This window comes from Indicator indicator, chromosome 1 (genome assembly GCF_027791375.1).
Source record: "Indicator indicator isolate 239-I01 chromosome 1, UM_Iind_1.1, whole genome shotgun sequence".
Taxonomy (NCBI): Eukaryota; Metazoa; Chordata; class Aves; order Piciformes; family Indicatoridae; genus Indicator; species Indicator indicator.
The window spans coordinates 32,249,930-32,321,718 of record NC_072010.1 but is presented as its reverse complement, the minus strand read 5'-3'; the positions used below and the strand labels follow the sequence as shown (position 1 = coordinate 32,321,718).

Sequence of the window (71,789 nt, the reverse complement as noted above, 5' to 3'; positions counted from 1 at the left end):
AGAGCTGAGTCAGAGGCTGCTGCCACCAGCCATAATCCCCCTCACCACAGAGTCCCCATCAGTGTGAAAGCGAATGTGTTTACTTCCCATCAGTGGGTGAAATCAGAGTCCTTGTGCAATTTCTGTCAACAATTACTTGCTCATCCTGGTTTTGTGCAGATCTGGTGATTGCAGTGCAGCGTCTCTCTGTCAGGGGATGGGTGAGAGGCTGGAAGGTATCAACCTATTGCTTAAAACCAGAATAAGACTGCTAAGAGAAGAAGTGCACATTCCACAGAGCTTTTTTATTCACATGCTAAAATTATTTCATATTAAACAAGCCAGATTAATAGATGTGGCAAATTAAATGCTTAGTCAAGCCTGCCTTGGCCCACTGCTGCAGCTGTTAATCTGCTTTTTGAAGCCACCAGCTTGCTGGGCAGTACAAACACAGTTTGCTGGATGTTCTCATGGCTGGTGGTGCAATGTAAGCACAGCGCTTGGAATACAATCCACCAGTGTCCCCATGCCAGATCCCATAACCTACTTCCTAGGCCTGCTGCCAGTGTTGTGCTATGAGTCACGAAGAGAAACAAACACAAGGAATGTCAAATTAAATAGGACACAAGGCTTTCGCAGCATTTAAAAGCAGAGCGATTGTGCCGCAGCATACAAACCTCCCCGAACTCCTCTTGGGCTGCTTCTCATCTTGGTAATAGGAAACATCCCTTTAATTAGTTCCACCTAATGAAATTCATAAGCCAGAGAGTGGGAGTTTTGCTCCTGGCTAGAAACTGAAAACTTCTCTCCACTCAATCTGCCCATTTTCTGCAGCAGTCATTAGCAAATTTTATCAAATCTCTGCATTAAACAGTAACAACTATTGTTCACCCAGAACACAGGTCCATTTATGAGCTGCAACACGACACATCTTGGAAACCCCAGACTGAAAGGCACTTCTAAAAAAAATAAATTAGGATTGGCAAGGAAAAGTAGTTTCAAATGGTCAAGAATATACAATAGAGAAACTTCTACCTGATCTTTCTGGCTAGTGAGACCAGAGGTTCTTCTACCTTTTTGAGTTAGGGCAAAATAATTTATGAAATGTATTCTACTTTTTCTTAAAGAGGCATCAATTACCTCTTCAGCTGAAGCTCTGGGTGCTTCAAGCTCCTCACATCAGGGGCAAAAAAATAATTCTAGGAAGCCTCATAATATGCTCCTATGGAAATATTGACCCATGAGGATCTGTTTAAATCCATTTTGGTTACGTGCCTCTCAAGACAAAGAAATATCCATGGCAACAAACAATTTCACTGCAGAAGAGAGAGCATGTCCAGAAAGAGCATGTAATTGCTCTCTTTATTGATGACTAAAAGCCTGAAAGCACAAAGTTTGAGCTCTCAGGCGCAGCACCAGTGCTCTGCAGAACACCAGGGCCTTTGATTGGGATGCTTTTGCAAACGTCTGTCATAGAGGATAGCGAAGAAAATCAAAGCCTTGCCTGCTGTTTTCATTTCCAAACCCCTTTTGCAAAGAGGCATGGCTCACTGTGTGGTTGCAGTTGCCCTTTGAGAAGGTAACAGAGGAGGGTAAGAAAGAGGGAGACAATTCTCAGCTACATTTGAAGACGGCAAAGGGAAAAATTATCACTAAGGTTAGTTGTTACAATGGTAAGGATTTTGGTACAAATTGTTTTCAGCACCTCCTGGGGCCCCTCAGTGTATTTATTTGCATGTTTTCCTCAAAGTGGCTGCTGACCGATATGTTCATCCTGTTATTCCACATGGAATCCCACAATTACAGAGCCTGATTTACAGGGCTGGTTATAGCTGCTATTACGGGAAGCTGAAACGCTGGACACAGCTGCGGTGCTGATGGGGGAAGGAGGGAGGAAGGTCACACACAGCAGCTCTTGCACAGTCACTTGCCAGACTGGATAATGTTACCAGGAGGATGCCACAATCCTCCTAGGGTCTCCCTGAGACTCCTTCCCATTTATAAAGGCTTCTTACTCTTCAAGGAGTGAATTTCTAGTTCAGCGCTCAGGGGTGAGGTTTGCAGAGCTTTCAGCAATAGCTCGAACCATCTCTGCTCTTAAAGCCTGCTAGAGAAAGGTGTTGGTGCAGAGTAGATCTTGCTGTGGTCCCACTGGAGCTAAAGGGCTTCTATACAGGTTCAGTGCATTTTAGCCCACGAGTGTCTTACCCTCACCCTGACCTGAATTGTCTTCCCCTCCCAAGGCCTGCTAGCATTTGCTGCCTCCTCTAACCTTAGTGTTCCAGTCCCTGTTCAGTTAAGACAAAAAAAGCTCCCACCAGCATTGCTCAGTGCCTCCAGGACAATTTCACAGAATCATAGAATGGTCTGGGCCAGAAGGAACCTCCAAAGGCCATCTAGTCCGACCTCCCCGCAGTCAGCAGGGACATCCCCAACTAGATCAGGTTGCCTAGGGCCTTGTCAAGCCTCACCTTGAGTATTTCCAGGAAAGGGACTCCAACCACCTCCCTGGGCAACCTGTTCCAGTGCTCCACCACCCTCACAGTAAAGAACCTGTTCCTAACATCCAATCTAAATCTGCTCTTCTCTAGTTTCAAGCCATTACCCTTTGTCCTGTCACTGCAGGCCTTTGTAAACAGTCTTTCTCCATCCTTCTTGTAGGACCCCTTCAGATTATGGAAGGCTGCTATTAGGTCTCCCTGGAGCCTCCTCTTCTCCAGACTGAACAGTTCCAGCTCCCTCAGCCTGTCCTCATAGCAGAGGTGTTTCAGTCCCCTGATCATTTTTGCAGCTCTCCTCTGGACCCTCTCCATCAGGTCCATGTCCTTCTCATACTGAGGACTCCAGACCTGGATGCAGTACTCCAGGTGAGGTCTCACCAGAGCTGAGCAAGTGGCAGAATCACCTCTCTGGATCTGCTGGCAATGCTTCTTTCGAGACAGCCCAGGATGTGATTTGCCCTCTGGGCTGCAAGCTCACACTGTCTGCTCATGTCCAGCTTCTCATCCATCAGCACCCCCAAGTCCTTTTCCTCAGGGCTGCTTTCTATCTTTCATCCCCCAGTCTGTATTGATAGTGAGAATTGTTCTGGCCCAGGTGCAGAACTCTGCACTTGCTCTTGTTGAACCTCATGAAGTTCACCTGGGCCCACCTCTCCAGCTTGTCCAGGTCCATCTGGATGCCATCCCAACCCTCTGGTGTATTGACAACACCACACTGTTTGGTTTTATCTGCAAACCTCCTGATGGTGCATTCGTTCCAGTTCCTGAGCTGCTGGATCCTTTGACTCGAAAATTGGAGCCATCACTCACTTTTAGCCTTGAAAATCTGTGGAGGGTTGGTATGGGGATTGCCAGACAGACAGACAGTAGTGCAAAGGGAACACAAGCATGACCCAAGGCTAATCTTTTTCAAGCATTTTTTTGGTGCTACAACCTGTCTAAAGGCTACACAGCCAGTAGCAAATGATGGACTTGATTAAAAATTATGTCAACACCACCCCATCAGACCGTCTTGCCTACAGTCTTGCTGACAGAACACTTGTCAACTTCATTTCTGGGAGCCCATAAATGCAAGGACTATGAGGCCATCACCCTCACAGACAAAAGAAGGGACCCTTGTTTTGAAAGCCAAAGTGCCCCTGCTAGGAATTTGAGGTCAAGGTATTCACATAGGGACACACTGTTCCCTAAAGATGTGTACAGTGTGAGCATTTCTCCCACAGAAAACACAAAGTGTGAGATGTTTGCTTCGTCAAGGAGAAGGACCAAGGTAATGGTTTCTTTCAGGTGTTTGGCTTCTTATACTGGAGCTTTCTGTCTCAAAGAGGAATAAGTCCTACTTTTGGAGCCTAAAGCTTATCCACTGAGGGGAACGAATTGTCTGAAGATAATGCTGAATTTAGCATCTCTAGTTCAGATCAGAAGATGATTTTAGGTATTAGACTCACCTGAGTGAAAAAGAAAGAGGCACTTCCTCCCACATCCATGCACTTGCAAGTGGCCATAACTCCCTGTCCTGTCTCTACTGCACCCCACCACCACCCATCTGAGAAACCCCACCTCCATTTCTGCAGGGGTTTCCATTTCAGCTGCAATAGAGGGTGGCCTCTAGCTCTGCAGCAGTGGTGATATATTACCCACCCAGGTACTGACCAGGCTCTGTGCATCAGCTTATCTGCCAAGGTCTACTCCCATGACCTTTTGTCCCTGTTAGCCTGCTGAATTTGTGCTCCTTCTCTGATGTATTGCTACATGGAGCTGAAGGCAATGATGAAGTTTTTCCTTGATACAGTTAAAACCATTAAGGAAAAAAAAAAAAAAAAAGAAGAAGCCCATAAGAAAAACTATCTCACTTCACCAAGATTAGGTGGGATGCACTTTTTGTTTGGAACACAGCAAATATTAGCTGATCAAAATGGCTTCAGGTATAGCTTTTTTAACACAAAATAGAAAAAGCTGTAAGAAAACATCAGTGCTGTCTCAGGGGAATGCTGGCCTGAATTTCTAGAGACCTTCAAGTGATTGGAGCTCAATGGCACTGGTCAGAGGAGAAAATCTCTACTTCAGTGATTCCCAGTGAAAGGACACAATGTCAGAGTAGGTTTGTATTATGGTTAACCCTTTAGATGCTTAACTGCTGGAGTGACGAATTCAGATGCAAGTTTAAATACTGCCATTGGCTGTTGTTATAAACACCATCTTCTTGAATCCAAAACCCAAAGGCTGGCTGCCTGTTTCTTGGGTCTTTTCTCCCGAGAAATTGTGAATATTTACAAGTCAGCACCTTCTCATTTGCTTGTCTTTTATAGGGCAGTGCATTCCCAACGCCATCTCTCAGAGCTCATCTGGCTACAGAGTCTGAACTGCCTCCTTCTCTTCCCTCCCCTCCTCTCCCACATCATGCCCCATAATGCCTCCCTTAGTGATGGACAAGATCCTGCTGATGCAGACAAAATTTCAGGCTACTCAGCAATCCCAGCTCTCAGAAGAGCATGAGATGCAGGGTGGAGAAGCCTTCTCCATCATTACTCCCAGGAGCCATGAACAGCTAAGAAGTGGTTTTGCTGGATCTCAGCTCCTCTCTGGTTATATCCCCACCACCCATGACCCTAAGCAGAAATCCCAGGCTTATAAAATTAAACAGGCCATTCCCACGAGCCACCCTGGGACTCCATGCATAGATGGGATCAGGGGAAAGAGCAGAGGCACATCTGCTCCTGGATTAGTGCAGAATGAGCAGTGTACAGAGGCAGGCTCCAAGATTCCCTGGCCCCTTTTCTCATAGCTGCAAGTCAAACCGGACACGGATGTAGCACAATAACCTATTGAACTAGATCTCATTAGCTAACTACAGAGAAGTCTAGCAGACCATTAAAAATTAAGCTAAATATAGGCATACATCAAAACAACAGTAATTCTAAAGCTCTGAGCATAACTCTTCAGGGAGCAGAAAATCATAACATGTGGGATGTTCTTTAGAAGATGGGACTGTAGCTCTAGGGAGCCAGAAAGCCAGAGCACCAGATCTCCCCAGAACCACAGTGAGGAATGCTGTGCCTCTGCTTGGCTGACAAAAAACCAGCCTCCTGCATGCCTGGTAATTTTCAACACTCGGACAGGCACGAGCTCACATGGCTCACACCAGGGATGTGCTGCTCTTTCCAGCCTCCTGTGGCTCGCTCCTGCTTTCCAGGCTCTCTCAGCAGACCAGAGGGCAGTGCAGTGCAGGTCGTATTTCCTTTGAGGCCAGGGGTGCTAGTGGCAATTGGTCAATAGCAGGACAAGCAGCCAGGGACAGCTTTTAAAGAGCCAATGACACTGGGACAACTTCTGGTCCAATCCAAAACCTGCTGCTGTTGCTCCAGTTTTGATTCACACCTGGGCATTAAGGACACCCAACTAACAGCGCTAGGTGTCAAGTGCAAATAAAATATCCTATAATTGAGAGATTGGTGCTGTGGTCTAAGCACAAGGCTTGGCAACAAGAGCAACAGACCTCCCCACCGACAGCCTTCAGGTTTCACCAGGCTCTCATGGAGGCAGAATGAAGTAAACAAAGAAGAGACCCTACCAGATATAAACCAGGACCTTCATAGTGGTCCCATGAGGTTAAATCAGTTTGTGAGAAGAGTCTGGGATCACAAGTAATCTACAGGTTCAAATCTCCAACATTATGTGAAACACAGTCCTTTGATAAGGGCTGAATTACTCTAGGAAACTTCAAAGCCATCAAAGAACCTGTGCTCTGTGACGTTTGTGTGTGGCGCTTTGAGTGAGCTCTCTCTGCTTCTAGTCACTGTGCAACAGTCAATTAAAAAGCACTGCTCCCTTTGTGGCCTTCGCTGCAGTACCAGGTTTATTGTCCTATTTATCACCACTGAACTGCCTCAGGCTGAATTACTTATAGCCCTGGAGAAGATGAATTAAGTGGTAAATTCAAAGTGGGTCACAGGGATGTAGCCTTCACCTTGCGACCCAAACATGTCAGTAGGCTGATGTCTTAATAAGACAGTCCTTGGCTTAACAGGATGGAGGATCACTGTCCACGCTTGCACTGAAACCTTGAGTTGCCTGTACCCAGGGAGCAGTCCCATCCCCTTGGGCCAGAGGGGTAAGAGGCAGGTACCAGCACCTTGTGTTATCCTCCACAGGTAACTTTTCTGCATCTCTTTATCTGTACACACTCGGATATCCCAGATAAGGAGATGACTGCAGCACCCTGAAGAGGAAACACCACTACAGAGCCACGTTTCTAGCTCTTGGCATGGCACGCCAGCACGTTATACTGCCAGCAGCACACTGCAGGGCAAGGCAAAATGCCCCACAAAGCGGCCCACCAGCCTGAGAGTTTTAGTTTTTAGGATAGAAACAAAACCAGCTACTTAAGCACAGGGTTTTAAAAAGAAAATCCTGAGTGCATTTCCGTCCCTAAATCCCAGCTGAATCTCATAAACCTCCACCAAGAACAGCCTGTGCTCCACTTCGATGGTGACAATGATTCAGTTGTTTCCTAGAGGCAGGAATCACTCTTCACTTTACTGCTTTTCTTACACCATGTGTGACTGCATAGCAGTGGCTCCAACAAGATGTTTATCCCCTGGACACTTTCTATGCCAGAAAGTATGGAGCCCTTCTACAGGCAGAAGGGGATAACGTACCTGCCTGGCATGCCTTGGAACCACCACTATGAGGATACAAATCTCCTAAATGTTGGGAGATTTATGTCATTTTATCAATATCCATGTTAAAATATAATGCTAAAGCATTTTTGAAAACCACTTAAAATTCATACATGAAGCAAAACACTGATCCCTCTACAATGTCCTTGTTCCCTGGAAAGCATCAGATCTGTTGATTCTGATCATCTCTGGTTTTCTCAGAGGGTGTCACAGGAGCTCAGACATGAGCTTCCACGTGTGAATGGAGGACCTGGATTTACAGACACCAGGCCTTCAGAAAGGGTTTCTCTCTCTCAGAGCCTCTAAAAATGAGACAGAAAACATGAAACCAAAGGGCAACAAAAATAAAGAATCTGTTTCCTGTGTTATTGATATTTTCTCTTCACAGGGTGAGGGCAGACACATTTCATTATCTCTTGTGAGAAAACCTGTATCAACAGTATCACTTAATAGCACAAAAGACAAGACTGGCTTTAGAAAGACAGCCTCCACTTTTGGGAAGCTGCAATAACATTTTGTTGCTATATGATGCAATCACCTTCCCTCCTGTGCTGCCTGGTACAATACTGACAGCTTGCCCTCTAGAGTCAAAATCTCTTGGCTAAGAGACCAAATGAAAATAAAGAAGAGGCTTTAGATTTAAGAACAGCAGGCTGAAGAGTTTTAGCAACAACAAACTTGCTGAGAAATGTGTTTTGAGTAATCCCACTGCTATTTTCATATTCAGGTTGAATTTACTTAACAGCTCCAGCAAACCAGAGAGCATGGGCCAGGTTCCCTAACCCAGGCAGAGGAGAAGGGGCAGACAGCTTTAATTAGCAGGCACACCAGCAAAAGCACTTCTTCTGGAAGGGATCATCCTGAGGATGAGGACCTCCACCTGGTCCTTGCCCAGGAATACTCTAAGCATCTTATTGTCTCTACCCAGCATCCTGGAGACTTTATTTGGCTTTGGGATTTGTTTTTGTTTGTTTCTTTTTTGGTGTGGTTGTTTTGGTTGGGGTTTTTGTGTGTGTGTGTGTTTTTATTGTTGTTGTTTAGTTATTTATTATAGCTATTATTATTTATATTTTGCAGAGGTCCAGCCTCCCAGGTGAGAGATGCAGCCCCTCACAAAGCAGCCTGGCTTTTCCTCTTCCAGGAGGAAAGCACTTTCATAGAATCATGGAATGGCTTGGAAGGGACCATAAAGGTCATCTAGTTCCAACCTCCTTGCCAAAGACAAAGACGCATCCTACTAGACCAGTTTGCACAAGGCCCCATCCAGCCTGGGTTTTAACAGCTTCTCTGGGCAGCCTGTTCCAGAGCTTCACCAGCCTCAGGGGGAAGAATTTCTTCCCAATGTCTAATCTAAACCTAGCCTCTTCCAGTTTGAAGCCATCACCCCTTGTCCTGTTCCTACACACCTTTGCACAAAGTCCCTCTCCAGCTATCCTGTAGGTCCCCTTCAAATATCAGAAGGCTGCTGTAGGGTCTCCTTGGAGTCTTCTCTTGCCCAGGCTAAACAATCCCAGCTTTCTCAGCCTCTCTTCACAGGAGAGGTGCTCCCACCCTCTGATCACCTTCATGGCCCTTCTCTGTACCCACTCTAACAGCTCCATGTCATTCTTGTGTTGGGGACTCTAGAGCTGAACACAGAGCTCCAGGTGGGGTGCCACAAGAGCAGAGTAGAGGGGAAGAATCACCTCCCTGAGCCTACTGGCCATGTTTTGATGCAGACCAGGATACAGCTGGCTTTCTAGGCTGCAAGTGCACATTGCTGGCTCATACTGAGCTTCTCATCAACTAGTACCCCAGAGTTGTTCTCCTCAGGACTGCTCTCTTTAGGCCAAATGAAATGACAAGGAGGCAGGAGATGGGACTGGGCAGTTCTGCATGCCTCAAGAGCACCACTCTGAGCCTGGGGATCCAACTGATCTTCTCTCACAGCCAAGGAGGATCTGTTCTGGCTTCTTTGTTTCTGTTAAACACAAAATGCCTTTGTCCCAAGTGAAATGAAAGGCTTCACTAATGCCCCAAAGGAGTTATACTTCAGTCAGGCAATAGAAAGAAATACCCTCTGAAACTATTATGAACTGGTGTACTTTGGGATGATCCTGTCTCTCTCTGGAACTGAAAAAAGAAATTCTGCTTGCCCAGATCCAGAGGGACATGCAGTTATTTCAGCCCAATCGTTTGCGGAGGAAGTAGAATTTAAAAGGCACCCAGGTCTGAATAGATGCTTACTGGTTGTGAGAGCAGTGGACAAGCACAGACAAATACCAATGGTGGCAATTTTCTTTCAGCTTCCCCAAAGCCAAGGATAGACTTTCACTGTTCAGGCAGATCACTCTGTTTAGAAAAATCAAGTGGTGACACTGGAGCAGGGCAAGAAAATTCAGTACCTGGCTTGCTGTGACAAATAGAAACTGAATTCGGTGTTTTCCTCCAACTACATACTGCACTTCATCATACAACAAAGGAAAAGATGGAAAAATGATGCTATGCCAGGAAAGCTGCCTTACCAAACAAGAGCTGCTGCCTGAAGGGTATATTTAGAAATTAGAGGACAGTTTAGGAAGAGAGGCACACAACATAAGCCAGAACAGTAACGAAAACTAGGGAGAGTGGGAGTTCTTTTGGATATTGAGCACTCCCAGACAGCATCAGTGAAGACCCAGACTGACGCAACGTTTTTTCATCCCACCAGGCAACTGCAAAACCCAACATTTATGCAGTACTTTTCATTCATCCATTTCAAATTGCATTGCAAGGAAAGTTAAGCATTGAATACAGCATCCTTCTCTGGAAAGTTAGAGCTGAAGTCCAAGGCTGCACAAAGGCAGACACTAGGAACAAATGTGCACCATGGAGTCGTGTCCATCATCATGGATCCTATGTTCAGACCCTGGTACCTTATCTTCAGACCTCAAAGTAGCCTGTCTGCCTTGTGCAGGTACGGCCTGTGAGGTTTGCCTGCTCTGCCATTTCAGTAGTGGCAAAGCTTTCAAAGCAGTTGTCTTACATCAAGAATTCATCTTGAGCACTGCATCTACTTCAGCCCATGGACTCACATGGACTAATGAGGGTAGCAGGCACCTCTGGAAATCATCCAGCCCAACCTCATGCACACACTGCAGTCAGCCACAGCTGGCTGCTGTGGGCTGAGTCCTGTCAGCCTCTGAACATCCCCAAGTGTAGAGATACCACAACCCCTCTCAGCAACTCTGTGGCAGTGTTTGATCATCCATACATTAGAAAGGTTCCTTCCTGCATTTTGATTAGTATCTCTTGCCTCAAGTCCCATTCCTGGGCCGTGCTGAGAAAACAGGTACCTACTCACATAGGTAAGAACCTCCTGATCTTTTCTTCATCTCCAGGTTTTCTGAGTCCCTCTCCATAAAACATATGCTCCAATCCCTTCATCCTCTTTGTGGCCCTGAACTACACTTATCCAGCACATCCACATGTCTCCACCTCTGGGAAGTCCAGCACTAGACCCAGCATTCCAGATACATTTCACCAGAGCTGAGCAGAAGGAAAGGACCATCTCCTTCAACCTACTGGTGACTGATCACCAACACTTTCAGCATAAAGCTTCAGCTAGTGTTTCACCTACCTCAGCACCACTTACATAGCCTATACTTAAAAAATGAGGATTTTATGGGAGATTGTGTCAAAGGTCTTGCAAAGCCAGAATAAGCAATGGTCACTGCTCTTCCCTCAGTCACCAAGTAAGTAATCTCAATGTAAAAGACCATCCAGTTGATCAAGTATTTCACCTTCATAGATCCATGATGACTAGGCTTAAACATCTTCTTCTTCTTAGTATCTCTGGAAATAATTTCTAAACTCATCTGCTCCACCACCTTTCCTAGCATCAAGGTGAAGCTGAGTCTGTAGGTCGCCAGATTCTCCCAAAGCAATATTTGCTTTCCCTCCAGTCCTCAGAAACTTTCTCCAATTGTCTTGTGCTTGTACAGATACTCAGGGGTAGCCTCACAATGACATCAACCCATAGTATGCCAGATTGTTGTGTATATCTAGCTTGGGGAACGCAATATTCCAGCCCAGACTTCTGCCTTTGATGGAACCTGCCCAATGATTTGTACTTATTCCTCAATGCTTTTAAGCATCTTAAGTACTGCTAGGACTGTGTGACTGCTCTTCTCAAATAGTGAGTGCACTGCACAACTTGGATTAGCAGTTAGAGGAACAAGAGACAGCAGAGGGACACCCCACTGTAAGGAGAGCACACAGAGGATCCAGGCACTGACAGCAGGGACAGCATCTCCTTTTGGAGCAGGGCTAATCAAACCATCCTATCTCCTGTGCTCTCAGTGCAAGGATTGCAACATCAACATGTACAATCAGTTGCCAAAGCCCTCATTGACCAAGCAGCCATTCCACTTAGAAACACACACCACTTGTCTCCCTACCCTAGTCTCAGAAGCAACTGGGCTGTAGCATAAGTGGCTTTGTTCACAACAACATCTAGGTTGCCTAAGCTGCACCACCAAAAATGAGTGAAGGCTTTTTTTTTTTCCTTCTCTCAAGTGCTCTAGCTCAGTAGGTAAAATGGATCTAAAACAAATAGAAACCCCCACTCAAGCACAAGGATACTGAATTTAAACTAGACACCCACAATTACATTTTCAGTAGCTAAGTTATGAAAGAAGAAAGATAAAAATAAAATTTCAGAAGTGTGAAGGTTGTCACTACAACATTTTTATCTAAAAATGAGTCACAAAGCCTGAGAAGTAGGATTTTTTTTATTCCCTAACAACACTGAAAAAAAAAAAAAACTTCAAAGAACCCATACCATGAAGCCACCACCCCACACCAAAACAGAAGCTACACAAAGCTCAAATGAGACAATGGCTCTTGCAGCATGTCAGAAGCAATAGGTTCTTCTTACACAAACACAGACATCTTACTAGAAAGGACTAAACAAACCCCACTCCTCTTAATCCAAAACAGGAGAGTTGTGAGCACCAGGGAAGCATTTGACAGTTCCAGAAAAGGTCACCGTGGCAGCTTTCCTGTCCAAAGGTTGAAGACAAAGAAAACACATTCTTGAATAGCAGGAAGGGGTATGTGAAGTCTGAACATGACCTGGAAGAACAGAAAAGCAGGGAGAGGAAGGGACAGAGACCTTCCACTCATTGACCAAGACTGCAATTCAGAATCCAACACCACCAGAGGGTACATCTCCATGTGCATGCTGTATGAGTTGTCGTAAACAGTTCAATACAAGAACCACAGCAATCCTGCATGTGTGCAGGAAGTCCTATGTTAAAACTCCTGTACAAGGCCATGCTGGCCTTCTACAGCTCTCCCCCAAAAGCAAACCACCTCTTCCTATGTACATGTAAGTAATTTCTTTTTCCTCTGACAACTCTTTTGGTATTGTGTGAACAGTATAAAGAATTCAGATTAAAGTTTTGCTCGTTTTTGTTTTCTTTTTAAACACAAGGTCAGAGCATACAAAGAAAGCTCTGCCATCAACTCAATAGGGACAGAAGTGTGTAAGGGTTGATTAAAGTGCACCTTAGTAGCAATCCCAAGACATCCATTTCTTTTCTTGCATCCGAAACCCATGATTTCAACAGCACTGGTGATACCACTCTATTCCAAAATCAGGTTCTGCCCAAGTGCCAGTTCTCCATGGCTTAGAGTCTTTTTCTGATATTTTCATTGCAGTAAAACTCTAAGAGCCATAAGCAAGTCCGTGAGGTTGAGATGGCTTCTGGGACTATCATGGGAAGAATGAATCATCTGCCTTTGACATATAAGTGTTTATGATCACTGCTTCTATTTCTTGAGACACGCAATTTTTACGAGGGGGCTGATATTTATGTAATTCCATAAATTTAGACAGTGCATTACAAACACAATATGCAGTTGTAGCTATAAATAGCAAAGCAGTGGAACACAATTTTCAACTATTTCTTGCTTTCTGTGCACCACAAATGAGATGTGTGGCACACAGAAAGGAACTAGAGGAAAGGAAACAGAGTTATTAGGCTGCAAAACCCCACCACGTGAGCCTCTGTATTTTAACTGATGAAATGGGAGGCTAGACTTCTACCAAAGTACCAAAAAATAAAAGAAGTCCCTGAGATTTAACACCAACACTTAACCATGACTAAAAGACAAGGAGCAGATTCTGAAGTGGGGGTTTTCAGAATAGATTATTTTCACGGCGTGTTTTCAGCGTTAATGTGACAAACTAAAACCCATCCTTGACAAGAAGGGTTTTGACAAACAAATGCACCATGTCATCAGAAGACTAAACTTCCTTCTAAATCTTGGCCAGTGCTTATTTTTTGGGCTCATAACACTATGAATGTAACACACAAGTCTATAAAAAAAAGAAAAAAATCTCTGAATGCTATAGGAGCATCGTAACATACACCAAGACATTCTTCTAGAAGGCCACCTAATCGATTCCAAATACATATTAAAAAGGGACAAACCAGTAACTCTTGATAAGCTTCCAGAATTTTAATAATGCTCTTAGTGCCAGGAGTTTGCTTGAAGAGTTACTTGGTCACAGCAGTTCAATGCCTAAGGTTTAATACTGGGTACCTGAGGTCAACCAGCAACTTTGGACTGATGCAAACAGTTACCAGTTATTGTGTCTTCATTTATTGCTTTTAAAATGCTTCTTGTATCAGTTCCCTCATTTCCACATTTGTATGCTCAATTAACTAATTAGTTCTGAGAGGAGATGACTTCTGGTGCAAGCAGGACTTTTAGAGCCAGGTAGGTTACATCTTCCATTCAGTGCACTGAACCACCATTTCAAAAGTACACTGAAATACTTTTGAACATTCAGATACTCCTAGACATGCCAGATGAAAAAGATCCACCCTGCTACAACCCCTCTTGGCTCTGGTGATGGACAGACACATTTCATAATGAGGTAAAACTTTCAGAACTCTGAAGCTCAGAAGTACAGGCCTAAGCCTACTCTTGGGAAGGTCATACTCAGTGTCACTGCTGCATTTCTGCCATGAGGAAACTAAATGACTCAACACAGATGCTCTTTTCACAAGGAGATGGCCACCTTGGGCAGAACAGATTAGAAAACTGCTTTTAACAGCTCTCAGGGTGTATTTCAATGATTATTTTGTTATACTGGTGTCTTTCAAAATGCATCAGTCAGGTAGAAAACGTGAGCCTTTGCTTCACTGTCCAAAACAGACATACTTTACAGTGCTTCTTCACATTGAATTGGCAGGGATTCCCATGTGTCCTCATCTGCCAAGTGAGCTGTCTGTGAAGTCTGATCCACAGGTGCTTTCTCACCCTGGGCTACTGATAATGCATCTTCTTCTCCTGCTAACTGAAGGTCAGAGCTAGAAGAACAGTTAGTTCCATCGAGTTTGTCTGTCAAAGATTCTGCTGTAGCTGTAGAGGAGTGCTGAGTCTCTGCTGCAGCTCGTGGCTCTGTTTTGAAGTGAAGCCCAAACACATTGTTTTGGACGAGGTACCGAACGCACTGCAAAATCACATTCCTTTCGTGCCGGATGTCCTGGGCCAGCAGCTGGAAAGAAAGAAGACAGAATGATGCACCTTTCCTTCTATTGCTCTGTAGCTGACACTGGCTCTATTCAGTCATTTTAAGCATCTCTGAATTCTAATAGTTGCCTCTCACTCAAGTCCTGGATACACAGAGTAGGATGCTGCCTCACCACACGCAGCACAGGGAAGCCACGTTCAGTGCTTTCCCAACTGACTGGGGCTTTGGCTGAGCCAGAGAGCGTGTCTGACAGCACTACAGCACAGCTTGCTGGGCTGGGCAATCTAAGGGCTTGCTGCCCCCTTCCTCGTGACAGCTCACGCTGTTCATGCCACTCACTGCATCAGTTCAACTCACCAGCCAGGAAAAAATAAACCTGACAACTAGGGATTTTTTGTTTGTTTGTTTGAGGCTTTTTTAGGGGCATGTGTGTTAAAAACTGAACAGGGTGAGCAAAAGGCCCAGCACAGCAGGCAAGAGGCAAGATCAGGTAACCAGAGAAGAGGGAGCAGGGAGGGAGCTGCCCTTTAAGGCAGCAGAAGGCTGCTAGAGCAGTGCAGGTTGGTGTCTTAACACCTCTTCTTCTGATAAAAGCTCATTATGGCCACAATTCAATATGGTACTAACACATGACTGTACCACTGAACAGAATGAGAAATATTAATGTGCCCAAAACACACAAGTTTAAGCACTGCTCATTTAGTGCCATTAACTCACCAAGGCAGGTAGAACAAGCAGACAAATGGGATGGTACCTTTATATTAATCTGTCAGTCCGTTGGCTCGGGTGGAGGAGAACATCACTGAGTTTACGCAAATACTAGGGATTTACCCCCAGTTATCTGACTATATACCCAGATATATACTCAGCTCTGGTGAGACCCCACCTGGAGAACTGTGTCCAGTTCTGGAGCCCCTATTACAAGAGGGATATGGACATGCTGGAAGGTGTCCAGAGAAGGGCCACCAGGATGATCAGAGGGCTGGAGCACCTCACCTATGAGGACAGACTGAAAGAGTTGGAGCTGTTCAGTCTGGAGAAAAGAAGGCTCCGAGGTGACCTTCTTGTGGCCTTCCAGTATCTGAAGGGGGCCTACAAGAAAGCTGGGGAGGGACTTTTTAGGATATCAGGTAGTGACAGGACTAGGGGAAATGGAATAAAGCTAGAAGTGGGGAGATTCACATCCTCAGGACGTGAGGAAGAAGTTCTTCCCCATGAGAGTGGTGAGAGCCTGGAATGGGTTGTCCAGGGAGGTGGTTGAGGCCCCATCCCTGGAGGTGTTTAAGGCCAGGCTGGATGAGGCTCTGGCCAGCCTGATGTAGTGTGAGGTGTCCCTGCCCATGGCAGGGGGTTGGAACTAGATGATCCTTGAGGTCCCTTCCAACCCTGACTGATTCTATGATTCTATGATAATGATGTTCTCATATTGTGGACTATAATACTAGGCTACACATTCCAGTTCATCAGGACAGCAAGTCTATTAGCATCTTTCCAGGTCATACTGTATCTAATTTAATATCCCATGCATTTTTTATCAGAAAGCCCCTCTGAGTAAAAGATACTTATACATACAAGGAAAGGGCATGTTTCATCAGGTACAAGACTGTGGATTTAAACAGCAGTAACTGGTCTGGGCTATAATTCACCAACCTAAGTTTAGTAGCTTAATCAAAGTGGAGGCCTCCCTCATCTCCTTTAACCTCACTGAAGTTCATTTTGATATTTAAAAAATACAACCAGCCTTCAGAAGGCTGAAGGACCTTTTGCCATTGCATGCATTATCAAAGGCAGTACCTTCACAATGTATTTTTAAATGCAGAGACAGGTATCAGTGAAGTGATGCTACACAAGCTTCCTATTTTGTCAGCATACAGAATGCCTTAAATGCACATCATTGTTTGCATGGTGACAATAAACATGTTTTAGTAGTGCCCAAGTTCACTGCGAAATGACTGCCAAAAGACATTTGCAGCTACTCTCCTGCCTCCTTTTTTATTTTAAAACCATCAGTTTACTGTTACCACATCATTTCCTTGCCTCCTCCTAGTTTTTGGATAAATTCTCAGCAGTGACTGACTAATTTCAACCTTGCTTCCTAAAGGCTTTCATACACTGACCATTTCTGACAGCAGAAGCCTCCATGCCAATCTCAGGCACTCCTCTGTGATTCACAGCCACAGTACACATCCTTTAACAACAGTTTTGAGCAGCATTAACAGGTAAAAATCCCCATCAAAAAGCAATTTTAAAAACAGACAAGCCAGAATTCAGGTTTCCAATATTCTGACAACTTTTCTCAGTATGTGGAACTTCACCTGACCTTTTTCCAGAGTCCTCACTGCTTTGACCACCACCAACTGTGAAGAGCAAGAGATAGAGACAACTGCATGCTTCGGGAGCCACACAAAGGGCAAACACTTCCTTTCCAGTCACTAAGAGCTTTAATTCTTGGCAGCAATGGTAGTATGTGCTAAAAGGACTATCAAGGAACTTCTCCCACATCTGCAGCTTGAGATGTGTCTTATCAGTTATCTCTTGCTTAAACAGCCTGTGCTGTTTCAGAGCCTTGATGTCAGTGGCACCCTGGCTTTCTCCTGTGTTCTTCCCACAGCAAGTTTTCCCCATGAAGAGGGAGCTTTATGCTGGCTATTTACAGAATCACAAGGGTAGTCTGCTTACCTTATTTAGTACTGCTTTTGAGTACTAAATATAATAAAAGCTTCCAAGTTTTGTTTATACTAAGGAAAGCCACCAAGTTTCCAAACAGGATGCTCTGCACTGTTACCAAGAACAGAATCATACCATGTTGGACTCACCCCTACAAACCTCTTTTTTCAGCCTTCTGAGACATCTACTTGCTTCTCAAGCAGGACTGTCATTTCCTTAGATCGATCTGAACATCCTCACAGAAAAGAAACCCATGCACATGCAGGTTGCACCTCAACACCACTCTACAGTCTTAAGTCATCAACACCCTTATCAATAATGTTTCTTGGCTGCATCTGAAGCCTGTGTGCTGCTTGATCAGAAGGCAGCTACTGAATAGCAAAGCTGGAAGCAAAGGAAGATCAGAATAAGGCTGATGGGATCACACACAGCAAAACCTACGGGATGCCACCACAGGGAGAGAAGAGGCAGGAATAACGGCTTTGCCCTTTGTGCAGCTCATTTTAGGCACACAATTCAGTTGTCATCTCTTGTTCAATAAGGTCAGTCACTATTTGAAGGCACACCAAGGTATTTCTGTCTATGAAAGCATCTACAACTTCTCAGAATGAAACACTCACTTTGCTCTTCTTAAGACAGGACCTTTGCTAACAGATTGCTCTAACTTCCCGCAGGGAAGAGAAGAGCCATTCATGAACAGTGCTGCTCTTGTACAGAAGGCATTACTTTAGCACTAGGACTGTTACCATTTCCAGCAGAGTAGGACGGCGCTTGGGAAGGAGAGGTAATGTTTTCTTGCCCCACTTATCAGGCCCTCTGCGGGGACGTCCGTTTGAATTCGAGCTTCTTAACGTCTTGCCTGCACGTTCTGGATGCTTTTGATTCAGATTTTGACTCTGAGGAACATTTTGAGTAGTTTCAGGCGTATTCCTGAAGGCAGCCTGGTCTTTCTCAGCTTTTGCTGCAGTCTTGACAGGGATTTCTTAAAGAAAAAGAACACACTTTCATCTCAAACTTAAAAGCTTTTTTAACATGCTTATATCCCCGTGCACTGGCAGTTCGTTAGTACTGTTCTTGCTCACATAACCTGATGTGAAGGTGTTCAAGGCTTACTTGGAGGAAGGGAGGGCTTTGTTTGGGTTGTGTATTCTTTTGAAATACAAAGAATAAACTGTAAACATTCACAGAAAGGAAAATAAGATATTTAAATTCTGCAATACAAAATGAAAAATAAAAGTAGCAAGCCCTGAATGAGACTTTCAGGTCTCTGACTTGTTACCACTTGGAAAGTACATTGCTTCCACTTCACAATATTGCTGGCTGCAAATCTGGCTGCTAAGAAAATTATGATAGCTGGGGAAGAGAATGCCCAAGTCCAATTCCCCCTGCCTGCTGGATGCTCTCTGGAACCTTGGCTAGGCCATCTAGGGCAACTAAGGAGCATCAGCAGTTCTCTACTGTACACTGATGCATACAGAGAAGCACAAAATTCAGATACTAGAGAGCTCAAGTCTTACTGCAATGCCCAGCAGTCTTCTCTGGAAACAGCCCTTAAAGACATGGAAATTAGTTCACAGGGTAAGCACAACAGCTTTTTTCCTGGCACTACTCAAACACAGTTTGAACAAGACTGAAGACAGGCCATCTTTTCTCTTGCCCCACCACAACTGAAGGGAAAACAGGCTTGGGAAATTCGATGACACACACTCTAACCAAAGACATTTTATGTCCTTCCCTTCAACCCAGAACATGCTGCTGAAAAAAGGCAACCAAAGAAAGGTTTAAAAAACCCGACCCACTCTTTCAGGAAATTCTTTCTGAGGTTTTCTACAGAATGCTGTAGGGCTGGCAGGGGGAAAAGCCATTAGATGCAGCACAGGCTAAGTAGACAAGGCCATCCCTGTGCACCAGCTGTCTGCACAACTGCTGTTCTGTCCTGGTGCTCCTCCAAGTCCAGGGGCTATCACCATACTGGGAACAAGCAATGGCTCACCCAGTAACCCTGGCCAGTGCTCAAAACTGGGAAGAGGGAGAAATGGGGAAAAGAGAGGAGCAGAATAATGGCATATCCTTTTACTCCTCCCAGCCTGTCTTTATGCATGGCTTACACCAGTACTAGCATGCACTGCCACTGAAAGCAAATTGTCAAGGATCTGTACACAGACCACAAAACCATCCCTTTGCATAACCTTTAACAAGCTGCTCTCTTTACTTGTGTAAGCCTAAAAATCAACACATACAAGATGGCTCTGAATCGCAGCACTGATAGACAGGCCAGAAATGAAAAAAAAAAAGCATTTCCACAGCCAAGTGTTTTGGAGATACAGGCATTGAACTACCACTACTTAATTAACATCTTTGCTAAATGTAAGCCACAGCTTACATGCTGTATTTTCTTCTGCAACACCTTTGATTGCTCTTAAAACGTTTTTCTTAAGAAATTTTAAGTACTACACAGGTTCTGACTGATAACCTGCAAAGCAGCAGATGGAGACAACTACAAAAAGCTATCACTGGGCTACCGTCCTCATAAATGCTGTATTTATAAGTACACAAGGGCTGGAAAATGGGAGATGGCAAAGGACCAAATACAGGAGGGGTGAAGGCCACCATCCTTCCCAAAGAAGGGTAGTCTATGATCAGGTTCTAGCATTGCTTGCAGTAGACAGCAGCTCAGTGATGTAGGGTAGAAGGAGGAAGAAGAAGGGCAGAGGACATAAGCCTACATACCTTCAGGCTCGCTCTCAGATGCGCTGCCGTAGTTGGCTGACAACGCAGTCAGGGCAGAGGTGACCTGCCTGGGAACAACAGTCAACCCCAGCCGCCTGTCTTCAGCTGCTGCATCGTCCTTGTCCGATTCTGCATGGAGAGAAAAGGCAAGAGGGATTTTTCCCAACACTGCTGTGTTCCAACAGCCAGTCTTGCTGCTAAACCCCCATCTCACAACTACACAAGCCCAGAGTTGGGCACCATTGCTCAGCATCATGGACTGACAGAAAAAATGCACATTCTCCTACCCTCTACGGACATTTGGTGGCAAAGTCATCTCACTGTTGGTTTACAGAAGCAAAAACTTTCCTGAACGAGAGCTCGGATTTTCTGGTTCTTTCTTCACATACCAAAGATAATTATAGGTTTTATTATCAAGTGTAAGTAAAGAGAGAGAAAGGATTTCATATGTTTTGAAGTCTTGCTGGATTTAGTCCTATGGAGGCGGGGGGTGGTGGAGAAGGATTTAAAATGTAGTCAGAGGAACACACAAAAAAAATGGCAACTCAGGCTCGTTCAAAGCGAGAATTTGAGAGCAATGAAATTTCTGGATAGTAAAAAAAACTCATAGGGAACACTGAGAATCAAATCAACAACCTAGATGGTCACTTTTCAGCAGTACTTCAGACTGTTCAATATTTAAACCCCCACACAGCATTACAGTCCAAAGCACCTTGGAAGAGAATAGAATCATAGAACGAACAGGGTTGAAAAGGACCTCAGAAATCAAGTCCAACCTACCACCCAGCACCTCATGACAACTAAACCATGGCTTCAAGTGCCATGTCCAATCCTTTTTTGAACACCTCCAGGGACGGTGACTCCACCATCTCCCTGGGCAGCACATTCCAATGGCAGATCACTTTCTGTGAAGAACTTTCTCCTCACCTCGAGCCTAAACTTCCCCTGGCAACCACTTAAGACTGTGTCCTCTTGTTCTGGTGCTGATTGCCTGGGAGAAGAGATCAACCCCCACCTGGCTACAACCTCCTTTCAGGTAGCTGTAGAGAGCCATAAGGTCTCCCCTGAGCCTCCTCTTCTCCAGGCTAAACACCCCCAGCTCCCTCAACCTCTCTTCATAGGCCTTGTGCTCGAGACCTCTCACCAGCCTCCTTGCCCTTCTCTGGACATGTTCAAGTCAATGTCCTTCTTAAATTGAGGATCCAAAAACTGGACACAGTACTCAAGGTGTGGCCTAACCAGTGCTGTGTACAGGGGTACAATGACCTCCCTGCTCCTGCTGGCCACACTATTCCTGATGCAGGCCAGGATGCCATTGGCCTTCTTGGCCACCTGGGCACACTGCTGGCTCATGTTCAGCCTACTGTCAACCAGCACCCCCAGGTCCCTCTCTGCCTGGCTGCTCTCCAGCCACTCTGTCCCCAGCCTGTAGCTCTGCATGGGGTTGTTGTGGCCAAAGTGCAGCACCTGGCACTTGGATTTGTTGAATGCCATCATGTTGGACTCTGCCCATCTGTCCAGTCTATCAAGGTCCCTCTGGAGACCCCTCCTACCCTCTAACAGATCAACATCTGCTCCCAACTTGGTGTCATCTGCAAACTTACTAATGGTGAACTCAATCCCCTCATCCAGATCATCAATAAAGATATTGAACAGGATTGGGCCAAATACTGGCAAGACAGGAGCAAGTAGACAAAAAATGCTGAAACTGAGGATACTAGGAAAACAGAGTCCCACCAGATACCTAAAAAAAAAAAAAAAAAAAAGAAGGCAAAATTGTGATGGCTTTAGTTTGAAAAATAGGAAGGCATTGCAGAGAGATCTGAAGAGGTTAGATCAATGGGCTGAGGCCAACGGAATGAAGTTTAACAAGACCAAGTGTTAGGTTCTACACTTTGGTCACAACAATCCCAAGCAATGCTACACGCTTGGGGAAGAGTGGCTGGGAAAGAAGCATGGTGGAAAAGGATCTGGGGGTCCTGGTGGACAGACAGCTAAACATGAGTCATCAGTGTGCCCAGATGGCCAAGAAAACCAATGGCATCCTGGCCTGTTTCAAGAACAGTACATCCAGCAGGAGCAGGGGAGTGATTATGGCCCTGCACTGAGAGCCCTGGTGAGGCCACAGCTTGAGTACTGTGTTCAATTCTGGACACCACGGTATAGGAAAGACACTGAGGTCCTGGAGTGTATCCAGAGAAGAGCAATAAGGCTGGTGAGGGGTTTAGAGGGTGTGTTGTATGAGGAGCAGCTGAGGAAACTTGGGTGATTTAGTCTGGAGAAGAGAAGGACAAAGGCAGATATTATTGCTCTCCACAACTACCTGAAAGGAGGCTGGAGTGAGGCTGGTGTTGGTCTCCCAAGTAACTAGCAATAGAATGAGAAGTGGGCTTAGGTTGTGCCAGGAGAGGTTTAGATGTGATATTAGGAAGAAATTCTTTACTGAAAGAGTAGTTGGGCATTGGAACAGACTGCCCAGGGAAGTGGTAGTCAGCCCTGGAGGTGTTCAAGAAGCATCTAGATGTGATACTTCAGGATATAGTTTAGTAGTCACAGTAGTTGGATTGTAGTTGCACTTAATCTTAAAGGTCTTTTCCAACCTTAATGATTCTACGTTTCTGTGATCTATAGGCACTAAAATCTTGGAAAGATTCTCAGGTGAACCATGCTAGAATTAGCAGGAAAACTAGGAAATGCTTTTCATTAATACATCTGCATACAAATGTCATATATACACACACATAGAGGACACAACTAGAAACTGAGAAATTAGTCTATGAAGACTTCTACAAACAGACCAGCTGCAGTCTTATTTTCACAAAGAAAAAGAGTTTTGCCCTCTCACAGTTCCTGTCTATCTACACCTGCCCCACAGGAAAGCTGCCTCACACTTAAGAAAATTTTACTGCAATCATCAAGTCCAACCCATTACCCAACACTATCTAATCAAATAAACAATAGCATTAAGTGCTTTTTTTAAAGACTTCCAGGGATGGTGACTCCACCACCCACCTGTGCAGCCCATTCCAATGGGCAGTCACTCTTTGTGTGAAGAGCTTGTTTCTAAGATCAAGCCTAAACTTCACCCCGCACAGCTTGAGACTGTGTCCTCTCATTCCATCACTGGTTGGATGGGAGAAGAGACCAAGCCCCACCTGGCCACAACCTCCTTTCAGGTAGTTGTAGAGAGCAATAAGGTCACCCCTGAGCCTCCTCTTCTCCAGGCTAAACAACCCCAACTCCCTCAGCCTCTCCTCACAGGGCTTGTGCTCCAGACCCCTCACCAGCTTTGTTGCCCTTCTCTGGTCACGTTCAAGCAGCTCAACATCTTTCTTGAACTGAGGGGCCCAGAACTGGACACAGTACTCACAGTCTGGCCTAACCAGTGCTGAGCACAGGGGCAGAATGACTTCCCTGCTCCTGCTGGCCACATTATTCCTGATACAGGCCAGCATTGCTTCATTGCTGCATTTTTCTATCTCATCCAAAACACTGAGTACATACTGTGGTTATGTTTCATTTTCTTCTCTTTAAAGAGCTGCTTTTAATTTGCTTTTTAGCAAATCAGGAAAACACGTTTCCTGGAATACATTTTCTCTTTGAGAGTAACACCTTTGGAGGAAGTGTTATTCCCTACTGAATACAACTGACTGTTTCTGGTCAGTAGATCCCACGGAATTTTACACCTGACAAGCTCATCATCTTACCTTTTTTCTGCTTATAAATCAAGAGGAAAAATCAGCTTTCTCATCTCCCATTCAGTTTCTTGGCTCTGAAGGAACAGAGCTTCAGTGAATGCAATAAGCAAAAAAATGCATTCCCTCTAGTGAAAGGGCTGGTGCTGGTAAAAAGGTTTAAATATTCCAACAAAATGTACCTATAGAGTATTACCATGGACTTCAGTTGCATGCATGCACGGCTTTTTAAAAATAAAGTAATAAAACCTTAATTAAATTGTGTTTGCTATTGTTGTGACTACATTTCTCAGTAGTACAACAATCTACAACTGACTTTAATACAACTGGCTTTAATAATGTGTAATAAGCACATACCTTCCTTTTCAACCACATTCAATCACATTCCTTTTCAACCCAGTACAGCTGAAGTTACTAGCTGTATTTTGGTATAATTAGACTTTATCATTAAGTAAAACACAGATGCTGCAGGAAAATACAGTTATACTTCAGTATACTTAAATTTCCCAACATGCAGAGATTAGTGGAATAAACAAATTGCATAGGGATGCTGAGTTCTTTTTCCCACTAATTGAAGATTATGTTTTCAAAAGGAATAACTCAGCATCAGATGTCTTTCCAGGGGACGCATTCTAGCCTTGTTGCTAAAAATGGCTAGAGTACAAGTCAGCTTATATGTCATGTTCTAAGAGTACTGCATCACTGCTGACTATATCGTAAATGGTTGTATCTGGAGAGTTGATACTGCTGCCAGCATGTGAAACAAGACATACCACAGAAAGACCCTAAACAAGCAATGTTTCAGAACACACATATGGAGAATACGTGAGGAGAGGTTGAGGGAGTTGGGGTTGTTTAGCCTGAAGAAGAGGAGGCTCAGGGGAGACCTTATGGCTCTCTACAACTACCTGAAAGGAGGTTGTAGACAGGTGGGGGTTGGTCTCTTCTCCCAGGCAACCAGTGGTGGAACAAGAGGACACAGTCTCAAGCTGTTCTAGGGGAAGTTTAGGCTCGAGGTGAGGAGAAAGCTCTTCACAGAAAGAGTGATCTGCAATTGGAATGTGCTGCCCAGGGAGGTGGTGGAGTCACCATCCCTGGAGGTGTTCAAAAAAAGATTGAATGTGGCACTTGGAGCCATGGTTTAGTTGTCATGAGGTGTTAGGTATTAGGTTGGACTTGATGATCTCTGAGGTCTTTTCCGACCTGGTTGATTCTGTGTGATTCTGTGAGAGTAAATTAGATTAAATGGTAAAAAAATAGAATTAAAATTAAAATGTTGACATTTTAAGTAATTCACAAAAGGAAATTAATTTGTTTTCACATTCCTAGCGTTATTTTCAAAACCACAAACATATTTCACAGTCTTTAAAAATAATTTGATTGATGAAGTACTTTATTAATCTTCTGACCTTATAAAGGTTTTCTTAATTTACATGTCAGTTTAGCAACCTGAATTTGTGCATGTCTTTTAGACTATTGCACAGTATTTATGTCAGAACATGTAACAGACAAGTTTTATGGCAGCACTTCCAAAACCTTGACTAGTAAGCAGGAATTTCAGCATCCAAACTTAAAACAACTCAGATCCTATTTCTTTTCTTCTCCTTAAATTACTACAGCATCATTTCCCTATGGCCTGAACCACTTTCCCTCTGCTGTCTCTCCCAGCCTGGTGATCCTACACTTAGTCACAGCAACCCTATGCAGTGCTTCAGGTTTGGGGCAAAGCGGCTGGAAAGCTGCCTGGCAAAAAAAGGATCTGGGTGTATTGGCTGACAGAGGTGAATTAGAGCCAGCAGCATGCCCAAACAGCCAAGAAGGCCGACAGCATTCTGGCTTCTGTCAGAAACAGTATGGCCAGCAGGACTCCGTGTTGGTGTGACCCTACCTTGAATATAGCGTTCAGTTTTGGGCCCTTCACAACAAGGACATTGAGTTGCTGGAGCATGTCCAGAGAAGGGCAACAAAGCTGGTGAGGGGTCTACAGCACAAGTCTTATGAGGAGCAGCTGAGGGAACCGGGGTTGTGTAGTCTGGAGGAAAAGAGGTTCAGGGGAGACCTTATCACTCAGAACAACTATCATAGTGAGGTAGGTGTTGGTCTTTTTTTTTTTTTTTTCTCCAAGTAACAAGCAAGAAGACAAGAGGAAATAGCCTGAAGTTGTGCCAGGGAAGGCTTAGGTTGGATATTAGAAAACATTCTTCCCAAAAAGTGTTGTCAAGAGCTGTAACAGGCTGCCAAGGGAAGCAGTGGAGTCATCATCCCTGGAGGTATTTAAAAGACCTGCAGATGTTGTACTTAGGGACATGGTTTAATGATCACCTAGCAGCATTGGGTTAACAGCTGGACTTGATCTTAAAGGTCTCTTCCATCCCAAATGAGACCACAATTCAAAGTGTCTTGGTCCAAAACCCATTTCTAATAAGGAAATTAAAGGTAAAATAATAATACTATGGGGAAGTACTTGTTAAAACAAAGACAGAATTGAGGTGTTTGTTAAGAGCTCTGAAACCCTCTTGAGTTTGTTAGCTAAATATTGATCTAAAGCTAGTAATGTATTATAAAACATACAAAGCTAAGATAAATAAATATCTGGCATGGTTATTTTTCAAATCCAAGACATCTATATCTTGTCTTCCAACATCATCTCCTCTTCAGATTAAGCATTTTTTGATGACAGACAATAAAATATAATGCTTCCCAGTTCTCACAGGAAAATGAGAAAAGACAAAGAAGTTGTCTGTTACATTTTCCCTGTGTGTTTGTAACACGATCAGCTTGGCTTGTAAGCAAACTGATGTAGAAGTATCCTAATGCTGGTAGGATGTTAAACATTCTTGCATCAGCCTTTCCATATCACTTTCTTTTCTTCCTTTTCAATGACTGCATTTCAGCTTCTTCTGAAACGGTATCTACATCAAGTCTACTTGTTTTATCTTCCCCTTCTTATCAGCATGTGGACAGTAAATCCACACATACATCTCAAAGACCCCTAAAACAACTGAGAGTTTCCCCCATAATGGGCCAAGCCTACTAGGGCAGAAGCTCCCAAAATGCAACATTTATCCCATTTCCTTTAGATAAAGCACTGACCTACCCCTTCACAATAAAGGATTCTTCTCATAGAAGACCATGCCCTGACAGGATCTCTCTCTAGAGACATTTCCATTTAAGAGAAAGCTCAAAGTGCAAGTTTTAGTTGCAAGGATGTTGGACCCCCTTCAAGCTTAAGATTCTGTTGGCCCTGGCACTATTCTAGCCACAACATGGCAATCCTGGGCTTTGCTAGTAAAAATGAAAGATAAATATGACAACAGGCCTCCCTGTATTCTTCTCCAAAAATATTGTAAAGCCTTGCATCAATGCATACATTTTCTAGTATGAGAAATGTTGCCATTTTAAACATGCAGAGTTATCCCTCTTTCCATAAAGGACAGAGTTTGCATGGTTTTGTAAATCCAGTGCTCCCATAAGTTGCCAGTTATGCAACGCATCAGTAATCACTTCAGCAGTAGTACACAAAATAAAAGTTCTCCAAGTTCCTTCACCTTACCAGCATCACTGTTTGCCAGAAGACTGAGAGGGTCCACATCCTTTGTGAATGGCTGAGCTTCTGAAGCATGCTGCTTTTCATGTTCCTTTTCACAGATGCCGTTTTCTGATCCATTGGCTTCATTCTGAGTCCTATGTACATTATAATCATCACCATTCTTCCTAAATTTTTTACAAAACGGGCGTCTTTGTCTTCTCCTGTATCTTCCTTGTTGCCCAAAGTGGTCTTCACTTCCTGGAGGTTTCCACATGCCTTTCATTTTGCTGGAGAACAGAAATGCAAAGCTCATACAAACGACAAGCTATGAGAATAAAACCAATTGATGCAACCGGACAGCTCAGGCACACATGTAAGGTTCAGCAACACAGCGCAATGCCAGGACATACTCCAGCTCAGCTAACACGTGGTGACAGACCAGACAGGCAGTCACAGCTCATTTCATTGGCAGGGCAACGTGACAAAGCTGGAACTTAAAGAGTTTCAAGTTCATGGCTTTTATCTTTAACAAGGCAAAGAGTACATGGGTTCCTTGATCATCTACAGCGTGGAGACACAGTGTTTTAATTTCACATTACGAAGTCAACAAATATTCCTTTCACTTAAGCAATTAAATCATTCAAAACAGAAGGAACATGGAATTAAACAGGAAGCCTCTATTAGTGTATTTTCACTGCTGAAATCTCCTTTTTCCAGTTACAGTTAAAAGAAGGATCCTGTTGCACTAAATCTATTCAGCCATCTGACACCAATCATCACAATGACTGCCTACTCCTGCCTCCAACTAGCAAACCATTAATCTTTTTCACTCTGATGGAAAAGGGATAAAGGAAACATCTATTAGGACAATGGAGTTTTTAAATCATAAAACAAAACAATGAGTCCTAAAATATGGAAAGAGCACAGCATGCTGTTTCCACTCATCTTCCATGGTTCCACAACCTTCCAGGTTATTCTATGTGATGGTTTTAAGACTGTGTGGCAGTTTAGGCTGGGTGCCCCCTGCCACTGCTACATGAGATACACCTCTGGTGTCCTGGGTGCCCACCCAATAGGGGTGGACACAGGAAACGGTGTATTTCTACCCATAAATCCTGCACCCTATAAGGCCATCTGCAAAGTCATTCTCTTCCTCTTTCTTCCCTCTCTGCTCCCCTGGGAGATGTCCTCTCTTATCGGGTAATGCCGGGGGAGTATCCTCAAGGCCTCTTAGGCCTGACTAGGCCTAATGCCAGGAGGAGAATGGAGGGGGGGCAGTCTCAGACCTGGCCAGCCTGAGACTTGCCTAGCAGTGGGAGGGGGAAGAAAGAGCCCTGGGAGTTTTGGGTTGACCCTCAGGTGGGAGGAGGGAAGGATTGGGAAGCCTCTGGGTACTACATAAGGGACTCTGTATGCTTTAGGATGTTCTTTGCCACTATGCTGTGTAGTTTTTCTGTAGTTTCACCAATTGCTTTTCCATTTAAACTTTCCATCACTCTCCAATCCGTTTGTGTGAGTCTCATTCTTTTGTCCCTTTCGGGGCAAGAGATGTTCTGGCTGGCCTCAAACCAGCACAGACTGTTTTTAACTTTTCTTCTCACAAAGCTCGAGCAGAGAAAGTGAAAGAATGTGAATAAATCACTATTGGGTGTAAGAAAGCAAAATAATGATTATTCTAAACACTTCCATTGGAGAGAGAGAAATGTTTAAGAATCACTACTCAAAACAAGGTTGGGCAGTCTGGCAGTCCATCTTCTCTCAGTCTGCCTGCTTCTTTTCTGGCTGAAGACAGCACACATACTGACCTTGACAAGCTAAGTGTAACTAACCTCTCTCTACTTCTTGGCTTTCTTCCCTTTTGCCTGCTCTGGGGGGGAAAGAAGCACAGCCCCTTCTGGGGGCCCAAAGGGGCTTGGTTGTGTTTTTCTGTTGATTGTACGTATTTGCAAATGTTGTGAATAGTGTATATTTGTACATATTCATTGCATTTCATCATAGATTGTAGTTTTGCAGGTAAATACCGCTTTCATTTGCTTCCAGACTGAGCTAGTCTGGTCATTGTCGGTGTGGGAGGGGGATTTCAGCTCTCACACTGTAACATTTTATAAACACAAATCATGTTTATAGGAAGGTAACAAGGTACCTGGAGAACTTAATGAACTCTTGAAGCTTAGAGATACAAAAAATAGATGTGACCTAGACAGAAAAGCAAATTCAGAACTGTCAACCTAGGCTTCCTGAAAAATACTAATTTTCAAACAACAGAAACTTAATTCCAGTATTTAAAGAGTGGCTACAAAGAAGATGAAGACTTGCTTTTTACAAGGAGTCACATAGAAAAGGTAAGGGGTAATGGAGAAGAGGAAACTTTTTCACAAGGACAGTCAGCCATTGAAATAATCACCCCAGGAAAGTGATGGATTCCTCAACATTAGGCACCTTTCATATTCAGCTGGACAGAGTGCTGGGCCATCTTGTCGAGATCATGCTTTTGCCAAAAAAGATTGGACCAGATGATCCTTGAGGTTCTTTCCAACCTGATATTCTATGATTAAGTCAGCAAAATGAGGCTGCAGCTAACCATCAGCAACCACAAAAGATGTACCATTCTGAACAAGCTTGTTCAGAAGCTTGTTCATATCTTGTTATGCTCAGTACTCTTGCTTCGCCTCACCTACAGCATGGAAGAAGTTCTGTTATCCCTAGTCAACACTGTGATACCACATTTGAGCAAGTAAATTTCTTTGTAAAATTTCTACCTAGTCTAGAGTCATTCATCTGCAAGCAAAGTCTCACAGATGTATTTGTAACCTGGTAACTTGTCACTGTAAGCAGCCAGTAGAATATGTGAGGAAAGAAAAAAAGAATATAAAAGCAGGGCAAATGGTCACCTTTCCTCTTGCCTACTTTTCCATGGGGTACCACCTAGAGACCTTTTCCAACTAGAGATTCTCCTACAGCATTAATGGTTTTGTGTCTCATGCTGTGTGCATGTCTGGCATCCCTGAATCTTGCAGCAAAGTGTTAAAATTCTGTGAAAAATTATCTATTTTGGCTTGATTCCATTCTGGTGCCCAAAACGGTCATTTGGCACCTCCATCCTTCTTGAGTTACAAGAAACAGCATACAGCTGCATTCCATTCACCTCTTCTCACCTACACAACTTTTCTTGATCTCCAACATACAGCCCTTCCAAGCCACCCACTTCTTTGCTTGTACAAAAACATTCTAATTACCAATATTCCTCTCTTCCATATCTTTCCAGTCTAATTTGTCCTTCTTGAGAGGAGAACAGCACCTACAATAGTGTTCAAAATAGCTTTATATTGCAACAAAACACATTGCATTTAATTCTCCAGTCCTGATAACATAATGCTCCTGCAGACAAGAAGTAAGCCACCACCTTCCTGTGCATCAGCCTCTAATCCACAAAAGGCTAATATTAGCTCCCATAATTCAAATCTATCTACACAGAGAACGGCGTTTCTGAATTTGTACAACCAGACTCTGAATTGTTGTTATAGAACTCAGAAAATACTGAGTAAATACAGTCCCTGACTAAAGGTTAGAAGCAACATTCTGATTTCCCTGAGGTCTAAAACACACAGAAAGAAACCCCAAGGTCACAAACACATCCCAACAAATGCCAGGCTGGAATCTGCTTTCCTGTTGTGACAGATACACCACTCTCCATTTCCTGTTCAGAGGGGATAAAAGAACCATGCACTATTAATCAGCTGTTGCAAGACATCAGCAGACTACCAAAGTGGTCCTTCTGCATCTCTAATCTCACACAGGAGGATGCTGAGAATAAGCAGTTGTAAAGCACTTCAGAGAACCACAAATGGAAAGTGGTGTAAAAGTGTTAAGTATCTAATCCTTTGTAAATCTTACTTAGCTATATGCTTTAATAGTGCAGCTTGCAGAGAACAATCTGTATTCTATTTTTGCCTCAAGCACGGGTAAATTTGTGAGATAAACACCAATTCCAGAATCTTTACTGTTGATACACAAAGCCAGAAAGGACAGCTGTTTGGACAGTTCCTCATGTCTATATCGCTAGCTGCTCAGGGGAGGGAGGGGGGAAAAAAAGAAGAGCTTTCTAAAATCAACCAGACTTAAAGGTCACAGAATGAAAGCAAGCAACATAGAATTTTGAGGGCTTTTTTTCTAAACAATTTCCCAGATAAAAGGTTCCTAACAAATCTAACAGTATGGAATTGCTGTTAGACATTTAAGACTAATGCATCTGACTCACAATCACAAGAGTTACCAAAGAAACCTGTAGACATCACTTTGTTTCTGGGACACACAAAACTTATCTTTGCTCATATGAATCTCCAAGCACAGTATTACATATGCTTGCAGCTTTAGTCTCAACACCTAGATTTGGTTCCTTGGGTCCAAAGCACTTCTGCAACTTTATATCCTTTGAGGAAGCTTGACTTCCAGTTTTTATAAACCTTTCCTTCCAAAGTTATGAAAGGCAACCAGTTGGAGGGGGTAAGAGTTGGGTCTTCTCAAGCATATACTGCAAAGTAATTTGCACTGTCACCATTTAACAGATTATACTAGCTTGATTTGAATCCCTGTGATGCACTAGTTCAACTGCTTTACCATGGTACAAGTTTTATTTTGTTTGGTGTCATCCCCTATTAAAAAAAGAAACAAAACAAGCTCCCCCAAGCAACTAGGAAAGCTCCAGCTTCAGTTCCATGCAGCAGCAAATGGTATCTAGCAAGAGCCCTCAATATTGAGCCTGCTTCTTCCTTCCACTTCACTCTTTGCATATTAAACAAGGAGTGTAGATGTTTGTAACACTTTTTAAAAAGCCTTCCTACACACTCTGAAGTAGAGTTAATGAAGTTAGATGGTTCCACAAAACACTGATGGGAAGAGAAAAGAATTAAACTCTACTGTCTCCCATAACATCCTCATAGAAAAGCTCAGGAGATGTGGCATTGATGGTTGGTCAGTGAGGTGGATTGAAAACTGGCTCCACAACAGAGTTCAGAGGGTCATTATCAGTGGCAGAATCAATTTGGAGGCCTGTGGCAAGTGGTGTCCCCCAGGGGTCAGTACTGGGTCCAGTTTTGTTCAGTACCTTTACCAACAACCTGGATGAGAGCATCATCAACAAGTTCACTGCTGATACAAAACTGGGGGGGTTGGCTGACACCTGTCAGGCTGTACAGCCATCCAACGTGACCTGGACAGGCTGGAGAGCTGGGTGCAGGCAAACCTCATGAAGTTTAATAAGGACAAGTGCAGGGTCCTACATCTGGGGAGAAATAACAGCAGGCACCAGCACAGGTTAGGGGCTGCCCTGCTGGAAAGCAGCTCCACAGAGAAAGACCTTGGAGTGCTGGTGGACAGCAAGTTCTCCATGGAACAACAATGTGCTCTTGTGGCCAAGAGAGCCAATGGGATCCTGGGATGCATCAAGAAAGGTGTGTCCAGCAGGTCTAGGGAAGTTCTTCTACCTCTCTACTCTGCCCTGGTGAGACCACACCTGGAATACTGTGTCCAGTCTGGGGCTCACCAGTTCAAGAGAGACAGAGACCTGCTGGAGAGAATCCAACAGAGAGCCACAAGGATGATTAGGGGACTTGAGCATCTCCCCCATGAAGAGAGACTGAGATCCCTGGGGCTGTTTAGTCTTGAGAAGAGAAGACTGAGAGGGGATCTGATCAATGTCTATAAATATCTGAGGGGTAGGTGTCAGAAGGAGGGGGCCAGGCTCTTGTCAGTGATTCAGTGATCAGACAATGAACAATGGGTTCAAACTTGAACATAGAAGATTTCACCTCAACTTGAGGAGAAACTTTTTTACAGTGAGGGTGACAGAGCACAGGAACAGGCTGCCCAGGGGGGTTGTGGAGTCTCCTTCTCTGGAGACTTTCAAAACCCACCTGCATGCATTCCTGTGCACCCTAAGTGATCCTGCTCTGGCAGGGGGGTTGAACCTGATGATCTTTTGAGGTCCCTTCCAACCTCTGATATACTGTGATACTGAAAAGAATTCCCATTTTAAGGGAGAGAACGGATAAAAATCCAAGAGGAGTAAGTTACTAGGCACAGAACGAAAGTAGAAGAAAGAAGGAGCACTACTTAAACTATGAAAATAAAGTTACATTTTTCTCCTCTCTTCACCTGATTATTGATTTATCATCTGAAAGCAAGGAGCAAGAAGCCAAATCCACTCATAAAATCTAATCCTTAATGCCTGAAAACGTCCAATAGACTATGTGGATTCATTATGTTGTGCGACTTCCACCACCATTATTTCATTTTCCAGAGACCAAAGTTATACTGATCTGACAAATAGCCACTAGAATGTGGTTTTTCTCAAACAAGCAAGAGTGCAGAATGAATATCAGATTTCTAATATAATTATTGCTTAATTTAACTGAACTACGAAGCACTGTAAACAGAAGGACATTACATCTGCAAATGGTCAAATGACCCATCCCCTGTTAAATGGCAGTGGAAGAAGTAAGTGCTGCAGAGCATACTTCTGAAGTCACTAGGAGGAAGGTAACAAGACTGTTTCAAAATGCTTACCCAAACTGCTGGGTAGTCAGCACTTCTCCCCGTTCTTCCTTCTGTATCTGCACCGCCTTCTTTCTTTCGATATTTGCCAAGGTAGGAAAATTTCTAGAAGGAAAAAAAAAAATTCACTAGCTTTTAAGTGATTCACTGTACTTCTGTGAATTCCCTCTTTACTAAACCTCTGGAAAAGGTAATAAATTTTTAAAACGTTTCATGGATCACTTCACAGACTCTTTCCCTCTTAAAAAGGCATTGGTGAGGAAAACAAACAAACAAAAAAACCCTAAGTGCATTTGTGTTTACACACTTAAGATATAAAAAAAAAAAAAAAAAAAAAATCTATCAAATTGGGATGATTAGATTCACCAAACCATCAAACAAGCTACTGCCAAACAATTCAGTTACAGGTGTGGACCCTCTGCCTGCCCCTACTCGTAATGGCATGATTTAGTCCTGCATTTTATTTTTATGGTGCTTCAACTGGAGTGTTTGAATGACCTGAAAAGGTACACTATGCCTTTAGCAAACCTATTGCTGAGTTCTTGTAATACAAAAAAAAAAAAAAACAAAACAAACCAACAACAACAACAAAAAATGTTAAGAATGGATTCCTTTAATGTGAGAGAGAGAAAAGCATGTAAGTTTCCTCTCCAGCAATATTTAGTTATTGTGCTTGCACGCTGACCTCTAGTTCACCAAAATTACTGCCTCTTTTCATGCCAGCTTCAAGAAAAATTGCTAAGTCATGCAGATCTACTGCTATAACCATTTCCCAAACCATTCCTCTCTTCCATTCCCCACCTCCCTCTCCATCCCCCTCCCTGAGGACAAACGCTACACTGGTTCCAACATGCGAAGACTGCTGCAAATTACTGACAGAGCCCCAAAATGGCTACGCTGGCTGCTCTGTACACATTCATTAGCTAAATCCCAGAGCTTTGAGATAAAGGTGGTCAAAGAGAAACACACACGCACCCCACTAGCTTCTGGATAGAAATGCAAAGTATAATTATTTGATAAGTCTATTAAAATGGAGTAATGAGAAACGTAGCTACTCACTATATATAGACACAAAAAAAGGACACTTCTCTTTAAATATTTAACCATGTCACGTGCATCTTCCCTGTTTTACAACATGAACGTTGTCACACGGATGCAGGACAGCTTCAGCCACACACCAAGGGAAAAATATGAGAAGTATTTCCTATGAGACACACCTAAGCACTCTATGAACTTGTCTCCTTTCACAGAATTTGAACATGAGCTTGTCAACATCTATTTTCATTGGTTTTCTCCCAAACATCCGCTACACAGCTCAAATGAGCGTAAGGATAGGGTGTTTTATCTCTGCTCTTTCCTGTTAGGTGCATTTTTTTCATCCATGTTATACACTTGGAGCAGAAAGCAAGATGCAATGAATTCTTTAATCTCAAGAGCTTCCATTGATAGAGAGCCCTGTAACTTGGCACCTCTCTGCACTTTCAGGATAAGGTGTTTTCCTTCACACAAGTAAGGCTCACAGGAGAAGAGAGCTATAAAACAGTTACGCTCAAAGGAGCCCCAAGCTTGTCTTATAAATTTTACTTTTTTTTTTAAGACCTAGGGGAAGACCCTTAATTCTGAAGCAAAGAGTCATCATAGTGCTCCTGAAGTCACACTGATTAAAGACATATCCAGACATGCTCTCACAACATGATCTGAGACACAACTGCCTCCCACTCTCACTCCTATGAGTTACCACTCCCTCCACCGAGCTACCGTAATTGACTCCATAAATGCTTTCAGTTCTGCCAATCTGCCAAGATTTCTTCTAAATCACCCATCCAGCTGACACAGGCAGTAAATAACAGTTAAAGACGGCTCAAATCCTACATCCAAGTATGCCTGCAAAAGTACATCTGAAAGCCACCTGTAGTGGCTGTGTTTGTTTTCTCCAGTTTCTCAAATGTTAAATTGCATTTTACTCACTGCCTTTACCTTATGCAGAAGATAAACCTGCTTTGACAACACACCTGAAGTGTTCCATGTCATTCATAATAGGCAAATGGGCATCTGCTCCTAAGAACTTGGTGGGCAGTAAGCTCCAGACATTTGAAGTCACAGGTCACTAGCCTTGCTACAAGGTAGACTGGGTTCACTCTTTCCCAGGTGCTCTGCTGCTATGACAAGGCTGGTCCAAGCCCACCAGTGGGTCCTGATGAGACCTGGTCAAGTCCGCCCCAGTTATCCCTGCAAGGAACAAGTGGACCAAAAAGGTGTGGACCAAAGTTACCCATCCCAATATATCAGCCCCAGAGCAACTGCACAACTCATCAGGTACCACAGGCTCAGCACAAGGAGGTCTGTGCACCTCCCAACATCAGCTAGATCTATCCATGGAGGCAGCAGAATTCAGCAGGACCCTAAGTGTAGGCAGGTATCTGTTATGGAAACATTATGGTCTCGAGGTACAAGTAGTATAGCAGACTTTAGAAACTTCACTACCTAAAGACAGACACAAAGTACTCAAGAGAGGTCATATATCAAAAACAAAGAAGTATATGTCTGTTTATATATATATATATATATATATATATATATACACACACACACACGCACAGAATTCTTATTCAAGGTTAAATTTAGGAAGACTGCTCCTGAGCAGAGGCATGAAAATGCAGAAGGGAAAGCCTAGGCTTACTCTCTCCACATAAAAGGCCATGTGTTAAAAACTGATCAGCTGACAGGTTTGAATCCTTCTCAGAAAGCATGCCCTCCTCCGCCTCTTTGTTTTGTTAAATGAGGTTCTTAAAACATTACTACAAACACCACTGAAGTAGAAGCAGTCCAGCACTTAGGCCTCACAACCAGCTTGTCAGAGCTTTTAGTACCAAGGGCTTCATGAGACAGAGTGGCTGGAGAGCAGCCAGGCAGAGAAGGACCTGGGGGTGCTGGTTGACAGTAGGCTGAATGTGAGCCAGCAGTGTGCCCAGGTGGCCAAGAAGCATCCTGGCCTGTATCAGGAATAGTGTGGCCAGCAGGAGCAGGGAAGTCATTCTGCCCCTGTACTCAGCAGGGGTTAGGTCACACCTTGAGTACTGTGTCCAGTTCTGGGCCACTCAGTTTAAGAAAGATGTTGAGTTGCTCGAACATGTCCAGAGAAGGGCAACAAAACTGGTGAGGGGTCTGGAGCACAAGCCCTGTGAGGAGAGGCTGAGAGAGCTGGGGTTGTTTAGCCAGGGTTGAGGAGGCTCAGGGGAGACCTTATTGCTCTCTACAACTACCTGAAGGGAGCTTGTAGCCAGGTGGGGATTGGTCTCTTCTCCCAGGCAATCAGCAGCAGAACAAGAGGACACAGTCTCAAGCTGTGCAAGCAGAAGTTCAGGCTTGATCTTAGAAAGAAATTCTTCACAGAGAGAGTGATTGTCCATGGGAATGTGCTGCCCAGGGAGGTGGTGGGGTCACCGTCCCTGGAGGTGCTTAAGAAAAGACTGGATGAGGCACTTAGTGCCACGATCTAGTTGATTAGTTAGGGTTGGGTCATCAGTTGGACTTGATCTTGGAGGTGTCTTCCAACCTGGCTGATTCTGTGACCAGTCACCACAAAGGCTTTACAAACCTAGCTAAGCAACTTACTGTAAAAGAAAGAGTTAAACCAGGGTGTGATGGTCTAACAAAGTAGAGATCATGAAAGAGCCAGTACTGCCTGAGAAAGCAGCTTCACGCCATAGCAGCTGCAGTTTCCAGCCATGGATGCTTCTGTAATCCAAACTAAGTTCCCCAGTATAAATTGTCAGGATAACACCAGAAAACTCGTTTTCAGGCTACAATGAATACATCACATATACACCAACAAAGTGACATGCCAGATAAAGGATATCCTAAGCTTCCAGAGACAGGAAATGCTGACACTGAGAATAATCACTAACATCTGTGTCTTAGTGAATTAGTGAACAGATTTTATTTTACTTTGTTTATTGGGTTTTTTTTCTCCAATAGATGAGTGCACTAGGTGGAGTCATATATGTTTTACAGGACACTGTACACTCTCTTGCTCCAATAAACGAAGTAAACTATTTTTTAGCAAGCAGTGGAAAAACAGAGCTTTGCCAGAGTCTTAACAGAAAGGAACCTTTTTCAGTTTTGGTTTACACAATGAATTTCCGAATTGAGAGCTATACAAATTTATCATCTTTATAGGAACAGCATTGTGATCAAATTGCCTCAATTACTTGAGCTGGTCTTGATTGCATATGCAAAAACAACAGCAAAGGGGACATGAATAGCCCAAAGGGGACAAAGATGGCCCAAAGAGATGATAAAATCTTGTTTTAAGATTCACACGCATTTTATCAAGCTCCGTGTCTCTAGTGTAATTTTACCCTGCCAGCTGAGGCAGCTTTATTGCTAATCCATTCCTGAGGTTCAGAGTAAACTGTATTGTATCTGCGTTTACCTTGACATACCAACACATTCCTTTTATTTTGTTTTCTTTCCTTTTTCCAGGTGCTATTTTCCTTATTACCTATATAACTATTACATATATAATACCAGGGAGAATTCTGAGCTACTCTAAGCTTATCATTATTCAACTAGAGAACCACAAATTAATTAAAAGTAGAGTGGTTGACAGCACCAAAAGATTAAAGAAAGGAAAAGGAGAAAAATTTACAAGCAAGACAAGATCAAGAAAATCCTCCAATGTTATATTAGGAACTAAGCAAAAGTAAGTTTAACAATTTGCTTTAACACCAGAGCAGCCTTGTCACATTCTTTCTAATAACCTTTGCTCAAAAAGAGTTGGTTGGAAACAGATGAGCTAGCAGGACCCAGATCTCACTTAGGAAGAAGAGAAGACAGCAATCTCATGCTGACACATTGAGAAAATTCACAACAGATAATGCCCTTTAAGCTCGTATTTAAGAAAAAATATATGCTGAAAACAGCACATTTCTCAACACTTGGGATGGGACAAATCAAAACAAGAAAAGCAATTATAATCAAAGTTGATGTCAGACTTGGCAACCATCTGTCTGCAAAACATAAGGAAACTCTGAGATCCCATGGAAATTCTATCATTGTTCACTTAATTAGACTGCCTGGCTCAGCAGGTTCAATTGGCCACAAACCATTAAAGAATCTCTAGGTAAGCAGAGTTGTGAAGCTTTCAGCAATGAACAGGGCATTGTACAGAATCAGCCAGAAAAATCAGCATTCTGACCCAGTATATTTCATCTAGAGATACTCATTCCTTATCAGTTCTGCCCCCCTCTTCCTTCTGCATGGATAAGGCTGCACTTTAAACACAGGCTCTAAAAAGATTTTAAGCAGGATATACAATTGAGCAACACAGCAGCTAATTAAGAAGAAAAATCTCTCTAAGTAACTATTTATAACAGCTGAAAGAACAAGCAAGCCAGGAATGCTAAAGATGCAGCATGGAAACGCACGTGTTAAATCACTGCAACCTAATTGGAAACAAACTGCTAATGACCTAAAAGATTCATTCTTAGCTTTGACTGGAGCTTCTAGAAAGAAAAAAGCTTTTTCCTGTCACCATAAACCAAACCTGCCTAATAGCTCAGACTCCCTCTGGTGTCCTTTTTTCTGTACAATGCAATGTTTACTGTGAGTGAATGGCAGAAATTCAGCACTAAACAGATGCTTTGCTGGTGACCCAGTTAATGCTTCGTAAAAGTTTCAGCTGAGTTTCTTTTTGCTCACTTAGTAATAATTTTAAAAAAGTAAAAAGAAGGATGTTAGTACAGTTTCCTTGCTGAACAAAAAGTAACAAAGGCCACCCAGGTAGTCCTTCTACACCCATCAATCACAGCTAAAGGAGATGCCCACATAAAGATTGAAATACCAAAACAAACCACAGCACTACTCCATCTAGTGGTCTTGGCTCAGAAGATTCTAATTCTCTATGGTCCTTTTTGGTTGGCGGTCTGGAATATAAAATACATTTCCATTGATTTTACTGTGCTTTAGCGAACAAAGGCTTTAAGCAACATTGTACCACTGCCAAATTATATTAACCTGTAAAAAACCCAACAGTATCCACCATAAGATTCTCTAGAAACTCAGCAAAAACAATCTCAGGCATTTATAAAATTAACTGCAGATAAATCCTACTTTGACTTGTAGCACCCACTTCCCAAGCAAACAGTACCTAAAACATGATTGTACATCCATTTCCTGCTTCCCCAACGTTCTAGGACACAGCAGAGCACATACCCACATACACACCTTAGATATTTCAACACTTGAACCTTAGCATCAAGCTGCTAGACAGAAATTCTCCCAAAAACCTCCCAAAACAGGAAAATGTACAAAAAGTTGCAAGTGAGTAGCAAAGACTCTGCACATGAGTACTGGTGTTTTCCCTTGGAATGACTGTTAAAAAAAAAAATTAAGTGCAGGCCACCAGACTGACAAATCTAAGGACACTCTGGGTTTTGCTAACACATCATATTGTAAGTAATAAAGACATGGTAAGTATCACTGTTGGGGAGAAAAAGGACAGCAATATGTAGACTGGAAGCAAATAAAACTCAAGCCCTTAAGTATCTTTTGACTAAAAGGAAACCCTGGAATCAATACTAATCTAACACCAAACTTCTACATGCACAGATAACAAGCAATTTGTCAGTGGCATGTTAAACATGGGAGACAATTTTTGTTTCTGTATCAAGAAGATGTTAAAAAAAATAAAAAGAACAAAAAAAAGAAGGAACCTACAGATTATCTCCTTTTGTAAAAAATGAGCTAGCAGGTGCAAGAGTTGACTGCTGTGATGTGCTGACATAGCAGTAAGACTTGCTTTTGCCTGTCTGAAATCTGCAGAAAAAGCTAAAGTTGTGTGCAAAGGAAAATTAGAACTTCAAAGGTTGAACTCACGTGGGGAGAAATTTTGCTTCTCAATACAGCAAAAAGTGACGATGTAACATAAAACGATTTAAAATTTCCTACCACACATTTCACTCATTTTTACTTTTTTATGAAGTCACTAGGTAAAAACTCATTAAGGACAGCCAGGTTCAAGGTAAGAATTCATTACCATTGCTTTCCGACACAAATGCAAGCAGGATTCATCAGTAAGACTACATCAGTCACCTGGGTTTATTTTCATTTAGAAAAACAAAGAAGTGACTAGCACACTGCCCTAGCTCATCAGCAGTGATTTTGAAATTAAATTTGTATCACTTCCCACTTTGCATACAAGATCTTGGCCGAGGGAAATAAAACCCTGGTACTAATTACTCGTAACACCGTAAGTCAGGAACAGAAGCAAAGAAAGCCCACACCATCTTTCACCTGCTAGAAAAAGGTAAATTTTAATCTGTTCAAGACTAAGAAAAAAAAGTGGGATAAGATCTATGGAAGTATATTTTTTTTGAATTTTTAAATACTTCAGTGCTGGTTAACAGAAAAATTACACCATTTCACAGAATCACAGAATATCTTTGGTTGGAAGAGACTTTCAAGATCATCTAGTCCAAGCTTTCACCCAGCACTGCAAGGTCACCACTAAACCACAGAATCATGGAATGATTTGGGTTGAAAGGAACGTTAAAGATCACCTAGTACCAAACCCCCTGGAATGGGCAGGGACACCTTGCATTAGACTACGTTACTCAAGGCCTTGTCCAGCCTGGCCTTGAACACCTCCAGGGAGGGGACATCCATAACCTCCTTGAACCATGTCCTTAAGTACCAGGTCTACAGACAGTTTAAATACCTCCACAGACAGTGACTCCACCACTGCCCAGAGCATAGCATTCCAATGTTTGACAACCCTTTCAGTGAAGAAATATTTCTTAGTATCCAGCCTAAATCTCCCTCTGGTCCTGTCTCTTGCCACCAGGGAGAAGAGGCTGGCTCCCTCCTTGCTCCAGCCTCCCTTCAGGTAGCTGTAGAGAGCGATGAGATCTCCCCTCAGTCTCCTCTTCTCTACACTGAACAACCCCAGCTCCCTCAGATGCTCCTCATAGGACATGCACTCTAGGCACTTCATGAACCTCAGTGCCTTTCTCTGGACATACTCCAGCACCTCAATATCCTTCCTATAGAGAGAGGCCCAGTACTGAACACAATATTCAAAGTGTGGCTTCACCGGTTGCTGAGTACAAGAGGATGATCATCTCCCTTTTCCTGCAGGCCACAGTATTTCTAATACAAGCCAGGATGGCACTGGCTTTCTTCCACCTGGGCACACTGCTAACTCATATTCAGTCAACTATCAACCCAGGTCCCTTTCCAAGTTGCAGCTCCCCAACCACACATCCCCAGGTCTGTAGCTTCATATTGGGTTGTTATGTGCTGAGTGTAGGTCCTGGCCCTTGACCTTGCTGAACTTCACACAATTAGTCTTGGCCCATCAGTCTAACCTATCTACATCTTCTGCAAAGCTTACTTACCCTCTAGCAGAGCAACACAGCCACCCAGCAGTGGTGTCATCTGCAAACATACTGAGGATACACCAACTCTCCTCATCTAGACCACTAGAAAAGACACTAAAGAGAACAGGCCCTAGTACTGAACCCTGGGGAACACCACTAGAAACTGGACACCAGCCAGACTCTTTGGGCCCAGCCATCCAGCCAGGCTTTTTTAATCCAGCGCAGAGCGCGCTTAATCCAAGCCTTGTGCCCTGAGTTTCTGAAGGGGAATGCTGTAGGAAACAGTGTCAAAAGTTTTACTGAAGTCTAGGTAGACAATGTCCACAGCACTTCTCTCACCCACAAGGTGAGAAATAATGTGAAACACTGATGACACAGGAACTTTACCCTGCACCCTAGGCGTAACGTGAGCTAGACTACCGGAGACAGCATCCTTTGTGGACTCTGTTCTCTTTCAGCAGAAGTGTCAAGCAATGCAGGAAGTTCTTAAAAATTATGAGAATGCCCTCTTGGAGTCTACTGGGACAAGTTAAGCTGTGGAAATTTGAACTCAGCAGGATGTATTTCAGTTACAATCAGTACAATAGCTCCGTATTTCTTAGGTGTAAAAAACAAAACAAAGAAAACACACCAAGCAAACACACATTTCTGACCTAAAATGTCTCAGTGATCAAGCTAAAAAGAATGAGGTTATCTAACCTCAAGTACCAAATCAAACATCTGGGAAAGTTAGTTCCTCCTCAGCTGTTATGTCACCTTCTGTTATAATGATCGAAATTGATTACAGTCTCTGCAGCTCGCACCCTCCCGGCTCAAGCATGCTGACACAAACCACAACCACAGCAGTTTTGCAGAGTCAAAGAAACAGCAGCTGCAAGCATGTGCTGCTACTGCCTTTCAGCTGTCATCTAACATCACACAGGGAAAATACAGTAACTCAAACTGATAGGTCACAAGCCTTACTCACTTTTTTCTTTCTTCTCTCCATCTAGCAATCTCTTCTGGACTATCCAATTTTATTTTTTTAGCTCCAGGTGCATGTGCCTAAGGAAAAAGCATTTCACAGGTGTTTAAAGGAGAAAGAAAAACCTCCTAAGAAACCATTCTGTCAGCTACAGTATTATCACACTGCTCATCTCCAGACATGGCAAGACTGCACACAGTGATTACAAAATGAATCCATTAAAACAAAACCCCCACATCATTCAACATACTTTTATCCACAATATGGTCTTTACAACAGATTCTACTCAGTGGTGATATGTTTTCCATCCTGAAGGATGAAAGCAAGCTTCTGAAGAAAAAGAAAAGGGACTAGAGTAAAGATCATGTATTTTCAGCCTGGGAGATACCTACATTTTTCCAGTGTATCTGAACTATCTTTTCATGTGCGCTGAAACTGCAACCTTCTTCTGTGCACTGCAAGACAAAGGGGTGAACTTAAGATACCTCAAGTTACACAAATTATAAACAAGCATTCAAGCACACATCAAACAAACTCAGTGCCAGATGTGTGTACAGTTAGTTACACAGAACTTTTAAGCTCCCCAGTTCCAAAAGAAGTGTGATTGCAAAAAACAGTAAAAAGGGATAATGTACTTTTAAGTTTAATCTAAGATAAGCAGTGAAGCCAACATATCTGATACTTTGAGATAATATGAGGTTACTCAAAGAGAAAGATTTGCAAGACTGCAATTTCAAATTTTGTTACTTCTTAGCAATAAAGCACTGGATTTTTAAAATACATTCTCCACAGTCTTTTTACACAAACATTTTATATGCTATACACATGTCAGTGAATTAAGTCTCTCCACTTAACAATACTTCAAAAGAAAGACAGTAATGACTTCAATACAAAATCAAAACTACAACTGAGAACTCCCATACACACAGCATTCAGGAATAAAAAGTAATCCTATACTAATGTTTTTGTAGCTCTGGAATCTCTTTGTTAAGTCTTCTATTCAAAGACTTAAATTACAGATAGCTACAGATAGGCACAAAGTTAAAAATCAAACTGCAAATAAAATGAGTCAAATTCAACAACCTGTTTATGTTGTGAAATATGTTCATCATATTTCTCTTGGTTTTTAAAGCCACGGTCACAAGTATCACAATAATGAGTGAACACTGGCTCTTTTTTCTTTTTGGTCTGAAAAAAAAAATAAAAGAACAAATCATCCCAAGTTTGCAGTTACAAGATTACAAGTCTTATATAGTCATGAAACACTTGCATGAATAACTTTGTTAATAAAACCATCAATTAAAACATTTCCAAGGTTTCAAAGATAAACTAACCTAACATGAAAGGGGAATTCAAATCACTTTCCTTCCAAACAAAGCATCCCACACTCAGCTACTTTCACTGCCACCTTTCCATCAATTCTCACTTCTGCAAACATTCCAAGCTGGCACAGATTTATCAAGAGCTCAGAGGAGAGCTGGGCTACAGCTCTAAGTTTCTTCCCCACCAAGTCAGATCATGCTTGTTCTCACATGACATGCAAGAGCTCAAAAGACAGCACAGATCCTTCCTTCTCCCACTACACACATCAGGGTGATCTGGCTCTCTGGCCCTGATAAGATACCAGAGCATTAATGTAATTCAGGCACTTGTGCATCACGACAGTAAGGGCTTAGAACGTTAGAATTTGGTTTAAATCCATCTTCTTGGGCTCAGGCTTTGCAGATTGTCATATGTTTGCTCGTCTGGGCAGACACATTAAACAAGGATATAGGGTCTCTGCAGTACTACAGGACAAGTCCCATTTGAATGCCACCACCATAGAATGACAGAATGGTCTGAGTTGGAAACAACCTTCAAACATCATCTAGCCCAAAACCCCTGCAATAAGCGGGGACATCTTTAACTAGATGGCATTGTCCAACCAGACCTTGGATGTTTCCAGGGATGGGGCATCTACATATTCTCTAGGCAACATGTTTCTTTATTTCACCATCCTCATTGTAAAAAACATCTAGTCTAGATCTACCTTTTTTAGTTGAAAAGCATTACCCCTTGTCCTGTCACAACAGGCCTTGCTAAAAACACTATCCCCATCTTTCTTACAGGTCCCCTTTAGGCAATGAAAGGCCCAAATAAGGTCACTCTGGAGCCTTCTCTCCTCCAGACTGAACAACCCCAACTCTATCAGCTTGTCCTAACAGGAGAAATGTTACAATCCTCTGATCATTTTTCTGGCCCTCCTGTGGACCCAGTCCAATAAGTCCGTGTCTTCAGCACACTAGGGCACCCAGTCCATACCTTTGGCTTGTTATTTTCTTCTGGAAAACGTTTACCAAACCCAGATGCTTGCTGTCCTTGCCATTTCTGGGAGAAATTGCCATTTCCACCTTAAAAACAAGACAATAACAAAAATCACAAATGGCCGTTAAAAAATACCCTGCTACCTCAGCGAGCTAGCTGTGGCAGGGAAGGACCTGGGGAAGAAACCAGCCAGGGCTGCACAACCAGCACGAACAGCAGTGCACGTGCCTGGATGGAAGGCAGTCCTCTGCCCTCCGAGGATTAGGGACAGTCCTAGGGTACCCGCCAGTAAAGAATAGGAAAGACTCCATGGGCCCAACAGATGACTCCCCTCCGCGTGCCTCACCAGCATATGAACCCCGCGGTTGTTCTCTGTAGGCCGGTGGGTACCAGGTAGCGGGTGGTGTGTAACTGCCGGGTGGCGGGTAACTGCTGGGGGGCGAGCAGCTGTCGGCAGGCTGCGAGTAGCTGTCGGAAGATGTGCAGCTCTCGGGCTGCGAGTAGTTGTCGGCAGGTGCATAACCGTTGGGCGGCGGATAGCTGTCAGGAGGAGCATAGCGGCCGGGCGGCGGGTAGGGCGCGGGGGGAGGCCAGAAGCTAGGCTCCCAGGGTGGCGGCGGGCAGAAAAAGGGTGGAGGGAGCCCCGGCGGAGGCGGCGGGTACCAGGCGAAGGGATTCATGTCAGGTCCGAAACAGCTGCCCCAGCGCAGCGACTGCTCTGCGATGTGCTTCCACCCCCACCACGTGGGGCTACACACCGGCAACCACGAAATACGTCACTTCCTGGGATTAGCCACTCGTCCAGGGGTTAAACGCGCCACAGGGTGCTGGGGGTTGCGTCATCCAGAGGCGTCGGAAGTCCAGCCCTGGAGGGGCGGGAAGCGAAGTGAGTCGGAGAGAGGGACCCTTCCGCGTCCCGAAGCCGAGCGCGAGGGCCCGGCGCTCACGAGCGCTGCGTCATGGCCCGTGAGCTCATCGGCCCCGCGCTGCCGCCCGGCTTCCCGCGCTGCCCCGAGGCGGACCCGGATGAGGACTTCAGCCAGGGTAAGGCTCGAGGGGCGCCCCGCCCCCGGGCAGCGGCTCCGTCCCGCCCCGCTCCCTGCCGCCGGGCGAGGTGTCGGGGGCGGCTCCCTGCACGCGTGGCAAACCCCGGGGAAAGGAAGAAGCATCTCTCGCGTGTCACCGCATCCCAGCGGTGCGTGAGGCAGTGCGGGCGAACTATGGGGGGCCTCGACTTACTTAGGTGCTGAAGCGAGCTCCTGGTGGAGGAGCGCGGCCGGCCCGTTAGTTGGAGTGGTCTTGCCAGCGATGGTCTCGCAGCTCGGTCTTCACTCGCTGGGTGAAGCTTCACGGGTGGTTTTTGTACTGACTTTTTCATGAAAAGCTCTGATGTGATGGGGTACTATTTTTAAACTTCTGTTAGTAAACACCGCGTTGATTTATTACTTTCCTCCTCAAGTCCCGCAGGTACTTTTAGGCCTGCGTTCTTCAGTAGCTCTGAGTGTGAGATTAGTGAACACAAAAATACAAGCGGCAGTTAGGTCTCTGCAGCATCCCTTTCTTTGTCAAACCAAAGCACTACCGTTTTTCAGTCCAGCTGCCTCGGGGTGCAGAACTGACCTTTGGTCCGTGAGGAGGCTGTGGTGCTTCAGCAGCCCACCAGGATCTCTAGTGCTTAAAGTGGGTCATACCAGAAAGGAGGTCTCTTTGAAATCAGCTGGCTGTCAGGCTGGCTCTTCTGTTGTGGAACTCACTTTTTTCCATTTAAAATCTTACATGTTCTTTATCAATAATACATCCAGAAGTGGCTATTTAAGCATTAGTGCTCCCTGTCTTTAAGTCAGGTTCAAGTCACTAGTATATATATTACATTTCTGGCATTGTTTCAGTGATCGTTTAGTTATTCCAAACAAAATAGCTCCAACTGGAGAGGTTTGCTGTGCTCATCTGCTCTTCTTATTTTTCAGTCCAGAAGAGGGAGCAATAGGAAGAGAGAGCAAAGCTTCTGCCTTAGGTGACCCTAAGGCAACATCAAACTGTGGGCCCCCAGTTTGTACCGCTTTGTACCGCTTCTTTGAGCTGGTGCAGATGTTCCTGTTCAGATTTATGTTGACGACTTACTTGCTTTCTTTAACATGCTGATGCATGTTGCAAGTATCTATATTGTGTATGAATCCACTGAACATGATAAGATAAACCTATCATTAGGCTGTGGTTTTGTGATACCAAATGTTCTCATATTATCTAGGCTAGGTTATTCAGCCTAATTTTGTCCCACCACAAATCAACTCTGTAGTACTACTGTTACAGTTGCAGATCTGCTTGGGGATTTCTCTGTGAAGGAATTGACCTTTAAACAAAATAAACATCAAAACTCACTGAATCACAGAATTATTGTGGCTGGAACAGATCTCTGGGATCAACTTCAGCCTATGACCTAACACCACCTCGTCGACTAGACCATGTCACTAAGTGCCACATCCAATCTTTCCTTAAACATCTCCAGGGACAGTGACTCTACCACCTCCCTGGGCAGTCCATTCCAGTGCCTAATTACCCTTTCTGTGAGGAAGTGCTTCCTAACATCCAACCTAAACCTCCCCTGGTACAGCTTCAGGCCATGCCTTCTCATCTTGCCACAAGTTTCCTGGAAGAGAGCCTGGCCCCCACCTTATTACAACTTCCCTTCAGGTAGTTGTAGAGAGTGATAAGGTCCCCCCCTGAGTCTCCTCTTCTTTAGGCTAAACAACCCCAGTTCCCTCAGCCTCTCCTCGTAAGACTTTCCCTTCAGTCCCTTCACCAGTCTCATCACTCTCCTCTGGACCCACTCCAGGACTTCAATATCTTTCATGAAGTGAGGGGCCCAGAACTGCACACAGTACTTGAGGTGAGGCCTCACCAGTGCAAAGTACATGGGCAGAGTTACATCCACACTATTCCTGATACAAGCTAAGGTGCCACTGGCCTTACATGCCACCTAGGCACACTGCTGGCTCATGTTCAGACAGTTGTCAACCAGCACCCCAGGTCTCTCTCTGCCAGGCTGCTCTCAATTATTGAGGAGTCGCTTATTTCTTTTACAGCTGCTCCTGACTCAAAACAGATTAGCCCAGGAACTGAGTGTATTTTCTTAACACATGAGGTGTACTGCTGCAGTGCATAGGAGGAAGAGAAAGCAGGTACTTGGGTGTGATGCGCTTTGTTGTACAGAAGTACGTCTTCAGCTGGAGGTTCTGAATGGCAAAATTGTGTGACAAGGCTGCCACAAGCATCTTCTGCGCTGTAATACTTGCTGGGTCTTGAGACAGAACAGACCTTGAAGTAGTTCTGCAACTATTTCCTTGTGTATTCTAGGTATTTTAAGGGATAATTCACCTTTTAAAGCTGAACAGCACCCATGTTTTCTTTCTTTGTAGTCTCACTGATAATTTGAGCTGCCCTCCTGCTTGTCTTTAAGAACATTTGGGGTTTTACACCTCTTTCATAGTTTCTGCCTATCAACAGCAGCAAAGTAGGACTTCAGACAGACATTCTGAGGATTCTGTCAAAAAAGGTTTGACCAATTCAGGGCTGACCAGAATTTGGAGCATGTTGTTAAGGGCATTGTCCAAATGCCTCTTAAACATCAGCTACCTCTCTAGAAAGCCTTTCCGGTGTTTGACCACCTGTCTTGGTCTGAAAGTTAGGAAGGAGACATGGCACAAACAAGGCAGTATATCAAGACAAAACTATTTATTAAGGAGAGGGAGAACAGAGTAAATGAAACAGAGAAAGGAAGAAAAAGGAGAGAGGGGGGGAGAGAGAGAGAAAGAGGGCAGGAGCAGTGGAGAGAGATAATTACCACCCCAGGGTTCTTTTCTGTCTTTCATGGGGAGGAGGGGAGAGATGTCTGAGGAGGGTCCCTGCTGCTGTGTCCCTTCAGTTTGTGATGTCTCCAGCATGTAGCGTTTTCAGTGATGTTTTTCTCTCTCTCCAAGCAGGCATAACTCAGGAGTTTTTATACTGTTCATTTATTACAGCTCCACCTGGCTCACATCAGCAATGCATAAGTGGATTTCCGGGGGGGTTTTCTGTATGTCTGCAGGGGGCAGCTCAGAGCGGCCTCTGCCCCTCTTTGCCATCCACTGTTCCCCACACAACCCTGGGCAGTTGCTGTCATTATCGGGCAAGCCATTCCAGATGGTCTTAACTTTATTGATACAATTCTAAGTTCTTAATGTAATCACTAGGTGATTTATGTGTTCAAGGGAGGATTCTCTCTCCACCCATCAGTAAAGAAATGATACTTAATGTCTAATCTGAATGTTCAAGGGCACACAGCTTTGAGCCATTCTCATACATCTCATTATTGCGTGTCAGGGAAAAGAGACCAATAATTCTCTCTCCACTTCCCTGTCTGAGGAAATGATAGAGAGCAATGAGGTTGCTTCTCAGTGTTCTTTTCTCCAAACTAGACAAACCCAGAAACCTCAGCCACTCCTCACAGGACAATGCTTTCCAGCCCTTTCAGCTTCATTGCCCTCTTCTGGACACATTCAAGGACCTTTGCATCCTGCTTAAGTTGTTTGGCCCAGAAATGCACAGAGTGCTCAGAGGCTGCACCAATGCTGAATACAGCGGGATGATCTCTTTTATAGACCAGCTGGTTATGCTGCACTTGGTGCACCCCAGGATGTTGTTTGGCCTCTTGGCTGCAAGGCAGCATTTGTCTTCTATCTGTGATCACAGTATCACAGTACATTAGAGGTTGGATGGGACCTCAAGAGATCGAGTCCAACTCCCTTGCCAAAGCAGGGTGACTTAGGGTAGACCACACAGGAATGCATTCAGGTGGGTTTTGAAAGTCTCCAGAGAAAGGGATGTGCCACTACCATGATAGGTGTGGTGAACAAGATAAACCTCTCTTGATCCATTCTTAAATTTGTGTGTCTTTCATCTTGATATGAATAACAGAAAACCAAAGAATTGTTTGAGTTGGAAGAGCCCTTTAAAGATCATCAAGTTCCAACCCCTGATATAACACCTCTGTTAGTAGTAGTAACTTTTAGAATGCAAATGCAAATTCTTGCTGATTTGTTTGGGGCTGGGGGAGGTTGTTGCTTGGTTTGGTTTGGTTTTTTTTTTTTTTTTTGAAGGGGGGTGTATTTGTTTGGTTTTGGTTTGTTTTTTTTAATGTTCTGTTTTGTTTTTTTTTTTACTGAAGAAAAAAATTGTAGTTTGTGTTGATGTTAACACGTCGTGTTTTGCATTGTGAAATATGAGCAGAGTTAAAAGCTTGGTTGATCATTTCCATGTGCATCCCTGCCTTGTAAGATAAGAGAGTAACTATGGTGAAATATCAGTTGCTGCTCAGCCTGTACATCAGAAATGAACTTTTCGGGAGACACCAATGTCCATTGATGTCAGAGAACTGACACTGTTCAAAGCCTGTGGTCCTTGATCAGGACCAGAATGGCAGCAAGTGGTAGTTGGACAGGCTCAAAAGCTCATCCCTGGTAAATCCTTTACCTTTCCTTCTTCAGCTTGTCATTGTCCAACCCATGGGACATACTTATCTTCCAATTCTTCATCTCATGATGATTCTTCGAAGCTGGCCTAGATGTGCTCTTGTTGGAAGAATCATACTTCCTGTCATTTGTTTGTGTCTGTGCTGTCCTTGTACCAGAAGGCGAGAAATGTTTTCCTAATACCCAATCTAAACTTCCCCTGGCACAACTTAATCCCATTTCCTCTTGTCCTGTCATTAGTTACTTGGGAGAAGAGACTAACGTTGGCCTCACTACAACTTCCTTGCAGGTGGTTGTTGTGAGTAATAAAATATCCCCTTAGCCTTCTCTTCTCCAGACTAAGCACCACAGTCCCTCAGCTGTTTCTCATGGGACATGCCCTCCAAACACCTCACCAGTCTTGTTGATCTTCGCTGAACATGCTCCAGGATCTCGATGTCCTTCCTATACTGTGGCACCCAGAACGGAACACAGTACTCAGGCTGCGTGGGACCAAGTACAGGGGCACAATCGCTTCCCTGCTCCTGCTGGACACACTGTTCTTGATACAGGCCAGGATGTCATTGATTTTCTTGGCCATCTGGGCACATTGCTGACTCATGTTCAGCTGGCCATCCACCAGCACCCCCAGATCCTTTTCCACCGAGCGGCTTTCCAACCACTCTTCCCCAAGTCTGTAGCGTTGCTTGGGATTGTTGTGATGTAAGTGCAGGACCCAGCACTTGGTCCTGTTAAACCTCATCCTATTGACCTCAGCCCATTGATCTAACCTGTCCAGATCTCTCTGCAATGCCTTCCTACCCTCAAGCAGAACCATGCCCCAGCTCAATTTAATGTCATCTGCAAACCTCGATCCCTCATACAATTCATTGATAAAGATATTAAACAGAACTCTCCCCAATACCAAGTAGTTTTTAATTTGGTCACCGAATTGAGTTGACTTAGGATGGCAAGTCACCAGAACCTGCTCAACGGACAGAGCAAGTCAGAGCAACAATAGTAGAATGGACACTTATAGCAGATATGAAATGTTCATTTCCATCTGACTAGAGACATGTCCTTCCCTGAAATGGTTTCGGGTTTATTAGTTCTTTTCAGCTCACAACACTCCTCCAAATTTCTTTTTTAACGCAGTATCAGACTCATCGAATTGCATTTCTATTTGCTCCTTTCACTCCAAGTCCTATCTCTTATCTGTCTGCATTCAGAGCAAATGAAGCTCAGCTTTTGCATCAGGGCACCAGATGGCTACAGAAGGCTCTTGTGCAGGTTTTCTCTGGTTTTTAAACGCTTTTTGTCCAGCTGTGTTTCTCATAGCAATCTGGATAGCAGATTGTATTCCTAATTATCGTTCATCTCTTGGTTCCCTTTTGTCCTGAACTTACCTTATGTTTATAAGCTTGGGTGTTGTGGTTTTTTCCCTTCTTAGTGCTGAAATAGACTTTAGCCAGTACATACAAATCCTTCCCATTAACACAGAAAACAAAGTAAGTAGCAGACTTGTCTGAATGCTTTGTAACTAGTGGAGTGTCCCTGTTCTGTGCCTTGTGCTAAAGGCAAGTAAAAGCTTTATGAAGCTCACTTGAAGAACTCCATTTCTTCCTAGCCTTTGTCTGCTGAAAATGGAACCATGATCTGTGTCAGGTTTTATTTTGCACCGTCACAAAGCTGTAGTTCTTTACTTGGAGATGTAATTTCCTGGTGTCTTCACTTAGGTGGTTTTAACGCACCTCATCTTTTCATCTAACTCTTGACTATTCATAAAATTAACAATGTCTTTCCTCACACATCTTTGTGTCCTGTCAGTCTTGGACCCAGCACTTGAAATATTAAAAGGAGGAATGGTGTCTGTTTCAGAATGCTAAATCATCAGTAGGGTCAAATCTCCCTTATATCAGATGGCTTGGCCCAGTGCTGCTTGCTCCTGCGTGCAAACCAGTGCCCTGCAGGGCCCTGCATGCACTGCCCTGGAACAGGGAAAGGCCTCTTATCCTTTGCTAGTCTGCTTACTCAGCTGGCTCTGTGTTGACTGAACCTATGAGAGTACCTGTGCTGTGTCTCATTTGTGGAGGGGCATTTGCTGTTTGGATCAAAGCTACTTCTGGACTCAACTATATATGGTACTTTAACCAAGTAAATCCATAAACAACTGTGCCTGCTGGCAGGGACAGTGCCAGAGACAGCTCAGGCCTGCTAGCAGTGTTAGCACCTGAATTTTTCCTTTGATAGGATATCCCTTGCTCTGCATTGCTGTGGAGGGTGAAGGGTTGACTGGAGCATGAGAGCTCTGTCCTCTTGTCCTGACCTTCTAACAGCAATGATTCTTTGAAGTCTAAGTGTCAAAATCATCCCTTTTTCAGGAGAATACTCACGTTTATTACCACTGTTCATGCTTAGCTAAACTGGGAATAACCTTAATCATTAACCTATTCCTAAAGCAGGCTGGCAATCAAATTCCACTAACTTATGGTCTCCCATTGTGTGTATGTAGAAATTATGTGATTGTTTACTAGTAAAATTCAAGGGCTCTAGTAAGGTGGCAATTTCTTTGAAATATAACAGTTTATACCATACAAATTGTGATTCAGTTGATAGACAAAAAAGAGTAATGGATTAGCAATGTACTAATTTAATTTGGGGAGAGGGATGGGGGTGGCTCGTTGAAATAGAATGCTTAATGAAGTAACTTCTAGAAGTTTGTTTAGGTACTGTCTCTAAATGCTAGATAGAGCAATAACTGAATAAACTTAATTCCAGGTAGGTGTGTGTTTTGGGTATACAAGATAGATTATATTCATTTGAACTGGATGTTCAGTTGCAGGACCAGCACTGCCTCCAGGCTACAAAAGCAGCCGCAGCTCCGAAGCTCCTGGCAGCGATGACGACTCTGCACCTCTTCCTGTGCACAGAGACACAAACAGAGATTCTGAAGAGGAGACTGAAGAAAATCCAACACCCAAGTAAGCATGGTCTTGGATTATTTGTATTTTTACATAGTACTGCAAATCACAGAATACATCTGGTTGGAAGAGACTTTAAGATCATCCGGTCCAACCCTCAACCCAGCACTGAAGGGTCAGCACTAAACCATGTCTGTAAGTGCCAGGTCCACACAGCACTTGAACACCTCCAGGGACAATGACTCCACCACTGCCCTGAGCAAACTATTCCAACGTTTGATAACCCTTTCAATGCAGAAGTATTTCCTGATATCCATCCTGAACCTCCCCTGGTGCAGCTTGTGACTATTTCCTCTAGTCCTGTTGCTTGCCACCAAGGAGAAGAAGCTGGCCTCTTTGCTCCAACCTCTCTTCAGGTAGCTGTAGAGAGGGATAAGGTCTCCCCTTGGCCTCCTCTTCTCTACACTGAACAACCCCAGCTCCCTCAGATGTTCTTCTTAGGTCATGTGCTCTGGGCCCTTCATGAGCCTCATTGCTCTTCTCTGGACACCTCAATATTCTTCCTGTAGTGAGAGGCCCAGAACTGAACACAATACTCAGGGTTTGGCCTCACCAGTGCTGAGTACAGGTGAATGATCATACCCCTGTTCCTGCTGGTCACCATGTTTCTAATACAAGCCAGGATGCCATTGGCTTTCTTGGCCACCCAGGCACACTGCTGACTCATATTCAGTCAATTGTCAACCAGTGCCCCCAGGTCCATCTCCAAGCTGTAGCTTTCCTGCTACAAATCCTGAAGTCTGTTGCTGCATAAATTATGAGAAAGGAGCAGCATTAGATAAATAAAAAGGTAAGCCCTGTACCTGTGTAAAACCTGATGATATGTTCTGTATGTTCTTTGCAGTCAAAAATGCTCAGATGACCTGTTTGACACCCTTCAGTGGAATTAAGTTATTCAGGGCAATCAGATCTCTGAATTTACATGTTTTATATCAGTTCTGCAATTGAAGTAATAAAATCTTTATAATGTTTTGCTTGTTTATACTAAGGACAAACACCACTTACCATGTATGTAAGTATTTGGTGCTTAGATTTTGCCCTGTTTCGGGTGTACTACCTCTCATTGAGAGGTCATAAGAACTATTTATGGGCATGAATTTATGCATCTAATTAAATCAACTCTAATGAAGAAACTTCAAATTGTTAAGCAAATAACAGGACACATACTGTCATTTGGTGGAGCTGATTACTCACAATTGCTGCATTGAGAACTTGTGTGTGTTTGTGCTAGGCTTTGTATTAAGGGACTTGAAGGGCATTCTGCCATCTTAATGAGTGTTGGAGTAATTACTACTCACTTTTTTTCTTGTCTTATTCAACAGTTTTCAGTTAATCAGACTTAAACTGGGAAAGATACTAGTCAAAATTCAGACAGTATTTAAAAACGGAGAAAGAAGTGTGCTGAATTTAAAATTACTTTGTGACTAGAGAATGGTATTTCAATATTATACTACTCATTTTTTTACTGAAAAGCATTCTTTTTTTTTTTTTACTGTCAACATTTTTTGGAGTGAAGCTTGTGCTCACAGTTTTTTAAATGCTTCAAATTATTTTGGATCCTTTTGCACAGTTTCCTTGGTAACAGCAGGATATTTAGTACATAAGACTGTCTGAGATAATTTTATGTATTTTTTTCCCTTTTAAAAATGTAGATAATTGCTATGCATGTCAAGATAATTATTAAGTGAAATCTTTGTGTTTGTAGAAAACCAAAAAGAATGCAGGAAGAGGATGAGGATGATGAGGATGATGGCTTTTTTGGGCCTGCTCTTCCTCCTGGATTTAAAAAGCAAGATGACTCTCCAGAGAGGTAATTAAAATGGGATTATATTCACACTCTTTTCCTTAAAACACAATTATCTTGGGTAAAATATTTGATTGCACTATTACAGAACACTTCGATTGTGCACTTCAGATTCAGATAATTAGAATTGCTTCCTCCACATTCTGAGAACAGGAACAGCATTCCCTTGAAACAGAATACACAACCCTCCTATTCCTGGCTGGAAAATTGGAGAGAAAAAGAAAAAATGTCAATTGTCCAAATTATGGGTTTTGGATATTGAATTTCTTCTTCGTCTCTTGTGATTGGTCTCATATCAGTGCAGGAAAAAAAAACCAAATTACAGGTCTAAGAACTGTGCTTTATTGTGGGCTGTGAGGGAGCAGGGCAGTTAGCTTTTATGTGGTGCAGTACAATGCAAATCATCGGAATTGTTGCTTGCTGCTGCACCAAGGATTATTATTTACATGTCTCTGGCTAGAAAACTGATCTGAATGGCTTAGATTTCTGGAAAGCACGGTGTCCATTCTAAAGAAATAAGAAATACTTATCACCTCTGTTTGGGAGAATTCCATTTAATGGCATGCAATTATAAAACATTTCCTGAAAAAAAGTATTTATGGATTTTCTGTGCAGAACTTGACCATGTCTCACAGCCTTCTGGTCTTTATATCAATCTGTGCACTTCCTTCTATCATTTGAAATGGTAATCTGAAGCAAAATTGATACTTCCAAAGGAATGGTTATTGATGAAAGGTATAAGTGTCCCTTCATCACTGTTATCTTCCTGAGGCCACTAGCGAGCTGGTAGACAAAGATCAATGCCTCCTTGTCAGGTATGAGCCTCCTGTTCTAGTAAAATGACTCAGTTTGTTAAGCTATGTACGTACCATCTTCAAGGAAATTTCAAAGTTTACATTTTATTTTTTTCAGTTTGGATAAATTTTTGTGATGCTTGCAGCAGTTAGGAAAACAAGAATTTATGTAACTAAGATTAATGGAATTACTCTCCTTGTGTCTATTTGGTTACACTTTGCTGTAATAAACAAACTTCTCTAATTGAGGGTATCATTCTCAGGGGGATCATTTGGTGCTTTGATAGTCCCAAGAATAACTAAGATGTTTTTTCTCTTTCTTGTGTTTCATATGCACGGTGTGTTAATTTCTAAAATTCAGGGAGTCACTAAAAATAATGTGATCTCTAATAAACCAAATAAATGCTTTAATATCAGCAGAGGTAGCCTTCTTGCTCTCTTGATTTTTGACATGAATACAACTTGTATTCTGAAGGTTAGAGATGAGCAGAAACACAGATGGTCACCCATCATACAATCTTAGTCTCTTACATGTTCACTCAACTTTTTTTTCTACTTAGCAGCTGTGGTGAGTTGAAATTCCCCCCAATATAAAGTTGCCAGACCAGCTCAGTTAAAAGCAAATTAAGCTGTATTTACAAGCACAACTACAATCTAGAAATATGAAATGCAATGAATTTGTACAAAATATGCAATATTTAGAATTTATAAATACAAAAGCCCTCCTGGACAAAACCAACAGCTTCCCCCTCCCTGCTCCCTTCTTCCCCCCCTTGTACATGGGACAAGAGAGAGAGCAGAGAGTGGTTTGTTAGTACTTAACCACAACAAAGCAATGCAGCCAAGGTCAGCAACAGCTAAGCAAAAGCCAGCTAGTATCTGTCAGAGCAAAGAAGTCGAAAAGAGAATGAATAGTGTACACAACTAACTTTATGTAAGATACCAGGCCAATGGCATTATTTAGACCTTATCATTATTTTGCCTTCTACATTCAATGGTGATGTATTTGCATTCTACCACATGCTGTTTGAGATCTGTGGAAAATTTTCTAGGCACAGCCTAAAACTACCACAGCAGCTTATTCCCAAACTGCTGGATAACTCGCATTTGCATTCAGAGGGCGAGAGTCTGCTGTGTGTCTGTAGGAAAGATTCAAGCAGTAAAAAGCACTTGCTGGTTGTTTTTGTTTTTGTTTTTCTCCTAGCTCACCATACAACTGCTCCTAGCACACACTGAGAAAGCAGATGGAGCAGAGCTGTTTTGCACCCAGCCCGGTTCCCTGAATAGGTGGGAAAGGTGTGATGTGTGGGAAGAGCCTTGTCTGTCTTCCACCCCCCATACACCTGGCAGTCTAGTTTTGCTGACACACTGAGGCGAGTAAGCTGTGCAGAGTGTAAACACAATGCTGTTAATTGTCTTTCCACCGCAGTGCCACTAGCTCTGAGCAGATTGCCAGCTGACAATCTAGCCATGAATAACTGAAACTAAGGCAGGCCATTTGTTTCAATGTATGGACATACTGTTTATTAGCTCTGTGTGACATTCTTGTTCCTTCAGAAAAGGTTTTTTTCTGTTATCTTTTCCAGACTCCTCAAAGCAAGACATTAACGATTAGGAGCAGCTCATGTGGCAATTTGTAGCTCGTTAAATGTTGCTTGAGTTGTTCCAACATAAAATAATGTACATGAATAGATTTCCTTTAACTCTGGAAAGAATATTGCTGTTTGTTAGTGTTCGAAGGAAGTGCAGCACTCATAAATATTCCCAAAGTATTCACACATCAAGGTAAAGAGTGAAGGTTATATTAAAAAATGTTATACCTCAGAGGAATGCTGGAATTCCTGTCTTGAAGCATGCACGCATTAGCAAGGGCTCCTAGGTTCAACGACAAGAGAGCTTTCTTTGCCATATATAAAATGCAATATTCCCTAAGTGAAAGCTTAATTCCTAAGTTTGGAGTGGTTTGGTTGCTTGGCTTTTCTTTTTTTGTATAGGTAGATACCAAATTTGCCAACAGAAGCAAAATATGTTTAAGAGAATTTTACTTAGATTCACTTCACCTGTTCAGAGAGCCTTTGGACATCCAGGAAACTGTCAAGAATCATGCTGGCTGTGAGCTGCTGAGGAAAGACCCAAACAATAAGGTTATTCACATGGAAGGGAAAAAAAATAGCACAGAAACAGAAAGTGTGGGAGGGATGAATAGGGGAATCATTTGTCTATTCCTTCGAAAAGCCTTTGAGCTGTGACAGAAGCAAGACAGCATTTGACATCTGCTCTTTTTTTTGCAGGTTGCACAGATACAGCCCACAACATAGACGCTCCTAGGTATTTTAGTAGAAAGCTTTTATTATAGTTCAGTTTAACTCTTTCTTCATGCAAAATAAAGGCACTTGTATACTAAAATAAAAGATTCTTTTGGCTTTATCTATATAAGTTTAAATTCGGCCTGCTCATATAGGGGATTTAAAGTATGGTCTTAACAAGAAAGTGGTCAGAAAGCAACAGAAAAAAAGTAAAAGCTGTTTCTCCTTTGCAACAGCTAGGTGGGGATAGAACTTCAGATTTAAGCCAGACCTCTTGCCTGGGTTTGAAACCCCACCATGGCCTGAGGACACATTGCTTATGTGTATCTGTGGCTGGCTTTCTGGCAGGACTTTCTGCTTTTTATTTCCCTTCTTTTAATCTTGGCAATGATATCACTATAGTAGGGCTGTACTCATTAGGTTATGCAGGATTTAGTAGAAAACCATAATTAGGATAATTCAGTTCGTGCTGTATTATGTTTGATTGCCCTGAAACTCAGAAACTGGAGATCATCATAATAAGAAACATAAAGTCTCTGTTGATACATTCTGAGGCTACTGTCACTTGGATCTTTCTTCAGGTGATAATTGTTTGGGGGTTTAATTAGCTTTCATTGGCTTTAAAGAATACGATGATGGATTATTAAGAAGAATTCATATACAAAAGTCTTCTCAGTACTGCAAGCAGAGTTTGTAGTCTGATTTGAACTGTTTTCACCATGGGAAAGAGATTCTCACCTTTCTGTTTTCCTGGAGACAATTGCATTATACTGCTTGCAGAACTGCTGTGAAGTTATCTGGCATCACAAAACTTTTCTCTCCGTTCCACTCCAGGGGAAAGTAAACTCAAAATCAGAGCAGTTCAGTGGTTCAGTTTGTTGACCAGTGAAACCAGTGCAAGGCAAGAATGAAGAAAATTGGCTTTGTTGCTAGAGTAAGCATGTATTTGACCTCCTAGCTTTCATTGCTTTGGAATCTGGTGAAGGAAGATAGGGATGAAAAAAAAAAGTGGATTTCCTTGACTACATGCTGCAGCTTTCACAGTTTTCTTGCATCCCAGTTATCTGCAGAAGTCCTTTGAGGAAAAAAAACTTTTTGACTTGGTTATTCCTGTGGCGTCTGCATAGGGGACACACTCAGCATGGGGAGGAAGGACAGCTGCACTTCTCATCAACATTTGAGTTTTATAGAAATCTATTACATTTTTTTTTCCCGCAGTAAACAGTGGAAGGCTATCAACTAATGTTCATTGTGTTACTTCCTTTTATTTTTCCTCCCTTCAACTGAAAACAAATATTTTCTTTTTTCTTTTTCTTTTTTTTTTTCTTTCCTGATCAAGGCCCATTATAGGTCCTGCATTGCCACCTGGCTTTAGGAAACCTTCTCAGGAAACTGACAGTAATAGATGTTCCATAGGACCATCCATTTCATCAGAATTCCATGCTCAGGTTTGTGAAAACAGAAGCCTTTTGTTTTAGTACCAGCTATCTGAAATGCTTAAGCAAGTAGGAGCCTGAAGAAGTCTACTAGGCCTACTTTTCAGAATGACAGTTTAATTTTAGAGCAGAAAGTGTCTGGCATGTTTTTGCCTGAGTCAAATACTGAAGCAAAAGTAAGCCTTTAAAAAAAAAAAAAAAAGCTGGCCTGGTTTGTTGTGATTTTGCTGTTAAACTGATGATGCACTCACTGAACACAAGAGATCTAGGCATCCAAAATGCCAGTTATGGTGGTTCTTCCTAATGTTTTCCCTATCTTTCTTTTGGTGTGACATCCTTTGAATATCTTGGCAAAGTACAAATTTTGAAAGATAAAAAGGAAGTAATGCAACCTGTTAGGACGAAAATACTTATAACTCAAGCTTTTACCCCTTTGCAGATGGAGGAGCAAAATAATTTTTGTGTCTTCACCTCCTCATAAATGTTTGTGAGTGGATGTGTTAAGTAAGTTTATCCAAAATAATGCAATCAAGAATGATGCTACAGCATCACTAAGTATTCTTATCAATAGCAAGGTGGTATCTGTAACTGGGAGTAAGGTGGAGCAGAATAGTGACACTGACATCATCTGTTTGATTCATGTTTTTTGAGCATGTTCTCATCAGGTCAGAGTAAAACCCAGGCAGAAGTCCTGTAGTCTGATCCCTAGCTGCAAAATAATGCATCTAGTACTAAAGAGCGTTCCAGAGTAAGATGTGTGATAAAATACAGCTACAAATATGAGCAAGATTCAGCTCCCAAAACATGGACCATTCTGAGGGGTCTGAATCTTCTGCAGCAGGCTGGCAGATAGGTGCTTACACCTTAGAGAAGTTTGCATCCTTCCTCAGCAGCACCTCTTAAGTGAAGTACTGTAAGACATGAAAAATGGTGCTGGATACCAGTGTGCAGGCAACAGAATCTCTGCCATGCTATAATAAACTAAATATTGATTCCTTGTGAGAATTAGAAGTTACTCTGTTTATTTCTAAAATACTTTTTAAGTCTCAGTTACTTTGGGACATGCTAGACAGGATAGGAAAGATTAAGGCATATGGCTGCTCTGCAACTTCACTTTTTTGATTAGTGGCTGCAAAATATATAGTTCTCCATCCTCTTACAGTGAGTGCTGTCATAATCCTTCATGGAGAGTGATTGTCTGACATTTTTAAGATTCTCATCATCTTACAATTCCAAGTAACAATTAAGCAATTTATCTCAATGACAAGCCTCTTGAGGCAGGGATGTCAAAACTGATTTCTATTTTGTCTGTTTCACAAACAAAAAAGTGTCTTTTTTGCCTAAACAGATCTAGAATCAGCTTTGTTACAGGACTTAGCTTATTTTTTTCGCTTCCTAATAATACTCTGTCTTATGCTTACATGTGATGAGTAATTTTTTATTATTATTTTGTTTTCAATTATTTAATTATTATATAGTAATTGTAAAACAGTTGTGTTCTAGTACATTTTTAGAGGCATCTTACTCTATGCTGACTCTTTATGTAGATTTCCCCTTCAAACTTGAAGGTAATCTTTTTTTTAATGTTTAATTTTGCCTTGTTTGGGACAGGTGATAACGGAATGAATTGAAATTAAGACTAATGAGAAAGGAAATGAGACACACTTCTTCAATTAAAGCTCAGCATGGAATTTTTCTTTCAGTCTCAACTGCTTTACAATACAATTTATTATTGAAGTCTTCTATCTTTGCATTTTTTTGTTTGTACACAGAGAGAAGGAAGTGTTTCACTACCTTGGTTTCTCAGAATGGTTATTCTTTCCCCACCAGCTCCTTCTTTAAAAAAAAGAGTGAGAATGCAGTCACCCCACTCTCCAGAGCTGAAGCAATATCACAGTATAGATAATTAGTGGAATCTTGACTATATAAATGTTTTTGAGAAAAATGACTAGATAAACTGCTTTTATCACCTTGCATTGATGGTATTTATAAATGACCCACCATTTCTCACCTTCCTCAGTCTTTCAGATCTGTTTCATGCAACTGACCATACAGCCTTGAAATTTGCTAACCCTCTTCTTGCACCTTTGTGGGCCACAACCATATGTAGCTGTGTCTCGCTACCTGAAGCTTGCTTTCCCTGCTGTTCACACTTTGCTGACTCCTAAAGGCATGCAGGCCACCAGTTTGTGTTGCAAATGGCAAACATAGGAGTAAAGTGGCTTATTTCACACTCGCTGTCTTTCTTAGCCCAAATCCCCTTACAGCAGTAGAATACCAGCCGTTGGTTTGACAGCTACATTCAGGCTGTATTTCATTTTCGTTAGATACTGGGCACCTTGGCTTTGCTTCCAGGGCACAGTGGGTGATGTCACGTTTTCTGTCTATTTCTGCTTCTGTCTGTATCTGTGCTTTTTTAACCTGAAGGGACTTGTGAGCTTTCTGTAGAACCCCTGGCATCCTCAATGATTCTTTTTAATATCTAGTCTCTTTCAAACTAGCTTTTTTGAGTAGATTCAGATTGGATGTTAGGAAGACATTTTTCACCATGAGGGTGGTAAGACACTGGAACAGGTTGCCCTGAGAGGTTGTAGAAGCCCCATCCTTGGAGGTTTTTAAGGCCAGGCTGGATGTGGCTCTGAGCAACCTGATCTAGTGAGAGCCCACAGCAGGGGAGTTGGAACTAGATGTTCCTTGAGGTCCCTTCCAACCCTAACAATTCCATGATTCTATGATTCTCCAAACAATTGCTGAGAATGGGGTGTAGAAGAATGCATGCCACTGTATCCTGTCTTGCCTGTTAATCTTTCCAGCATCCTTACAGAATCTGAGCTTGAGACAGTTCTCCTTGTAGTACAAAGTTGTGATCTTTATCAGAATCATATCAGATCTTTATCAGAATCATAGAATTGTCAGGGTTGGAATGGACCTCAAGGATCATCTAGTTCCAACCCCCCTGCCATGGGCAGGGACACCTCACACTAGATCAGGTTGCTCAGAGCCACATCCAGCCTGGCTTTAAAAATCTCCAGGGATGAGGCTTCCACCACTTCCCGGGGCAACCTCTTCCAGTGAAGAATTTCTTCATGACATGGTGAAGAATTTCTTCCTGACATCCAATCTGAATCTAGCCATTTTTACCCATTTCTAGTTTTACTCCCTTCCCCTTAGTCCTATCACTACCTGACACCCTAAGAAGTCCCTCACTAGCTTTCTTGTAGGCCTCCTTCTGATACTGGAAGGCCCTAACTCTCAGTCTGTCTCCATAGTTGAGGTTCTTCAGGTTTCTAATCATCCTTGTGGCCCTTCTCTGGACACGTTCCAGCATGTCCATCTCCTTCATGTAATAGGGGCCCCAGAAGGACACGGTACTCCAGGTGGGGTCTCACCGGAGTGGAGTAGGAAGAGAATCACCTGCCTCGACCTGCTGGCTATGCTTCTCTTGCCACCCAGGGTGTGATTGGCTTTCTGGTCTGCAAGTGCACACTGGTAGCTCATACTGAGCTTCTCATCCACCAGCACCCCCAAGTCCTTTTCTTCAGGAGTGCTGTCTTAGGGAGATACATCTAAATCTTGCTAGTCATGGAAATGCCCAAAGTATCAGCTTGCATGTTTCGCCTGTCGCCACAGAGAGGCTACATGCTGAATGCAGAGCAATGTAAAGTAGCAGGACATTGTGTATGGCCACTGTGTTTCCTGGCAGCTTTGCCTCAGATGAGAGGTGGTGCTTTTGGGAACATGGAGACTTCAGTATCCATGCTAAAATGCTAGAGCAGGTCTAATCTGGAGGCGTAATCCAGGTTTTTGTGGTCTGACTGACAGATGCGTTGCTTCAGGTTTATCTGCTCTTCTAGGCAAAGTCATTGTAATGGTAAGAAGCTCAAATGTTTGTGGATGGTCTTAGCACTGTGGTTGAGAGAAATGTTTTATTTTTGGAAGGTAACAGATAGCAGTGAGGAAGAAGACAACATCATAGGCCCGATGCCTGCAAAAGGACCTGTGGAGTCTGACGTGACCAAAGAATTTGAACGCAGAGCTCAGAGAATGAAGGAGAAGCTGACTTCAGCAGACAGTGTCAGTTGGATTTCTTAATTTCTATTACTGGAGTATATGTGTGATTTTTTTTTTTTTTTGTTTGTTTGTTTGTTTGTTTGTTTGTTTGCCTATTTCTCTGTGAACCCAGTTGTAGTTCTGCTTCGGATGCTGTTTGCAATTGTTAAGACAAAGAAAAATCCATAATTTCAGATGGAAGATGAGAGATTCAGACAGCAGGTTTTTTTATTATGAAGAGAGTCCAATGGAGGGCTCCAAAGATGATTGGGGCTTGGAGCTGCTATAAATACGCTAGCAAAAAAAAAATGTCTCTTAAAATTTTATTGGGAATAAAAGCAAGCAAAGCAGCATGCTGGGCTGAGAAAAGGGACAAAAACACAGAGCCATCTTTCTTACAACGAGAGGTTGAGAGACCTGGGGCTCTTTAGCCTGGAAAAGAGAAGGCTGAGAAGGGATCTCATAAATGTGTAAAAATGGCCAGTCATAGGACAAGAGACAATGGATAAAAATTAGAACGCAGGAGGTTTCACACTATATTGAGGGTAATAGAGCACTGTAACAGGCTGCCCAGAGAGGAGGTGGAGTCTTCTTCTCTGGAGACTCTCAAAACCCACCTGAGTGCATTCCCATGCAACATGATATAGGCATACCTGTGTTAGAAGGGCGGTTAGATTAAATGATCTCCAGAGGACTCTTCCAATCCCTACTATTCTATGATTCTATGATTAAGCTTTTTGTTGTTGGTGTTTTGTGTTTGTTTTTTTTTTTTTTCACTCCCCACTCCATTTCTTTTGTAAAGGATGAAGTCAAGCAAATTACTAGGGAATCGTGGATGACAGAGCTTCCACCTGAATTGAAAAGCTTTGGATTTGGCCCAAGGACATTCAAGAGAAGAGCCGATGACAAATCAGGAGATAGATCTGTTTGGACAGATACTCCAGCTGACAGAGAGAGAAAAGCCAAGGTGAGCATTTATTCATTCATACATACTACCTGCAGGGATATGTCATTGATATTCTGTGAAAACAAAATAAAGATATCTTGAGCTGTTCAAAGAAAAGTTTTTTCCCTAATTTTTCTTTGTTATCAAAACTCAATAATTCAAAATTAGAGGTAAAAAGCAAAGAAATAACAATTTTCAGTAACACTGAGATTTATTTGTTCCCTTTTCCTTCTGCAGCAGTCAGATACCCTGCATCAGCTCACTGAATTTCCAATTACACTGTGTCCAGTTTCTTCTTTTATTAAGCTGAGCAAAAAATATCTGATGGCCCCTATCATGGCCTCTACCCTTGAGATTTAATTAGAGTAAATACACATTTCTTTGCTTTTTTAAAAACTGCAGACATTGTGATGCTATAGTGTGTGATTTGTTTCTGCTCATCAGGAAAGAGAAGAGGCAAAAAGGTCCAGTAAGAATAACGAAGAAATCGTATTATCTGGGAGAGACAAGAGACTTGTTGAGCAGGTGACTTCATACAATGTAAGTGTCATAATAAAACGCTTCCTCTTCCTGCATTTCCTTTAATTTTTCTCTCTTCTGGTTCTCATTTCTAGTGCCGTTGGTTTCCATGGCGACACCACTACAGTCTTCCCTTCCACTGCCCAAACCCACTAAGTCATTAGAGCATTTGCCATGGACTTCAACAAGAGCAGGATTGGGTTCTCAAAATGCTGCTGAAAACACGGTGACAGAGTTGGGGGTTGTGTAAATTGTCTCAGTTTTAGGTGGTGTGCTCTTTAAGTCATCATTATGTTAGGGTGTGCTTGCTTCCTGAATTCAAATATTGGCTTGCTTCACTGAATTGCCGACATCCCAAGAATGAAACAGCAGTTTTAGGACAAAATATGCATTAACCCCAAAAAAGCTTGATGAGCTAAGCAGGTCAATGAATTAATTACACTATGTAATTAATTACATTACCTTTACTGCTTATTACCACACAATTACTACATTGACGTTTTCCTCCATCTCTGCAGCAGCAGATAATTTTCACAGATATTGATTGCTCTTGTCTGAAGTCAGCAAAAGTTTTATGTTGTTTTGGGGTTGTACCCTGGTCTTTAATAAACACAACGCAGGTCCTTGACTTGGCAAAACACATGCTCTGTCTCAAACCTGTGACTGTGTCCTGTGGGCTTGCAACAGATGATTCAAATACTGAAAATTTAAGAGGACACTTTAAAAACACAATGGCGTGTGAGAGTAAGACCGAAAGGGTTATCTGGTTTGTTCCTGCCCCTAGCAGTAACCAAACCGAGATGCTTAGGGGAAGTGTGTAAGAAATTAGGTCTATACTTGGAGATATTTCTCTTGACATGTTGCCTTCATTTGTCTCTGCTAATAATGGCAGAGCAATTTTTCTAATTTATTTTGCATTATTTTTACAATTAATCTCCACTGCCTGCAGAGTGGACAACATGGGCATCTTTAGTGTCAGTGAGTTATTAGTATTTTAGTCTTTATTTTAGCTTTCTGCTCTGTGTAAGCCAAATTTATCATTCTCTTTTCCAGTTACTAAGAGGTCATAGAATCATAGAATGCCTTAGGTTGGCAGGAACCTCAGGGATCATCTACTCCAAGTCTTCTTTTTCTAGAACTTTTAGTCTTCCTAATTCCAATTTTCGCAATTGGACTTTCTGTACATTGGTAATGTTTTCAATACTTTATTTCCCCTTCCTTCTTTTTATTTTTCCAGGAGTCAAAGAGGTCAGAATCTCTCATGGACATACATCAGAAAAAGCTAAAGAGCAAAGCCTCAGAGGAAAAGAGCAAACCTCAAGAAAGAAGGCCATTTGACCGAGACCAGGACCTCAAAGTCAATCGATTTGATGAAGCACAGAAGAAAGCTCTTATAAGAAAATCCAGAGATCTGAATTCTAAATTTGAGCACAGTAAAGGCAATATGTTTTTATAACATAAAAGCATGAAGCTTTCTGGAACCGAAGTCAATTAAATTTTGAATACTTAATTTTTTAAAGTATTTTCTGTAAATATTTGTATGCAAAATAAATATTCTGATGTTTAACTATTTTTCCTTGTCTGTAAATACTATGTTAAGGAAGATCATCTGGACTAAAACTAAACTGGTAAAGGAAAGCTCTGGTATAAAAACTGATAATGTAAGTTTGCTACTTCAAACCATTGATTATTTTTAGGAGCTCTAGATTTAAACTTGCCATGGAGTTGATAGTTTCCCTCTTTCTCCTGCTATATATAAGATATTTTTCCTGAAACCGACCTGAAGGCTGTGGAAAAATTCCCTTTAGGCTTGTTGCTTGACTGGAGTTGCTGCTGGGGAGTATGCCTGAACTTAAATGGCAGCTTTTTTTGTCTGCCCAGTGCTTTTATTTCTATGATCCTTTGTCTGTACGGTAATATATGGAAGAGAAAATCCAAGTTTTGATTTGTAGGGCTTATCAGAAAATCCATCTTTTCTTAAAGCAAATACAACGTGAAAATCAAGCTAAAATAAAGCTTGTTTTGTCAGTTAATTTTCAGTGCAGAACAGCTCTTTGGTATCAAAAAGGCAATAAGTCTGACATTTAAAAAAATCTACATCCATGCTTAGAGTTCTGGAGCTCTTCTCTGTGTGTACAAAGCAGCTGAAGGCAGAGTTGCATTACTTAAAATTAGTCTTGTACTTTTAGCCTTTTTCTCTTGAGCCATTTATTTTTCCTTTTCTAAAACAGGCTTCTCTTAGTGCCTCCTGTTCTTTTGATTCAGCAAGGAAGGCTTAATTGGGTTTCTACCTTCTGAGTTGTGTTCATGCCCTTTTGGGGGAGATCTTCCTCAGCTTAGGGTTAAATAACACTTTGAGCAATTCAGCAAATGTAGATTTCTTGATTGGAAGGGCAGTGTTAGGAGCTGGGGTTTTTTTTAGACAACTAAAGCAATGACAGGTTGAGCATCATGTGACTAGCTAAAACCTGTGTGGTTAACAAAAAAAATCCCTGTGCTGATGTTTGGGAATCTTGAAAAACCAGTTTATTGCCAGGTGTTGCCATATGCTGAGAGTGCTGATCTCATGGGCACATCACGGGAATTCTCACCCATTCAGGCAAGTCTGTAGCAGGTAGAAGGGCTGCTTGCGTTAAGACTTCATTATGTGCTTTGTTTTCATTTTTGTTCCTTGGTCCCTCCTCCTCCAAACTGAGGACTGGTCATCAGCTGCCCAGATTTTGCCATCCAGCTGTATCACTGCTGTTTGCTCACTGCTCTCCCTGGCCCCATCACAGCCTCCTGCCCTCTCCCAGGATGTGTTTCAGTAGAGGCTCCATGGTAATTGCTCAAGAGGGAAGTCCTTGTAACAAGAGCACAGGCAGCTGCTCTGCGGTCATACGGTACATTACACCTCCGTATGTGGGATGTGTGGTTCTGATTAGGGAACTCTTGGTGCGAGCTGGAAGCTTCTTTTCCCTCCTCTGCTTAATCTCTCTCTCTCTTTTTTTTTTCCCCCCTGCTCTGAAGCAGCTTCTCAAAGACTCAGTGAAATCCAAGTTACAAACTTGAGAGAGGGGGCAAGTGGAATTGTTGAGAGTTCAAATTAAGCTTTTCATTGCTTTGTGTAAATTGAGCGAACTTCTGACTCGCATTAATACACAAACTAATCTCCTTTTACTGATGCCAAACCATTCCCTCAAACAGTCATTAGAGCAGGCAGAAACTCAGCAAAATTAGAAGCTTCATAAGCTTTTATGGGGAAAGATGAGCTGCCCTCTACAATTTGGAATAGTGGTAAAGCATTTCTGCAGAAATGTTACTGGGCGATTTTTTTCAGAATCTCATTTGAAAAAAACAGTTCATTTTCACACAAAAATTACTATGTAACTTTTCTGATAACTGGCTCCCAACTCAGTTTTAATGGATTCTGTTGCTATTCCGTGCTGCCAGCCAGCATCACACTGTATCAACTGCAGGCACATTAGGAAACTCTTTTTTTTTTTTTTTTTACAAAAAAGTAAGGGAGGTCTTCCTGGATGTGAAAAGCCTATTAGACATCATTTATTACTACTGATGTTAAAAATTTCTACTCAAGAGTAGGGTCCCCTCCTTCTAAAATGTTAACTAGGTGTGGAATTCATTGTTAAGTCAATAAAAAAGGTTTTCGTGGTAGGCATTTGATAAATTTGGCAATAATGATTGACATTAAGGAATATGTTAACCAAAAAAATAAAACCAACACCAAACAAACAAAAAACTCTTATTGATTCTGCTGTTACCAAGGAATGATTAAAAACCATAATGGCACTGCACAACAATGTACTGATTTCTTTGTATGTATCTTCAGAACAAAACATTAAGCTACCATGATGTTTGAGCTGGAAATTTTTGTTAGAATACGGCATAGCAACACAGTCATCTGAGGAAAAATCTCTGCTCTTCAGATTTAAACACCTACTTCCAGTGAGTTACTTTTTGCTTCTGCTGTTGCAGTCAGTGAATACACTGTGCAGCATGTCAGGTTTTCTGGATGAGATGCATTTACTAAATAATAAACAGCATTTTGTGTGGGGCTTTGGTGGTGTCATGTTGATGGCACAAAAGTGTCATTGTCAAAACAGCTTTCTTCGTTGAGATGAAACATCCAGATGCTTCTGTCTAGTAGGAAAGGGGAGTTTCTGCATAGAATTTCAAAATGCTCCCGGAGTTCAGGGCTGCTCATGTCTGGGGATTTGTTTTGTTTCTGAAATGTAAACTTTGTTGTTTCTCTCCAACCAATTACAAATTGTGTATTCATTTAAGGGCAATGCAACATTAAAAATCAGAATGTGTGGAAACTTTCTGTGCATGAATTCCTTAACTTCAGCCACCCCACCTGCATACAGTGCATATAGTTTCTAATTGCTTGATTACCTCATTCTCCAATAAAACATGCATGTGATTTTCTGTCCTTATGAATTGTGTGCAGTGTTTTCTGTGCTGGGCAGAAAAAAAGTTATGTGGTATCTTTGACCCAACAGCTTTAGATTTTTTTCACCAGTGAGAATGGTGTCTTGTTACCTGAAGGCAGTGAGGAATGCAAGTGCAAGCCACAGTTGTTGCACAACTATGAAATGCATCTTGCTGATACTTCCAGCTCTGGCAGCTGAATGGGAAGTGATGACTCTCAATAATAACTCATCCAAATGTCTAATTTCTGTTCTTTTCAGTTGTGACATGAAGACTGAAATATTGCTCTTGCAAGAGCTGAACTTTTCACAGCAGCCACTTCTGGGTCCTAACAGTGGCCACAACAAACAAAAGTCCTTTCTCCACAACAAACAAAAGTCCTTTCTCCATCATCCTGTCTTTGTTCTTTGTGGTTCTAGTTATCTGTTTTCTCACACTGGTCTTCAAACCAGTAACAAATTCCACTGCTTTTTTAAATTATACCCATTTTGAATCAGTGTGGCAAATTCAGCCTTCTTTTAAAAAAAGTAATAAAATTTAAAAGAAATAGTTCCTTTGAGTGGGAATCAGGGTTTCCAGGAGACCACAGCATAGACTGTCACTTCAGCAGGAGCAGCTGCAGCCACGACTTCTTCCAAATAAGCAACCCAAACAGAAATATTCGAAGTAATTCTCACAAGCAGACATTCAAGTAGGAGGAAAAAAAAAAAAAAAAAAGAGGAGTGGCTGGTCCAGGTTACTCAACATTTTTCAACAGTCCTGGCTCACTGGAGAGGTCCCAGATGACTGGAAGCTGGCCAATGTGATACCCATCCACAAGAAGGGCCAGAAGGAGGAGCCAGGGAATTACAGGCCTGTCAGCCTGACCTCAGTGCCAGGCAAGATTATGGAACAGGTCATTTTGAGTGCAGTCACACAGCACATACAGGATGGCCAAGGGATCAGGCCCAGCCAGCATGGATTTAGGAGGGGCAGGTCCTGCCTCACCAACCTGATCATCTCCTTTTATGACCAGGTGACCTGCCTGGTGGATGTGGGGCAGGCTGTGGATGTAGTCTACCTGGACTTCAGCAAGGCCTCTGACACCGTCCCCCACAGCAAACTCCTGGCCAAGCTGTCAGCCCATGGCTTGGGCAGGAGCACTCTGTGCTGGGTTAGGAACTGGCTGGAGGGCTGAGCCCAGAGAGTGGTGGTGAATGGTGCCACTGCCAGCTGACAGCCAGTGACTAGTGGTGTCCCCCAGGGACCAGTGCTGGGCCCTATCCTGTTCAATATCTTTATTGATCTGGACAAGGGGATTCAATCCATCATCAGTAAGTTTGCAGATGACACCAAGCTGCGGGAAGATGTTGATCTGTTAGAGGGTAGGAGGGCTCTGCAGAGGGACCTTGCCAGGCTGGTCAGATGGGCAGAATCCAAGGACATGAGATTTAACACAGCTGAGTGCCAGGTTCTACGCAACGGCCACAACAACCCCATGCAGAGCTACAGGCTGGGGACAGAGTAGCTGGAGAGCAGCCAGACAGAAAGGGACCTGGGGGTACTGGT

General features: G+C 42.8%; 2 protein-coding genes across 2 annotated transcripts; one reads left to right on the top strand and one right to left on the bottom strand.

Annotated features, from left to right (window-relative positions):
* Positions 1 to 14,354: 14,354 nt before the first annotated feature.
* On the bottom strand, positions 14,355 to 46,449 carry NUFIP1 (nuclear FMR1 interacting protein 1). Its single transcript, XM_054399788.1, has 11 exons — positions 46,436 to 46,449; positions 45,835 to 46,238; positions 45,486 to 45,574; positions 44,268 to 44,372; positions 43,577 to 43,639; positions 43,188 to 43,264; positions 33,852 to 33,944; positions 27,312 to 27,574; positions 20,064 to 20,192; positions 18,080 to 18,315; positions 14,355 to 14,690 (listed from the first exon to the last, which is right to left on the bottom strand). The coding sequence occupies exons 1-11, from the start codon at positions 46,447 to 46,449 to the stop codon at positions 14,355 to 14,357; spliced, it is 1,809 nt and encodes a 602-aa protein (XP_054255763.1).
* GPALPP1 (GPALPP motifs containing 1) lies at positions 46,448 to 67,291 on the top strand. Its single transcript, XM_054386660.1, has 8 exons — positions 46,448 to 46,532; positions 53,811 to 53,955; positions 55,661 to 55,765; positions 60,199 to 60,307; positions 64,235 to 64,369; positions 65,148 to 65,312; positions 65,736 to 65,831; positions 67,048 to 67,291. Exons 1-8 carry the CDS (start codon positions 46,448 to 46,450, stop codon positions 67,264 to 67,266), a joined length of 1,059 nt encoding a protein of 352 aa, XP_054242635.1. The 3' UTR covers positions 67,267 to 67,291.
* The last annotated feature ends 4,498 nt before the right edge of the window (positions 67,292 to 71,789 follow it).

What these genes read in the sequence shown, in the direction of transcription:
- GPALPP1 (XM_054386660.1), top strand. Translation starts at nt 46,448, where the DNA reads ATGGCCCGTGAGCTCATCGGCCCCGCGCTGCCGCCCGGCTTCCCGCGC. An exon ending in AGCTGACTTCAGCAGACAGT is followed by an intron (nt 64,370 to 65,147) that starts GTCAGTTGGATT and finishes TCTTTTGTAAAG; the next exon opens with GATGAAGTCAAGCAAATTAC. An exon ending in AGCAGGTGACTTCATACAAT is followed by an intron (nt 65,832 to 67,047) that starts GTAAGTGTCATA and finishes TTATTTTTCCAG; the next exon opens with GAGTCAAAGAGGTCAGAATC.
- NUFIP1 (XM_054399788.1), bottom strand. An exon ending in AAGAAAATAACAAGCCAAAG is followed by an intron (nt 44,373 to 45,485) that starts GTATGGACTGGG and finishes TTTTTTTTTCAG; the next exon opens with ACCAAAAAGAAAAAAGAGCC. An exon ending in TTCAGATACACTGGAAAAAT is followed by an intron (nt 43,265 to 43,576) that starts GTAGGTATCTCC and finishes CTTTTTCCTTAG; the next exon opens with GCACATGCACCTGGAGCTAA.